Source organism: Mesoplodon bidens, assembly GCF_964165515.1.
Source record: "Mesoplodon bidens genome assembly, contig: HAP1_SCAFFOLD_408, whole genome shotgun sequence".
Lineage (NCBI taxonomy): Eukaryota > Metazoa > Chordata > Mammalia > Artiodactyla > Ziphiidae > Mesoplodon > Mesoplodon bidens.
In genome coordinates, this window is record NW_027672347.1 from 85,603 (window position 1) to 157,691 (window position 72,089).

The 72,089-nt window shown below is 37.5% G+C and overlaps 1 pseudogene across 1 annotated transcript; it reads left to right on the forward strand.

Annotated features, from left to right (window-relative positions):
* Positions 1 to 29,116: 29,116 nt before the first annotated feature.
* Positions 29,117 to 43,275, forward strand: LOC308610331 (ferritin light chain-like; annotated as a pseudogene). The gene is made up of 2 exons: positions 29,117 to 29,185; positions 42,669 to 43,275. The product of its transcript is annotated as a ferritin light chain-like (transcript).
* The last annotated feature ends 28,814 nt before the right edge of the window (positions 43,276 to 72,089 follow it).

Below are 72,089 nucleotides of genomic sequence, written 5' to 3' on the forward strand. Positions count from 1 at the left end.
CAATAAGGAGATCCTTGTTGTATCTATTCTATGCCTTATTTGAATGACCGTAGCACTCGTTGTCTGTATCATTTTTATGTCTCTGGTTGCTTTGTGACTGAAATGAAAATTTTCTATTTGTTCATTTCCTTCCTTAAAAATGTGTTTATTTATGTATTTCATATTTATTGACTACATCTTAGACACCGTGTTAACTGCTGGTTCTAGATGTTAGTAAAATATAGACCTTCCTGCTCAAAAGGTCACAGTATTTGTGGGAAAACGAAAAAATGAACAACCTATATCTCAAAGAGCTTTGTACTTCCCAAAGAGAACACACCTAGTAGGTACAATAAATACATGTATCATACATAAATGTATAAATAGTTAATGGGATTAAAAACTAGAGATAACTGCTTTTCGATTCTGAGGAAATGATGATTATATTTCACCAGGAGCTCAATACCACTCTGAGAATGGGGGCTTAACCCCCATCCTGACTCACTGCATTGCTTTTCTGTATAAAAATACACAAGTCTGTATATGCGCTCTAGAAAAAGGCTTATCTGGCATGAATTTCAGATAGCAAGAAGAAAACTTCAAGAAGTTCAGAGAAGCATCCAGAAGCTCAGATGATTGGCACTAATACAACTTGCTTGACAGGAAAATTGAGCTGTAAATCTCACAAAATTAGATGATCTTTGAAGAATTTCAAAACCTCCTGCTATTAATTGGAAATCCTAGAAGAACCGCTTCTTTTAAAGCATACGGATAATATGCTTTACAGCTTAATATTCAGAAGCCTATGTTTTGGCTAAGTGAGCTTCAGGAAAGAAGGAAACTTGTGGTTCCGTTCCATCTACTCTGCAACCTCTGGTCAAGACATCTACTTCTGTGCTCAGCCATCTTATCATCTGTAAAATGGAGGCAACTCTAAGAAAACATAGTTACAGAGATGTTGCACAGTTTCATGTGTCATTGTCTTCATTTGTTTCAGAAAACCAATAACATCTAAGCTACTACTGCAAAGAGTGCAATGTTACTTGGGGTCATCTAGTGCAGCTCTGTCAAAGTAAAGAAAAGGAAAGGGGCCTAGAATAACTATAATTTTCCCAAGAGGACACTATTATTTTATGGTAACTCTGGGACAAGAACCCTGATCTCTTTGATGCCATTCCATTGTTCTTTCGTTGGGTTCTGAACAACCCAGAGAAAGAAAGAGAAATGAAACTCCTATGTGCTGTGTCACTGGTACAGGACGTGGCAAGATTGGAATTGGAGCACTACATATTAACAGGTATTTGGGGAATTCTTCAAACTAATTAAGATATATACCAGGTCCATAAAAAACAGTATGTTTTCTGAAGATGATTCTGTGGCATGAACAGAACTGGTAACTGAAGGTGTCTGTGTGCTGCAGTTCCAAACAGCATGGATGAATGCTTGTTTTCTGGCACCTTGAAGACTCCATCCCAACATACACATTAAAATAAAATTAACATTTCAACTGGGTCATATTTAATTATGCATGCTCTTGTAAGTCAGCAAAATATTCCATATATCATTTAAGTTGTCACTCACTTTCTTTTTTTTTTTTTTGCAGTACACGGGCCTCTCACTGTTGTGGCCTCTCCCGTTGCGGAGCAGAGGCTCTGGACGCGCAGGCTCAGCGGCCATGGCTCACGGGCCCAGCCACTCCGCGGCATGTGGGATCTTCCCGGTCCGGGGCACGAATCTGTGTCCCCTGCATCGGCAGGCGGACTCTCAACCACTGCGCCACCAGGGAAGCCCCATATCTGATTTTCGTATTAGGACTCTTCTAATTTTTTATATATATTGGAAAATAACTGATGTCTTTCTAAAGTGTATATCTTTGATTATGTTTTCTATTTTCATAAAGCTTCTTGTATTCTCTACTCAAAACAGGAGTAAATAATGGCTGCATATAACTAATCATAATCAGCCATTTTGTCCAGATTTTTAGATGTGTTGGTATAAAGCTACCATAGTATTCTTTTGTAATTAAAAAAAAATTCTCTCTGTTTTATAGCTAGTCCCATCTCTATCATATTTGCCAAATATTGCTTATTTTATTGGTGTTTGTAAAGAGCAAGCTTTTGGTTTTCTTTGTCACGTTTACTGCTTTTCTTCTCTATTTTTGACTTTTCTCTTGATTAATTTTGTCCTTCCACTCTTTGGGATTTACCTTGTTCTTTTTCTATGTCTACGGTCCATTTCCTGTAGCTTCAAGAGCCATTTTCCACAACTCAATGAGCTCTGCTGGCTGTGTCATGGCCACTTCATCATATGCCATTAAAACTTAATCTCATACACTGTGTGAAGACTCGGCGGTCTTATTTTGCTTTCAAAATTGTTCTATAGCCTTGGATCCTTCTTATTCTCCTAAATTAGCACTATCGTCAGGGAAAATTCTAGTGGGCCTAGAATTCTAGGCTTCCTTTCCTGCAGTTTCATAATCAAAGAAAAAACATTTCCACCCTTTTTTTGATGTTGATCGAAAATTTAGCAACACTTCTTTGCACTGTATTCAAATCCCCAAATATAAGCAAGCCTTCATGCACACAGGCTCACTGAAATGTCATAACTTTAAACTATGTATGACCTTGAACAATGACCTTTCCAAATACTCCACACTCTTTCTAGGTGTTCAGACTTTTTCATTCCTACAACATCTTTTACATATGGTCGATTTGTGTCATAAGTTCTTCCTCACTCCCACTTCTGAGTATATATCCAAAGGAAATATCATCATAATTTGAAGAGATATCTGTACTCCCATGTTTATTGTAGCATTATGCACAAGAGCCAAGGTATGGAAACCACCTAAGTGTCCATAGTAGATTAATGGAGAAAGGAAATATGGTATATATATAGAATAGAATATTATTCAACCTTAAAAAAGAAGAAAATCCTATCATTTAAGTCAACATGGATAAAACTGGAGGCCACGATGCTAAGTGAAATAAGACAAAGACAAATAGTGCATGATGTCACTTATATGTGGACTCTAAAAAAATAATGAAATAAATCAACTCTTCCCTCCCTGGACATTTTCCTCAGCAGAATCTAGCAGCCTCTACTATGAGTCTTATCTCTTTTCTTTTTATTGTTTGTACCAGATCACAACCCCAGGGAACCTATGTATTTACTGATGTATATCTACATTATAGTTTACCATTGTTCTTTTCCTTTGTAATCCATTCCTTCCACTTCTGGCCTCAGAACCTCATTTTTACTTTGGAGAAGTCCTTGTGATTCAGGTAGGCTGTGTGTCTCCTTCCTAGGCTGTGTGACTTGGGGCTGGCTAGACACAGTGTTTCACATATACTCTATATGTCTTAAGTACTTATTTCTCTGTTTTCCATCATTTTCCCTCCAAATTTTTGTGTAGTTATTTTTTAATTGACATTTGTATTCCTTTCTTTTGTTTGACTAAGGTACTGTTCAACCAATCTTCTGAGTGCTTAATTTCAACTTTTTTAATTCTAGAAGTTTCTTTTGGTTGCATTTCACAGATAATTTTTGCTTAAATTGTACATGTTGCCCTTCTTTTAATACATTAATCATAATTTTAAATAATAGTTTCATTGAGATATATTTTACTTTCCATATTATTTAAAGTGTACAATTTAATGTGTTATGCATCTACCACCACAATCAATTTTAGAACTTTCATCCACCCCCCAAAAGAAAAAGAATCTATTATAGGTCACTCACTCCCCCATTTCTCCAAACCCTAGGCAGCCACTAATATACTTTGTCTCTACAGATTTGTCTAGTCTGGACATTGCATACAAATGGAATCATACAATTACTTAGCATGTTTTCAAGGTTCATCCATGTTGTAGCATGCATCAGTACTTGATGTCTTTTTATGGCTGAATAATATTCCATGGTGTGGATATTACTATGTTTCATTTATCCATTCACAGTAAATGGCCATTTGGTTATTTCCACTTTGGGGCTCTTATGAATAATGCTGCTGTGGTTGGATTTACGTGCAAGTTATGTATGCAGGTCTAGATTTGTTTTTTAAATTAACAGACTATTTCGGAGCAGTTTCTGGTTTACAGAAAAATTAAGCAGAAAGGACAGAGTTCTCGTACCTCCTTAGCTCTCTACCCAGTTTCCCCTATTATTAACATCTTACATTAGCGTAGGATGTTTGTTATAGTTAATGAACCCATATTGATACATTATTACTAACTAATGTCCATGGTTTACATTAGACTTCACTCTTTGTTTTGTACATTATATGATTTTTTTTTTTTATTTTTTTTTATTTTTAATTTTTTAATTAGTTTCTGCTTTATAACAAAGTGAATCAGTCATACATATACATCTGTTCCCACATCCCTTCCCTCATGCATCTCCCTCCCTCCCACCCTCCCCATCCCACCCCTCCAGGCGGTCACAAAGCACCGAGCTGATCTCCCTGTGCTCTGTGGCTGCTTCCCACTATCTATCTACCTTACGTTTGGTAGTGTATATATGTCCATGCCTCTCTTTCGCTTTGTCACAGCTTACCCTTCCCCCTCCCCATATCCTCAAGTCCATTCTCAAGTAGGTCTGTGTCTTTATTCCCGTTTTGCCCCTAGGTCCTTCATGACTTTTTTTTTTTTTTTAAATTCCGTATATATGTGTTAGCATACGGTATTTGTCTTTCTCTTTCTGACTTACTTCACTCTGTATGACAGACTCTAGGTCTATCCACCTCATTACAAATAGCTCAGTTTCGTTTCTTTTTATGGCTGAGTAATATTCCATTGTATATATGTGCCACATCTTCTTTATCCATTCATCTGATGATGGACACTTAGGTTGTTTCCAGCTCCGGGCTATTGTGAATAGAGCTGCAATGAACATTTTGGTACATGTCTCTTTTGGAATTATGGTTTTCTCAGGGTATATGCCTAGTAGTGGGATTGCTGGGTCATATGGTAGTTCTATTTTTAGTTTTTTAAGGAACCTCCATACTGTTCTCCATAGTGGCTGTACCAATTCACATTCCCACCAGCAGTGCAAGAGTGTTCCCTTTTTTCCACACCCTCTCCAGCATTTATTGTTTCTAGATTTCTTGATGATGGCCATTCTGACTGGTGTGAGATGATATCTCATTGTAGTTTTGATTTGCATTTCTCTAATGATTAATGATGTTGAGCATTCTTTCATGTGTTTGTTGGCAGTCTGTATATCTTCTTTGGAGAAATGCCTATTTAAGTCTTCTGCCCATTTTTGGATTGGGGTGTTTGTTTTTTTGCTATTGAGCTGCATGAGCTGTTTATAAATTTTGGAGATTAATCCTTTGTCAGTTGCTTCATTTGCAAATATTTTCTCCCATTCTGAGGGTTGTCTTTTGGTCTTGTTTATGGTTTCCTTTGCTGTGCAAAAGCTTTGAAGTTTCATTAGGTCCCATTTGTTTATCTTTGTTTTTATTTCCATTTCTCTAGGAGGTGGGTCCAAAAGGATCTTGCTGTGATTTATGTCATAGAGTGTTCTACCTATGTTTTCCTCTAAGAGTTTGATAGTTTCTGGCCTTACATTTAAGTCTTTAATCCATTTTGAGCTTATTTTTGTGTATGGTGTTAGGGAATGATCTAATCTCAAACTTTTACATGTTCCTGTCCAGTTTTCCCAGCACCACTTATTGAAGAGGCTGTCCTTTCTCCACTGTACATTCCTGCCTCCTTTATCAAAGATAAGTTGGCCATATGTGCGTGGGTTTATCTCTGGGCTTTCTATCCTGATCCACTGATCCATCTTTCTGTTTTTATGCCAGTACCACACTGTCTTGATTACTGTAGCTTTGTAGTATAGTCTGAAGTCAGGGAGCCTGATTCCTCCAGCTCCGTTTTTCGTTCTCAAGATTGCTTTGGCTATTCGGGGTCTTTTGTTTTTCCAAACAAATTTTGAAATTTTTTGTTCTAGTTCTGTGAAAAATGCCAGTGGTAGTTTGATAGGGATTGCATTGAATCTGTAGATTGCTTTGGGTAGTAGAGTCATTTTCACAATATTGATTCTTCCAATCCAGGAGCATGGTATATCTCTCCATCTATTTGTATCATCTTTAATTTCTTTCATCAGTGTCTTATAATTTTCTGCATACAGGTCTTTTGTCTCCTTAGGTAGGTTTATTCCTAGATATTTTATTCTTTTTGTTGCAATGGTAAATGGGAGTGTTTTCTTGATTTCATTTTCAGATTTTTCATCATTAGTGTACAGGAATGCCAGAGATTTCTGTACATTAATTTTGTATCCTGCTACTTTACCAAATCCATTGATTAGTTCTAGTAGTTTTTCGGTAGCATCTTTAGGATTCTCTATGTATAGTATCATGTCATCTGCAAACAGTGACAGCTTTACTTCTTCTTTTCCAATTTGGATTCCTTTTATTTCCTTTTCTTCTCTGATTGCTGTGGCTAAAACTTCCAAAACTATGTTGAATAAGAGTGGTGAGAGTGGGCAGCCTTGTCTTGTTCCTGATCTTAGTGGAAATGGTTTCAGTTTTTCACCATTGAGGACAATGTTGGCTGTGGGTTTGTCATATATGGCCTTTATGATGTTGAGGAAAGTTCCCTCTATGCCTACTTTCTGCAGGGTTTTTATCATAAATGGGTGTTGAATTTTGTCAAAAGCTTTCTCTGCATCTATTGAGATGATCATATGGTTTTTCTCCTTCAACTTGTTAATATGGTGTATCACATTGATTGATTTGCGTATATTGAAGAATCCTTGCATTCCTGGAATAAACCCCACTTGATCATGGTGTATGATGCTTTTAATGTGCTGTTGGATTCTGTTTGCTAGTATTTTGTTGAGGATTTTTGCATCTATGTTCATCAGTGATATTGGCCTGTAGTTTTCTTTCTTTGTGACATCCTTGCCTGGTTTTGGTATCAAGGTGATGGTGGCCTCGTAGAATGACTTTGGGAGTGTTCCTTCCTCTGATATTGTTTGGAAGAGTTTGAGAAGGATGGGTGTTAGCTCTTCTCTAAATGTTTGATAGAATTCGCCTGTGAAGCCATCTGGTCCTGGGCTTTTGTTTGATGGAAGATTTTTTTTTTTTTTTTTTTTTTTTTTTTTTTTTTATGGTACGCGGGCCTCCCACTGTTGTGGCCCCTCCCGTTGCGGAGCACAGGCTCCGGACGCGCAGGCTCAGCGGCCATGGCTCACGGGCCCAGCCGCTCCGCGGCATGTGGGATCCTCCCAGACCGGGGCACGAACCCGTATCCCCTGCATCGGCAGGCGGACTCTCAACCACTGCACCACCAGGGAAGCCCTGATGGAAGATTTTTAATCACAGTTTCAATTTCAGTGCTTGTGATTGGTCTATTCATATTTTCTATTTCTTCCTGAGTCAGTCTTGACAGGTTGTGCATTTCTAAGAATTTGTCCATCTCTTCCAGGTTGTCCATTTTATGGGCATAGAGTTGCTTGTAGTAATCTCTCATGATCTTTTGTATTTCTGCAGTGTCAGTTGTTACTTCTCCTTTTTCATTTCTAATTCTATTGATTTGAGTCTTCTCCCTTCTTTTCTTGATGAGTCTGGCTAATGGTTTATCAATTTTGTTTATCTTCTCAAAGAACCAGCTTTTAGTTTTATTGATCTTTGCTATCGTTTCCTTCATTTCTTTTTCATTTATTTCTGATCTGATTTTTATGATTTCTTTCCTTCTGCTAACTTTGGGGTGTTTTTGTTCTTCTTTCTCTAATTGCTTTAGGTGCAAGGTTAGGTTGTTTATTCGAGATGTTTCCTGTTTCTTAAGGTGGGATTGTATTGCTATAAACTTCCCTCTTAGAACTGCTTTTGCTGCGTCCCATAGGTTTTGGGTCGTCGTGTCTCCATTGTCATTTGTTTCTAGGTATTTTTTAATTTCCTCTTTGATTTCTTCAGTGATCACTTCGTTATTAAGTAGTGTATTGTTTAGCCTCCATGTGTGTATTTTTTACAGCTCTTTTTCTGTAATTGATACCTAGTCTCATAGCATTGTGGTCAGAAAAGACACTTGATACAATTTCAATTTTCTTAAATTTACCAAGGCTTGATTTGTGACCCAAGATATGATCTATCCTGGAGAATGTTCCATGAGCACTTGAGAAAAATGTGTATTCTGTTGTTTTTGGATGGAATGTCCTATAAATATCAATTAAGTCCATCTTGTTTAATGTATCATTTAAAGCTTGTGTTTCCTTATTTATTTTCATTTTGGAAGATCTGTCCATTGGTGAAAGTGGGGTGTTAAAGTCCCCTACTATGATTGTGTTACTGTCGATTTCTCCTTTTATGGCTGTTAGTATTTGCCTTATGTATTGAGGTGCTCCTATGTTGGGTGCATAAATATTTACAATTGTTATATCTTCTTCTTGGATCGATCCCTTGATCATTATGTAGTGTCCTTCTTTGTCTCTTCTAGTAGTCTTTATTTTAAAGTCTATTTTGTCTGATATGAGAATTGCTACTCCAGCTTTCTTTTGGTTTCCATTTGCATGGAATATCTTTTTCCATCCCCTTACTTTCAGTCTGTATGTGTCTCTAGGTCTGAAGTGGGTCTCTTGTAGACAGCATATATATGGGTCTTGTTTTTGTATCCATTCAGCCAATCTGTGTCTTTTGGTGGGAGCATTTAGTCCATTTACATTTAAGGTAATTATTGATATGTATGTTCCTATTCCCATTTTCTTAATTGTTTTGGGTTCGTTATTGTAGGTCTTTTCCTTCTGTTGTGTTTCTTGCCTAGAGAAGTTCCTTTAGCATTTGTTGTAAAGCTGGTTTGGTGGTGCTGAATTCTCTCAGCTTTTGCTTGTCTGTAAACGTTTTAATTTCTCCATCAAATCTGAATGAGATCCTTGCTGGGTAGAGTAATCTTGGTTGCAGGTTTTTCTCCTTCATCACTTTAATTATGTCCTGCCACTCCCTTCTGGCTTGTAGAGTTTCTGCTGAGAGATCAGCTGTTATCCTGATGGGGATTCCCTTGTGTGTTATTTGTTGTTTTTGCCTTGCTGCTTTTAATATGATTTCTTTGTGTTTAATTTTTGACAGTTTGATTAATATGTGTCTTGGCGTATTTCTCCTTGGATTTATTCTGTATGGGACTCTCTGTGCTTCCTGAACTTGATTAACTATTTCCTTTCCCATATTAGGGAAGTTTTCAACTATAATCTCTTCAAATATTTTCTCAGTCCCTTTCTTTTTCTCTTCTTCTTCTGGAACCCCTATAATTCGAATGTTGGTGCGTTTAATGTTGTCCCAGAGGTCTCTGAGACTGTCCTCTGTTCTTTTCATTCTTTTTTCTTTATTTTGCTCTGCAGCAGTTATTTCCACTATTTTATCTTCCACCTCACTTATCCGTTCTTCTGCCTCAGTTATTCTGCTATTGATCCCATCTAGAGTATTTTTTATTTCATGTATTGTGTTTTTAATCGATGCTTGATTCATCTTTAGTTCTTCTAGGTCCTTGTTAACTGTTTCTTGCATTTTGTCTATTCTATTTCCAAGATTTTGGATCTGGGAAATAGAATCTTGGATCATCTTTACCATCATTATTCTGAATTCTTTTTCAGGTAGACTGCCTATTACGTCTTCATTTGTTAGGTCTGGTGGGTTTTTATCTTGTTCCTTCTCCTGCTGTGTGTTTTTCTGTCTTCTCATTTTGCTTATGTTACTGTGTTTGGGGTCTCCTTTTTGCAGGCTGCAGGTTCGTAGTTCCCGTTGTTTTTGGTGTCTGTCCCCAGTGGCTAAGGTTGGTTTAGTGGGTTGTGTAGGCTTCCTGGTGGAAGGTAGTAGTGCCTGTGTTCTGGTGAATGAGGCTGGATCTTGTCTTTCTGGTGGGCAGGTCCACGTCTGGTGGTGTGTTTTGGGGTGTCTGCGGACTTTTTATGATTTTAGGCCACCTCTCTGCTAATGGGTGGCGTTGTGTTTCTGTCTTGCTAGTTGTTTGGCATAGGGTGTCCAGCACTGTAGCTTGCTGGTCGTTGAGTGAAGCTGGGTGCTGCTGTTGAGATGGAGATCTCTGGAAGATTTTCGCCGTTTGATATTATGTGGAGCTGGGAGGTCTCTTGTGGACCAGTGTCCTGAAGTTGGCTCTCCCACCTCAGAGGCACAGCACTGACTCCTGGCTCCTCAATTTGGGATGATTTGTTGTCTATTCATGTATTCCACAGATGCAGGGTACATCAAGTTGATTGTGGAGCTTTAATCCGCTGCTTCTGAGGCTGCTGGGAGAGGTTTCCCTTTCTCTTCTTTGTTCTCACAGCTCCTGGGTCTCAGCTTTGGATTTGGCCCCGCCTCTGCGTGTAGGTCGCCGGAGGGCGTCTGTTCTTTGCTCAGACAGGACAGGGTTAAAGGAGCAGCCTCTTCGGGGACTCTGGCTCACTCAGGCCGGGCGGGAGGGAGGGGCACGGAGTGCGGGGCGAGCCTTTTGTGAGGTCTGGGGTCTTCTGCTAGCATTCAGTAGGTGTTCTGTAGGAGTTGTTCCACGTGTAGCTGTATTTCTGGTGTATCCGTGGGGAGGAAGTTGATCTCCGCGTCTTACTCTTCCGCCATCTTACCCGGAAGTCTCTGATTTTTGATAAATGTGCAATAACCTGTATCCACCATTACAGAACCATACACAGGAAGTCTCTTTGCCTTTAAAATTCCGCACTTCACCCATCCTTTTCTCCCTCTCCGCAACCTCTGGCAACCATTGATCTTTTGACTGTCTCCACACTTTGGCCTTTTCCTAAATTTCATATAGCTGCAATCATATAATATGCATGTAGCCTTTGCAGATTGGCTTTTTTTCACTTAGCAATATGCATTTAAGCTTCTTCCATGTCTTTTCATGGCTTCATAGCATTTTCTCTTTATTGCTCAATGCTATTCCTTTGTACCGATATACCATAGTTTGTTTATCCATTCACCTATTGAAAAACATCTTGGTTGATTTCAAGTTTTGGCAATTATGAAAGAAACTGTTATAAACATCCATGTGCAGGTTTTTATGCGGACATAACTTTTCAGTTCCTATGGGTAAATACCAAAGAGCATGATTACTAGATCACTGTATGGTAAAAGTATGTTTAGTTTTGTAAGAAACTGCCAAGTACCCTGCTAGCAGCAAATGAGAATTTCAGTTGTTCTGCATCATCAACAACTTTGGTATTTCATTATTTGGATTTTAGCTATTTGAATAGGTGTGTAGTGGTATCTCGTTATTCTAATTTAAAATTCCCTGATGACATGGAATGTGTAGCATCTTTTCATATGCTTATTTGCCATGTGTCTATTTTCTTTGTTTAATCATAGTTGTTTTGTTTTGTTTTTTAACCAATGCCTACTAACCCTTGTCCTCCTGTGTCTATTTATATTGTCTTTTTTCTTTCTTTCTTTTTTGAGCTTTTGATCATTGAGTCTTTTTCCTGGTATGTCCAATTATTTTTTATATTAAAATTGGGCTTAACTTATTTTAGGAAACTATAAAGATACCTCCACTTTCTGGATGTTGTTATTGTTCTCTTGAAAAGATTTCCTTTTGCCCATGGCAGACAGTTACTATAGGGACTGGAAACCTTAGTCCATTCTCAGTTTGAGCTCATTCAAAGCCTTTTTTTCCGTCTGTGTGAAGGGTGCTCTATTTCTGTCTTGTCCTTCCTCTACGGGTGTTGCCCTTTGGGATTAACCATGCGAAAGTTTGGATTCTCCCTATTCCCAACTACCCTTGTATTTGTTAGGCTTTAAATGTAATGGTTCCCGCAGCCCTGTGAGACTAAGGATACGTGTAGCTTGTCATTCCATTAGTTGTTGCCTTTAGCTTGAGCTCTTGCCGTTTGGCTTCTATGGTTACAGTCTTTTGAACTCCTTGGCTTTTCAGCTCCTAGGCTGTATGAGTTGAATCAGCAAATGCCCCAAGGAGAAAAGCTGCACCAAATGTCAAGCTTGCATCTGTGTTTCCCTTCTCTCCAGAACTTGGCCCACATGTCTTGGTGTCTCTCTAACATTCGGATGCTGGCGAACAGATGTTTTCTTACTGTATCCAGGTTTTCTAAAATTTCTTTAGACCTCACCTGATCTTATGTTATTATTGAAGTATCATCTCAATTAGCCCTAGGAAGAAAATTTACAATTTTATGTTTTTTTTTTAATTTTCTGTATTACCTCAGTTTCTGTAGAGACCTTTTACCTGATAGTTCAGTCTAGTTCCTGTGTTACCAGTAAGATGGAGATAGGTGGAGTCTAAGAATATTGGGGGGAAAATCACTGATGAATGATATGGCTCGTTCTTTTTGTTTTTCCTCTCCTTATTTACTCTGGCAGCCTACATTTGCCCTTCTTGATTTGACCCAGTTGCCCAGATAAGCAACCCACTCTGGCAAAGACATGACTTTACTCTCATAAATGTCTGCATGTTAGGATAAGTTAGATGATGAACACCATGCCAAAGTTCTTTCTGTGACCAGTCAGAATGGCCATCATCAAAAAATCTACAAACAATAAATGCTGGAGAGGGTGTGGAGAAAAGGGAACCCTCTTGCACTGTTGGTGGGAATGTACATTGATACAGCCACTATTGAGTACAGTATGGAGTTTCCCTAAAAAACTAAAAATAGAACTACCGTATGACCCAGAAATCCCACTACTGGGCATATACCCTAATAAAACCATAATTCGAAAAGAGACATGTACCACCATGTTCATTGTGGCAGTATTTACAATCACCAGGACATGGAAACAACCTAAGTGTCCATCGACAGATGAATTATAAAGAAGATGTGGCACATATATCCAGTAGAATATTACTCAGCCATAAAAAGAAATGAAATTGAGTTATTTGCAGTGAGGTGGATGGACCTAGAGACTGTCATACAGAGTGAAGTAAGTCAGAAAGAGAAAAACAAATACCGTATGCTAACACAGATATATGGAATCTGAAAAAAAAATTCTTCTGAAGAACCTAGGGCCAGGACAGGAATAAAGACGCAGACGTAGAGAATGGACTTGAGGACACGGGGAGGGGGAAGGGTAAGGTGGGATGAAGTGACAGAGTGGCTTGGACATATATACACTCCCAAATGTAAAACACACACTAGTGGGAGGCAGCCACATCGCACAGGGAGATCAGCTCGGTGCTTTGTGACCACCTAGAGGGGTGGGGTAGGGAGGGTGGGAGGGAGACACAAGAGGGAGGAGATATGGGGATATATGTACATGTATAGCTGATTCACTTTGTTATAAAGCAGAAACTAACACAGCATTGTAAAGCAATTCTACTCCAATAAAGATGTTAAAAAAACAAAAAGTTAGAGAGTAAAAAAATTCAAAAGAATTGGCCACACTCCTCCAATAGATTCTCTAACATTTAGCAGAACAGAGTTCACACTGAATCTGGTTTATGAGTAAAAGACAAGTCAACTTTAAAGTGGATCAGAGATGACAACATTTCTTTTCCATGTGGCTGCTTTGGAGCCATATTTCTGCTGACCACTCAAAACCTTCCTCTTGAGTATTCTGTGATATATTAGAACCAGGAATAAGGGGTGTTAGTGCTGGAAGGGTCAGACAGTGGTCTGCGATTTAATTCACATATCCTTTCTGCACCAGATTCTTTAAGATCATTGAGTTATCCTAAGAATTTTGAAGCTGTAGAATTCACGACAGTACATTACAACTTATGCCAATATTACTATTCTCCTGCTCTGACATTCTCCACTGATGGACAGATGAAGGAGAAGGAAGGGCAGTCAGCAGTAACTGAGAGTAAATGAAACTGGAATATTATAATTCAGTATCATTTGAGTGACTGAATTGGCTGGCCCAGTGTTCTCCAGTTAAGGGTGAGGGAAGATTAATCCTGCACATGACACCACTACTGTATTTATACAAGTCTACTGGGACAGTTGTTTGCCTTGATTTGTTTTCTTCATTCATTTCAGTCAGACAGTTGTGTTGACTGATTTTCCTTTTTGATGTATGAAACGACTGTTTGACTGAATTTACCATTTACTTTACACTAGTGCACTGGAAAAATGATACATTCGTCAAATTGGATTGGCAGGTATGAAAATGTTTACCCCAGAACTAGACAGAAATATAATATTGCCTTCTACAGAAATGTAAGTCATATGCCCTGGATTTTGGGGAAATGTTCCAACTTTAACTATTTTGCCAAATTTCAAAAATGTAGGGTAACTGATCCCATAGTAAAAATAAGAAGATCTGTGAAGTCCAGATAAAAATAGTTTTGTGTGACTCTGACAATCACATAACACAAAAGAAAAAAGTATTATGAGATAAATTTTAGTGATTTTCATACTTATTAAGAGGTGTTTCTATGTTAAACTTTTGAGTCTTATTCTAGAAGTTCTTTAGGAACAAACACTTCAAATATATTCATAGAAAACCCTCTTTATTTATAATTCCATTCTTCCAATATTTATAGTTACTATGACAGGCCATTTCTCCACATCCCATCCCATGATTCTCTGCTCCTATTGAACATTTGGAAATTGGTGGCATGAGCAGGAAAGTGAAGCAGTTTTTGAGATTACTGAATAATGCTGATTTTATAAAGACTGCTTTCTTCCATTGTTGACAAACTTATTATGGTACCGATGGTTGGATACTACTCTTAGAGATGAAAAAGGTCTTAAGGAATCTTCCATATTCCATTCACCAATCTGTGTTCTTGTTCAAAGCAAAATTAATTCCTTTCAAAATTAACTTATTAGCTTAATAATAATTTTTAATCTTAAAATAATCTATCTGTGAGAATGGGAATTTTTGGTGGGAAAAAGTGACAGAAGATGGGACGAAAAGAGAGTTCATAGAAAGACAAAACAGCATTTTTTAAATGGTGGGTACGAACTCCTCTTTCCAACTATATCAGTTTACCTTAGGAAAACATACTAGAAAGGCCAGATAAATCATAAGCAACATTGGACTGTGAGCGTTAGAAAGCTACTGAGGTAGCCATGACCTAGAAAAGTAAAATAGAGAAAGAAACTCACTGAAGTGAGAACAATATTCTGCACATGCTTTTCTAGCCCAGTCATTTAGAAACTACTGATGAAGAGCAAAAGGCTGAGAAACCAAATGTGGCTCCTAAGAGGTAGAAAAGCCAGTAGATCTTAGGACAGTGTCATAGGACTAAGGAAACCAGAACTGGAATTGAGAAATAACAAGGCAGCTAGAATTTTAAGGACCAAAATCACAGAGAGAGTAAAGATTCAGAGAACGGAGCTGGATTCAGCAACAGTGTTCCCTTGCAGTATTTTCCATGTATAATAGGTAGACAAGGCAAGATGCTAAGAAGTCAAACAAAAGCTAACTGAAGTCAAAGCAAAGACTTAGTTGGTTCATAATGCTGAAGAGACAAAATTGGGGTTCAGAACCTATGAAAGATTTGTGGCCCAATGGTAAACTAATGATATGAATTAGGACATTGAAATCTCTACATGTGTGTGTGTGTGTGTGTGTCTGTGTTTGTGTGTGTGTGTGTGTGTGTTAGGAAGGTTGAGGCAACATCTACATTGAACCTTATAAAGAAGGAAAATGAGTATGAAGTTGGTCCAGTGACTGAGGTGATCTTCCCCTCTGCTCCCTACCTAAGAATAGGAAATTCTCTCCTCAAGAAAATACAGTTGACCCTTGAACAATGTAGGGGTTAGAGACACTGACTCCCTGTGCAGTCAAAAATCCACATATAACTTTATGGTCGGCCCTTCTTATCTGTGGTTCTGAATCTGAGGATTCAACCAACCACACATCATGCAGTACTGTATTACTTATTGGAAAAAAAATCCATGTATAAGTGCATCTGTGCAGTTCAAACCCAGGTTGTTCAAAGGGCAACTGTAATGTCATTCAGATTCTATACAACTTGTCATATCCCAAGTCTGGTATTCGCTGAAGAGCCACCAAGACTACCAAGAAAAGGAGAATTAGAATAAAAAACAAAACAGAATCAGAATCATAGATGACCTAAACATTAAAGTTCATACATATTTTGGTAAATATTATCAAGTTCAAGAAAATAGATGACAAGGTGGAGAACTTAACTTGACGACTAGAAACTATAAACTGATTGAAGTTGAACTGATAGAATTAAAAACTATACGAAATTTAAAACTCGGTACTGGATTGGACACAGGTAAAGAGAGGTAAGTGAACTGGAAGATAGAGTAGTAACAATATTAAGACTAAGGCATGGGAAACGAAAAGAATAAAAAGTAGACAAAAGCGCATTTGAGACACATGGGCCACAGTAAATATTTTTTATCATATGTGTAAACTGGAGTCCAAGGAAAAAAGGAGAGAGAGATTGGGATGAAACAATATTTCAGAAATATTAACAGCTGAGAGTTCTCTAAAACTAAAAAGAATATATGGAGCCATAAATTCAATAAGCATTAAAAAATGCAACAAGAACAAATCCAAAGAAAACCACACCTGAGATCACCACAGTACAATTCATGAATAGCAAAGAAAAACATGACATCTTAAAAGCTGCCCGACGAAAAAGAGAGAGATTACTTTCAAAGGAACAATAGGATTAAGATTACAGCTTTCTTCTCAAGGAAACTGACTGGATACTAGAAAATAATGGAGTAACATTTTTAAGTGCTAAAGAAAAGAACTGCCCATTGGGAATTCTAGAGGCAGAGAAAATGTTGTTTGGAAGGAAAGATGAAATAAGGAAATTTGCAGACACACAAAATTTAGAAAATATGTTCTCATCAGAACTGACTGAATTAAATTATAAAGGGAGACCCGCAGGCTGAAGGAAGATTATCATAGACGAAAATAAGGACTTTATAAAGAATTATGTATAACAGAAGGAATAAATAAGTGGATAAACCTAAATAAAATCTAACAGCACAAAAAAGTAATAATAAAATATATCAAAAATTAAAATGCATTAAAACAAATGGAAGAGAAAAAGTAGTAAAAGATATTTAAGATCTCAGCATTGCTTGAGAAGCAGTAAAAGAGCTAATAAGTCATGGTACATGTGTAACTGCTACTTATGTACAAATAACAAGCTAATACAAGGGAAAATGGAATTTGAAGAAATCTAAAAGGAAGAAAGAAGAGCAAAAGGAACATATCAAGGTGGGACAGATAGTAAACGAGGAGTAAACGGTCTACAAGAAAATACCTTAACTGTAAATACTCAAATTAAAGGACAAGGATTATTCAAACAAAAAACGTAATTCTATGCCACCTACAAGAGACAAGAGTCAGATTGAAAATTAAAGGATTCAAAAATTATGTCCTAACAACAATAAGTAAAATTGAAGAAGATTTTTTAATGTTAACATAAATTTGAAAGCAAAAAGTATCACTGGCGATAAGGCAGGATAATAAAACCCACTGTTACTTTACAAGGAATATATTATAAATCTAAACTTCAATGCAATAGATGAAGGGAAATTCCAAAAAACTAAGTAGAAATAGAAAAATCTAAATTACCTAGATCAGTAACATAGAACCACAACAACAAATCAGCAGATTAGAGAAGATCTGAATACCAACATTAAAAACTTTGGCCTAAATTTACATAAAACACTGCAACAACAATGATGGAATATATATATTATGCAGAAAATTTTAGGTGCACATGGCACATTTATAAAATTGACTATATTCTGGTTATAAAACAAGACTCCGAATAAGCAAGAAATTTAAAAATATATAACCATTATTTTACCAAATAGTTGGATATTAAAAACATACTTCTGATCATTATGTAAGTCAAAGATAAAGTCACAATGGGAATTAGAATTTTATTAATTGAATGATAATGAAAATATGCCATAACAAAACCTGTGGGTTGCAAATAAAGCTGTGGCCACAGAGAAGTTTATGTATTCAAATTATATTTTCTAAATGTAAAAGGGAAAGGAATAAAGCAACTAGAAGATAACCTATCAACCTGAGGTAGGCAGCTCCTGAACTGTACCTGGTGGGGAAGGCAGGGCAGAACTTCAGGAGGCCAGCTGAGAGCACGGTGAACGCCACGTCAGGAGCAGTCTCCAAGAAAGAGCATTTAATGTACAAAGGGATGACTAAAATATATTTAAGAGCTAGCACCCTGACTCCTCTTAAGGATGACTTAACTTTGCTGGGGAAAAAACAAGAAGTGCTCCATGTAGAAGGTGAATAGCTTTACAATTCCCAGGAGAATCTTGGTACCAGGACCACATAATGAAGAACTTGGAGTCCCCGTGGCTAATCCAGCAGAGAGAAAAGGAGAAACAGAGATGCGAGAGAAAATAAAGGGAACTCTTGGTGCAATTTGGTGCTGCTGCAGGCCCAAGTCCAGGTATGTGCTCTCTAGCTCCCCATCTTAAATAAAAGCCACCATGTTCCTCAGTCTTTCAGGTACTTAGAATTTCTCTTTAGAACCTGAAAATGGGGTCAGGTTTCCTGTCTGCATTGCTACAGTCCAAAATAGAGGCAGGATGGTTGAAATAGTTCTCCATCTGGCAGAGGAGGCCTTGAAGCTGTGAGCCACTCACTGCAAACCAGCAGGACATGAAGGATTCTTGAGCAGATCTGAAGCTACTGGGAGAACTTTCAGGAGTTAAATCCCTTAGTAAATACCGTACCCCCAATTCTCCGTCTCTGTCCAGTCTTCCTCCACTCCCATGGGGGCCCAAAGGGGCTAAATGAGCACTCTTTGACTTGTACTTGGTGGTCCCAGAACTTGACTTGGGCTTGGAGACTTCCATGGAAAGTCTGCCTTCCACCTACTGGCTTGGGTTTCTTGGTCTCTCTGCTCCTGGCTAATCCCTTCAACCTGCTTTTTCCATTTCTGCCAATAATCCCCCTCTCCAGACCTTCCTAATTCTCTTCTGGGGTGGGAGGAGACTTACTAAGGGCAATGTTTATTTCTAGAGGGAGAGGTGACCACATGACCTCACAGTGGCCGTCCCCTTGATTACTCAGTTTCTGTCTAGATTAGTCGTGGGTGTCTGTGCACCCCAGCCTCACCCCCAGGAAGCTGTAGATCACTGTCCTTATCTCAGCCCTGAGCCTCTCTCTATCCTCCTTCCCTCTCTCTCCTTACCCTTCTTTACCCACAGACTCGCAGGCTTTCTGGACCTCTGAGGAAGATAAGCACGTCACAGAACCTCTGCTACAGAACAAAACATACTGAAACAAAGCTATTGAAACAACAGAAAAAGAATACATGAGGATTGTTTTTCCTGAGCGTTCAATCACCTAGGGGACCTTCAGCAAACTTTGATTGATAAATCTAACCTTTCCTTCCTTGGCAATAGTTGATCACACTGTGAGGAAAACAAGTTAGAGAATGGAAAAATAATATTTGGATTTCAATGAAATAATAAAGATGCAGGGACTATCTTTGACTTTTTCAAGGTGAGAAGAGAGTTTACATTGTGATTATTGATGGCAGGAATCCCCTTTAAAACAGGGCCAGTCTGCATGATGCATTTAAAAATCAACCTTTTCAAATAGAGCCATAGCCCCCACAAGATTTCTTGATTTCTCTGGGGTCAGATAAACCATCACATTTCACAGTGGTGCCCTGTATATGAAAGTGATAAACATAATCTGGAAGCATGGCAGTGGCTAAAACTATGGAGCTGGCAGCCACACGTTGAAATGATTTTTTGCTTTTAATTCATTGCATAAAATGCTAATGTCCAAATTCAGGCAGGTAGATCTTACCAACCATCAAGAGCTTCAACCCTGCTAACAGCTAAGTATGCACTTTTAAGCCCTGCTTTGACTGCTCCAGAAACTTACTGGGTTTCTTTAATGCCTCTATTACTACTTCCTTTGTGTCATTTTGTTTTTCTTTAAAAACATAGCTGTGTGACCTTGGGGAAGTTATATTATTTCCTTGAGACTTGGTTGCCTTCTCTGTGAATATCTGGGTATAATTTTAGTATTGCTCAATAGAATTTTTGGTGATAATGAAAATGTTCTATATCTGTACTATGCAAAGCAGTATTCAATAGCTACATGGAGCTAATAAACATCTTTGAAATATGGCAAATGCAACTGAGGAACTGAACTTTTAATCTTATTTTAAATTTTGTTTACATATAAATAATGCCACATAGCTAGCATCTGTTGACAGTACAGATCTACAAAATATTTTAAGGACACTCTCCACTCAAAAACTCTACCATTCATTAACTCAATCTAAATATTTTTGCCCTCTGACAAACAGAAAATAATTTATGCTTCCCTTGAAATTATCTGACAAGACCTTTATCAGTTTGGGGACATTATATTTTTAAAATTGACTTTGCTTTATGAAACTTTAATAATGTTGGAGCTCCCTGCCCTTGGTATCATCTTTGTGATGATGGGAAATATTGTGGATGATCAAGGACCATTTCAAGAGATCATGGAGAGAAACCTCCTTCTGGATTTAATTTCATTATGAGGATGTCAAAATGCTTAATTACTTAAAATAAAACCCATACCGTTTTTATGCTGTTATATTCTACATGTAGCTGGAAAAATGTTAAAAATATTTTTAAAGAACTGCACATCTATTTTTGAAGCTGATTTGTCTGTTCAAGGCTTGCTAGCACTTTATCCATCTCAGTACTACTTCACTTAGTAAACAAATGCAGTTGCCATAATTGCTGCATATGTGTCTGTGTTCCCTTCTAGGTTATATGTTTTTGAAGTTAGAAACTATATTTATATCACAGCCCCTATGTATAGCACAATATCCATTGCTAATTCAGATTGTGTTTTAAGATATGAGACAAAATTTAAGACTTTTATTATAGTCATAAACATCTAGCAAACCAACCAGAAAATAAAAGCTAATTTTCAATTGGTTGGCCAAGAACAAAAAAGAGAGGAATACCTAGTGCAAAACCATATCTCTAATAACTACTGTTGGATTTAGAGCACACACATGCTAAACTTAGTTTAAAATATCTTCTTATCAAAGATTTGAGGTTGAACCTGAAAAAATTATATCAGAAGTGAAAATAATTATGTGGTCTGACCAGCCTGGATCACACAAAGTAAGTGTACACTGTATATAAAGTAGATAAACTACGAGGTCCTACTCTATAGCACAGGCAACTATATTCAATACCTTGTAATAACCTATAGTGGAAAAGGATCTGAAAAAGAAATATATATATATATATATATATATATATATATATATATATATATATATATCTGAATCACTTGGCTGTACACCTGAAACACAACACTGTCAATCAACTATACTTCAAGTAAAAAACAAAACAAAACAAAGTAAGTGTAAAGGGAAGTATAGTTTTATAAATTCACCTCTGATATCCAATGGACCAACTGAAAGACAACAGAAACTACAACTTTCTAGGAGACAGGACATGGCCAGCAAACCAGGCCGTTACCCTCGGTAATGGTCATACCTGCCAAAAAATATACAGACTAGCCTGCATTCATGAATACATAGGTATTCTTCACTTATCTGGCATTATTAGGCAATGAGGTATTGTATGTTAGGAGAAGTTTTTTTTAAATGACAAATTTAAGAGGAGTTATTTTAACCTTCACTTGGTAATTTTTTTCTAAAATTAAGAAATGTATCCACTGGTGTATCTAATGTTTCCGTGATAACTCGGGGTCATCAGTTCAATCAACGTTTGCATGAATAATGCAAATGGAAACAAGACAGGCATGCTTAATGAAACTGAAAATGACATAGCACTGGCTGGAATAACTGATGAGAGAGCAAGAAAAAAACAAAAATGAAAACAAACCGTGATCAAGAAACAATCGGTCAAGTTCTGACTTTCTGTACTTAGTTTCAAAAAGAGACACCACAAATCCCAGCGAGAGACTCCAGCAGCATTAGCTGTCTTTCTCCTTTGTTTCCACCTTCCTTTCCTTTTCCTTCTACCCTAGATTGTTCCAGGAAATGTTTATAGCTGCTTCCAAGACAAATGCTAATACTTACTTTCTCTCACACAAACTTCACAATATGTCACGTGATAAATAGTGTGGAGGTAAAAGACAATTCATCACAGGGACATCTCCCATGAAAATAAAATGAGAAACTAGCTTCTAAACATGCAGAGAGAAGGGCGTGGTGTCAGGCACTAATTTCCTTGCAAATTCCTCTCCATTTCTAATAGACGTTCTTATTTACCAAGATCCCTTTTTATTGGTGTCCTATTCCAGACTGCTCCACTCCGCCCATCCTCATCCTGTAAAATACATTCACACTCTTTTGTGACCCTACCTATTTGCCCATTAAATAATCAATCATAGAACGGTCGGAATTAAATATAACGTGAAATTAAAATACTGGAGTCACTTGGAGGGTTTAAGCAGCTCCACCAGAACATACTGGACATGGATTTAAAGAGGCTGTGTGGGACTTGCTCTTGTCCAAGTTCTTTCTCAAGGAGTATCTGAAATAAGCCTAAATTCAGAGTTAATCAGATTGGCCTGCTTTCTCAGGTGGACTGGAATTCATTGCTCTTTCCCCTCAACTCCCTGATGTCAGTGGCACTTTCCAGAGATGAGGTGGACTTCTCTGCCTACTGCAGAAGCTCAGTTCCCCTGGGGCCCATTCCCTGTCTGAATCCCACACTTGAGGCCAGGTGCCACCCTTCCCAGAACATTCGTGGTCTCATTTCAGTTTTTGACCTGCTCAGATTGAGTCCCTGTAGACTCTTTCTCAGCTTGAAACCTGCTCTTCAACCCCTTTCCCTGACCTCGATGGTTACCTTCCTACTTTAGGTCTCAGGTGCTTTAGCTATAAAATGATATAGTTGCCCTTAATTCTAAAGTCTTCTTTCTAAAGCTCTACAATGTGGTGGCTCCTTGAAAATGTTTCTCTTTGCTGGTTTTAATTTTGTAGTGAATTAAAACCACAGCTACTCTAAAAGACGGTATGTTACATTGGATAAGGGAAGTGTGTTTTTGTAGTTAGATTAACAGGGATGGAAGACGACTTAGTATGTTTTAAGATACTCATGATCCATTCTCGTGAGAGTCAGGGGAAGAAGGGGAAGGGAGTTAATAAAATACCAAACCATTGTGACAAATTAAGTTATCAAAGATGTAGCTGATTAGTTACTACTTGAATAAGCCACACATATCCAATTCAAGTTTTCCTTTATTTTTCTAAGGAGGGATCCCAGTGAACTGAATCCCATGTTCAGGAACTCCACGTTCAATGGCTTAGTCTTTAAAAACTGTTATGTTGCTGGAAGAAGAAATATTTCCCATCAAGTCCTAATTGATGTTTAGCTATCACGCACATTTGAAATAAATTTATTACTTTGCCTGATCTCAGTGTAATACATTCCAAAGGGGCAAAGAGCACACGAAAATTTATGGAGTCTCCATCTTCTACACTAAAGTGTGCAATAAATTACATAATATTGGGCCGTGAAATTCACAAGCTATAGAAACCACACCATTAGCAATGTATACAGTGGTAAACAGCAGGTAATGATAATGATATAAAACAAAATAGACTGTGTATGTTGGCACTGCTGCCAATAAAGCAATCATTAAATGCATTCATATGCATCTATGCTAGGTAAGCTCTTTGAGGGCAATTGCTATGAATTCTACATACCTGTCAGGATATTATATAGAGCCCAGTTTCTATGGCCTTTATTCAGAGACGCTGAGAAATGGTTACTGTGGGTAAATTCAGACCTTTTCTCAATATAGAATTTGGTCAACATGCATTCTGAACAGCAAAATTTCACACTGCTTTCAATTTTCCTACAGTACTTGCCACCTCAACAAATGCAGGATTAAGTAGAATGGATTATAAGAAGTTAGAAAGGAAAGATGGAAGAAAAGAAGGAAGGTAGAAAAAAGTTGCGTATGGAGTACATCAACATTTACGTAAAGAGTGGACCTAAAACTAACCTGAGGTTACCCTAAACTATTAGCATATGATATAGAAGCGTAAATGAAAAAATAAAAAAAAACAGCAAGGAAAACTCAAAGATTCTTTGTTTTTTCACTTTACTGCATATACACATCCGTCTTAAATAATCTATATGCTTATATCCAATAAGAGAGCATTGTTTTGCAAGGCTATTTGGGTTCTATCAGCATGTAAAGGTCGGACAACTCAACTTTAGCAGAGTTAGCCTTCAGGTGAATAATTGCTTCTTTCAGGTTGTGAGCATTTCAATTTTCCAGAAATGTTTCCCAAAAATTAAAAACTAAAAGAGTCCTAGGACAGCATCCTTTAGAAGTTTTATAGTATCAAGTTTTTTGGAGGAAGAGTATCCTTGTCGATTATCAACACAATGATTCCAAGCAGGTCAATTTATGCTGAGAATATTATATAACAGAACCCACTTCACCTCCATTATACTGACAATGATCTTCCTTACTTCAACCTTGTGCTTCTTAGTAAAGTTGAAAATACTGAGCCAAGAACAGACAGTGACAATGCCAGAGACTCAGATGTACCTATAGGTGCCTTCAGACAACATCAGCCACCCAGGCTAAAGTCCTGGTTTTAAAACATCCCAACATGAATGAATCTCAAAAACCATATGCTGAGCAAGTGAAGCCAGATCAAAAGGGCACCTACTGTATTATTCAACTTACATGAAATTCTAAACTGGGCAAAATTCATCTCTAAAGATAAAAATCAGATCCGTGGTTGCCTTGGGGTGGGAGATGGGGATACTTTTGCAAAAGCCTAGGAGGAAACTTTCTAGGGTTTTAGAATTGTTATCGATCTTATGGGGGTGGTAGTTATACAAATGTGTACATTAATTAAAAGTCATTGAACCGTTGACTAAACATGTCTGCATTTTATTGTGTGTAAATGATACCTTAATAAAGTTGATTACAAAATGAACCAAAAACAAAACAAAGAAGAAGAAAAACCTCTCAAGACCTCAAAGGAAATACACTGTTTTCTTCCAGGGTACCAGATTGGAAATGAGGCACTGGTCTGTTCTACCCTCAGATTATCCCGAGGATTATCTAGTCTATTTGAAAGCACTAGAGTCCCCTATCAGAAAAACTCACCCCATGTTTAATTACTTTGATTTCTTCTCTGCCTCTTCTCCCACACGGTGAAGTCATTTACGGAAGAAAAACCAGCTTTTTCCAACTTTGCATCATCACATATTCTTTCCAAAGCTACTACTTATGGAACAAAATTTGGCTACACTTTGTAAAAATCTAGTTTTTTGAGCCTTACAAATCTTAACAGTTAACCTATTGCCTCCTTTGGAATTTGGAAAAAAAATTATTTTGAAAATGAATAGCTGAGATTTGACATTTTTGTGTTTTGTGATTTTCTCTTCCCCTAAGAGAGAAGTGAGTAGGAATGAGAAACACATACATAAAGAAAAAACAAATTATCTTGCTGCCTTTGCATGGTTATAATTTATAGGAGGCCCTTTTCAACAATAATCTATTATCAGAATCAATAAAAATAATCTCCATGAAGGCCAGGCCAGGATATTTGTCTCTTTTTCAGCAGATTGCAATACAAACCACATTCATGGATAGATATGCTTCTTCATGATCTTTGTAATACTGTAACAGCTGACCATTTCCTCATGCCTCTTCACCTTAACTTAAACCTGGTTTTTCACTAATGACCTCACATTTCCTTCTCTATCACTTGGTTGTCGGCCTCTTTTCCAACTCCAACTCCAACTCGCATTTCACTCTGGAACCAAAGGAAGACTCACACCTTCCTGCTTTTTAGTGGTACCTCAAGGTCATTAACATATTGTGATCAACCTGAAGAACAGCCAGTCAATTGTTATTGCAGAGCCATCTGAGAGTTTGTAGCTCTAAAAATTAACTAAGGACCACATTTGTCAAAAATACCCTAGTTTAAGATTTTGGTAATATAGCAACAATAATTCCGAAGTCATTTATGACGATCAGTGTGGGAAGCACCCTCCTTCGGGAAGATCCTTTGCCATACAATACACTTTCCCTGTCAGGTAATAAGGAAGCACGACTGTGGAAATTAAACTTTTGTGGAAAGAAATACTTGGCTTCGAGAAGGCTTGAAGTTCATACATTTTCCTTGAATTAGATTCCCCATTAATTACATTATCCACAGAGAGGTAATTATCAGAATTATGTAAGCAATTAAGGAGATGCTACTCCACATTCTTTCAGCTTGTTGACCTTTCTCACTTTATTTCATGTGGCTATCTGAAACATCAGTGATTTACATGTCTTTCTTTTTTTTTAACAGATTTCTGTGTGTGTGTGTGTGTGTGTCCCCATGATGAAAACATCATTAAAATAAAATATCATGAATAGACTCTTAAGAAGCAGAGTCTACTTAAAGTCCTGGAAAATGTGAAAGCACTAATATTCATGGACAACTCTACACTCTGAACGCTACTCCAAATTTTATTGATCTCTATTTTGTCTAGGAGTTTTTCAAATTTTCTACCATGATCATTTGTTAGTTTTATAATTACATAATAAAGGCATTACATCATACAATCTTTTGTTATCCATTGCAGTTTTAAAACTATTCCTTTCCTTGTCCTCAGCAGATATGTCATAGATTATTAGTACACAAGCAAAGACTTTCAATGTAACAGTACTTTATAGTGAGAAGAACTATACTGAGCTATCTCTATCCTAAGACAATGCACTAGGAAAGCACTAGGAATTCTTAAGCACTAGGAATACAGAGAGAATCAAGGGGCAAGTTCCTTGCTTTCGAGTAACATAATCATTATAGCAAATGCTTAAATAGCACTTAGTATATAACTCACCACAGCAGTCTTATTATACTCCTTTTAAATCGGTGAGCAGAGGAAGCCACAGGGAAGTCATAGGGTAAAGCCAGAATTTGAACCTAGGTAGACTAGTACACTGTCCACGGCTTTAACTACTATGATAAATATATATATATATATATATATATATATATATATATATATATATAAGTCATATATATATATATAACTTCAAGTATTCTGAAGTTACAAAACACTTATCTACCAAAACTCAAAAAGGAGCACACAAAATTGCATAGAAAATAAACATGTAAAAGGTCATAAATAAACCACAATATAACCTGCTCCACATAATATACTGATTGCAGTGTCCTGGGCCTCTCCCATCCTTAGGTAGCTGGAAATTACAACAAAATAATACTTTTCACTTTTGGAAGCCACACTATCTCTCATACCAACCAACTAATTACTTCCTTATAGAGAATAAGAAATTAACCTGAATATCAGAAAAATATATATATATATAGCATTACTGATGTAGAATCTTTATTTAAAGACAATAACTTCAATAGCAGAGGGAACTTTACCACTGCAGGCTTCAGATAACCTCTATATTTCTCAGATTTTATGCTAAATCATAAAATGCCATATTGTGTCTGAAGCTATTTTTTCAATAGTCCATTTTCTTAAATGGACTAGCAAAGCAGTAAATACTGAGGAACATTTTGGCTCCCAAATCCTAAAGCCATTCTGATTATGCCTGGGTCATCATGGGGACATCATCGGAACTACCAGAGGACTGGCAGAAATACCAGTGGTCTAGCCAGCTTATAAATTAGAAATTATAGAGAATCCAATTTTATTTTTTGTTAAGTAATTCCTATGAGGTTTTTGGGATGTCAGTGTAAAGTCCTTTGATGTGTAATCTTTATCCATTAGATAGGGAACAATGTCAATCCCCATCATAAATACGGTCCCAATCTGACACTGAAAATCCACTGTAGGGCATAGGACCTGCAAATAGGATATGAATCACACACATCCATCCACTCATTCAGACAATCCACAAATATTCATTTTTAAGTCTACTATATGCCAATAATGTACCGGGCTCTAAGATGCTAAACCATGCTAAATGCTGAAACAGACATACTCAGTTCTGGCTCTCCTGGAACTTATGACCTACAGAAGTGCCTTCATTGTAAATGGTCAGGACTCAGCCAATGCTATTATCATCAGCAGGTGACCAAATGATAGAGCTTGCTTTCTAAACAAGCTCCACACTCTTTGCTTTCAACATTTTTGCTTTCCTTCAAGCCACATAATCCAGTGGTCAGTTTCTCCCAGTTAGTGAGGTTTGGGGAAAATGTACCCAGTGAACAATTCCTTGTGGCCTCACTCCTTCCTCACACTCTCCTCTGTGCTCTTGAGCTAAAGAGACCTGGATTCAAGTCACTTGCTCTAACCTTATTATTTTAAAATAGGGCTGCTCCTGCTTTGAGGATTTCCACGGGATCAACACAGTAGCAAAGCAGCACTGAATCAGAAGCAGGTAAATTTCAAAATGACAGCTCTAAAAATATCCACTCTCCTTTTGTTCTCCTCCTATCCCTTTGCTCTGAACACCTCTGCTCTGAGGCTTTGCCTTTACCCTTCTCTGATTACTGCTCCAAAAGGGTTTCCAAGAACCGGGAGTATTTATGGTTTCACTTGCTCCCAAGTCCTTGGTGGGAAAGGATGCTTGCTTTCTGATTCTTACTAATTCCACACTCACATTGTTAACACAAAAATCATCATTTAAAAAAAAATTTCCTCAGCTTCATATTTCATCTGGGCCAACACTGAAAGAATATTTTCAAAGAAACAATATCCTCTCTCCTTTGCTCTTCTGAGTTTCACGTTTTTACCTCCAGTCTCATTTTCAACCCTTATTACGGGATGCATCACCAAAATAGAAGAAAGTTCTTTCTGCTTTCCCTGTACCAGCCAATTATTCTACTTTGTTCTGTCTCTAACGAACAGAATGCGAAATCAACACAAAGCCTGATTATGCGACCTCTTCCAAGGGAAAGGTCTGAGAGTTGTCTATTTACTAATGAAGCTCAGTGTGTATTAAGGGTTGACTGAAGCAATCATCAGGAATTTTCATCCCTTAAATTAATGTTTTCCACCAGATGCACATCGTTCATTTCAGATAATATAACTTTTAAGTTCAGGATACAACTGGACAAAAGAAAAGAAAAAGAAGTAACCAACACAACACTTGCAGTAATAACACAGTAACAGCTATCATCCTTCCCTGAGGAATTCAGCCTACTTTATGGACACAATTTAGTACAAACTCATAAGAAAGCTAACAAAGCCCAAAACCACTTCACAAGAGTGTAGAGAGGTAAAGGTCAAAATTTATTACTGCCAGGCCCAGCAGACAATGGCACCTACCGGAAAGAGCACAGGACGGGAAAACATGGAAGCCTGTGCTCCAGTTTTGGTTATTCCTGTAAGCATTGGTATGATCTGAGTGAACTCAGCCTGCCCTGCTTTTTCCGTTTATAAAAACCTACATCATCCTCTCATTAGAACGAAATGCCACATCTGAAAAGTTGCAGATCTCTTTAGGAAAGAAACAAAACTCATGTTTCTAACCAAAATGGAATAATTCAGTCAATGGAGACATAATAAAAAGCTGCCATAAAGCAACTGTTTACTTGAAATCTATCTTTTGTGGTGTATTTATATGGGTAAGGAGTGTAAGGATATCATAAGTAGAGTTACCAATTCTTCCAGAAATCAAGGTCATTGAGTTCAGATTCCAACTTTGACCTTGACCCAGGCTTACAGAGATGTAACATGTGCCAATACCTCATATCCACCATACATGGGAGAAACAAGGTATGCAGACAGATCTTCTTCTAAGTATCCCATATGTAGTGGTTTTAATACAGGGTCTCAGATTCGTTGCCATTCTTCACATCCAGATGTGGGCATTTCCCCTTGAATTTGGGCAGGCTTTCCATGGCTTCAAACAGTAGAGCAGGGGTCAGTAAATTATGGCTGCTGGGCCAAATCTAGGCCGCTACCGGCTTTTATAAATGAAGCTTTATTGGAACACAGCCATGTTCCTTAGTATATGTATTGTTTGTGTCTGTTTTCACATCACAGCAGTGGAGCTAAGTAGTTGCAAAAGAGACTGTATGGCGTGTAAAGCCTAAAATATTGACCGTCTGACACTTTATGGAAAAACGTCTCCAACGCCTGCAATAGTATAAAGTGATGCTATGTAACATCTAAGACTAGGTCATAAAAGGTCATGCAGCTTTTGCATGATTCTCCTGGAATGCTTCAACCCTGAACGCTCATTCTTGGGATACTCTATCTTGAATCCTAACTACCACGTTATGAGAAGTCCAAGCCACATGGGCAGCCATCTATAGGCACTCCAGGCAACAGTCCTTGTTGGGCGCAGTGTTCAAGTCATCCCATCTCAAGGGCCAGACATGTGAATTAAAATTATCTAGATGATTGCAGCCCCAGCCATTTGAATCCCCATGAGCTGAGGTTTCAGACATCAGTCACAGAGTAGAGACAAGCCATCTCCTCTGCGTGCTGTTTGAATTGCTGACCCACAGAATCTGGGCACATATTAAAATTTTTGTTTATTTCACCACTAAGTTTGGACTTCTTTATTATGTAGCAATAGATAACTACAGCACTGTGTCTGTACACAGGAGATCTACATTTCACAGAGCACATACTTTTAGATGTGAATGTTGACTGCTCAATTTCTAAGAAGAACGTATACACACATATAGGTACAAAATAGTTATGTATATGTAAATATTAGACCTATATAAACTAATCTATATTATCCATAAAATGAGGGGCCCTTGATAATGGCTAACATTTCTTTTCGGTATTTATTGTGTTCCAAGAACTGATAAATTCTTGCATTGTATGAATTTTCTCTTTTAACCCTCATAGCAACTCGCTGAGAGAAGTAATGTTATCTCTATATTATAGATGAGAAAACTGAGGCAAAAACAGATAACATGCTCAAGAGTACTCAACAAGTAAATTTTAGAGTCAAGATTGGAACCCAAGTTCTCAAGGTTTAGATCCCTTACTCTTAGTCACCAAGCTATATACTGAGTAAGGAGATGAAAGCTGAAGCCATTACCTCATGCTCAAGAAGTTAGACAGAAACTTAGCAGGCATGGTTGAAAGAAAACAGGACTTGGAGTCGTAAGTCCAGAGCCTGAGTTATGAAATGAATTCTCCTCTCATCTAGATATAGGTTTGTTTTTAGAAAATGAAAAAGATCACTGCATGTTTTGATGGTTAATTTCTGTACTTAATGATTACAAAAGAATGGAATTTTACCAGGGAGCTATTTTGCAATGACATAACTTATTGATTCAAAATCAAACCTTTATTATAAATTCTTGATTCAAAAGCAAATCTTTATTAAGTCTCCGTTGCATCAGAAGTCTTTCCCATTCTTCATTTCTTTTAAAACCCTTTCCTGTCTACTCTTGGCCAAAGCTTGAAGCCTAATTTAACATTTGGAAATAAAATAATGAAATAGTCATAACACAGCAATTCCAATGCCTACTGAAATGGAAGCTCTAAATAATTTTTCAGATAATTTAGGAAATTAAAAATATTTACATCATAGATGCAAAGAGAGAAGTTACTTGTGTAATAAAATAAATGGTGAGACAAAAAGTTTCTGGTCAAGTAGATTTGTTTAAATATGAACACTAATTTCAGCTCTATCCCGGTGCTAAAACCCAGTGACAGGTTGCATACAGTTTCTAAAGGGATAGTTCAGTGCATTGGGTCAAATTCATGCCATAAAATGTGGTATTATTAGTAGTACTAGAAGACAGAGTGTGACTGTCTTCTTTGGGACATAGATAAAGACCCCAAGTTAGACAATATCAAGCACAAGTTATGTAGAATAAGATATGATCTCAGTCTTTGGAACATGTCATCCAGGATTGAACAAGAGGTAGATTTATTATGAAGTACATGAAGCCAGAGACAGTAAGCAATGAGTGGTAGTTGGTTAAAATAGACAGGTTTTAGAAGTAGAGGCAGGGATGTAGAAAACAAACTTAGGGTTACCAGGGGATTGTGGTGGGGAGGCTAAATTGGGAGATTGGGGCTGAAATATACACACTGCTATACATAAAATAGATAACTAATAAGAACCTGCTCTTCTTATTAGCACAGGGAACTCCACTCAATACTCTGTAACGGGCTATTTGGAAATGACTCTAAAAAAAAATAAAAGTGGATATATGTATATGTATAACGGATTCACTTTGCTGTACACGTGAAATTAACACAACACTGTAAATCAACTATATTCCAATAAATTTTTTTTTTAAAATAGGTTTTAAGAACCATAGTCAGGGAGCAGTGTGGATTGGAAAGACCTGGCAAGAAATATTTCTGCATCCTCAGACAATGCTCCCCAAGCTGGCTATTGCAAGGGTGAGCATTTAAGAGATCTTTGACCTAAGGAGGACAGGAGATTAACAATCAACCCCAATGTGCATGAATTATTCTCCTCTGTGTTATCAGAAATCAGATGGCATCCTAGAGCAAGGGTCAGCAGATCTTTTCTGTAAAGGGTCAGATAGTAAATATTTTGGATTTTGTGTACCATACCTCTCCGTTGCAACTGCCTATCTGCTGCTGTAGCACAGAAACAGCCATGCACCATACGTTAATGAATGGGTGTGGGTGTGTTCAAGCAAAATGTTATGTACAAAACCAGGAGTCAAGCGAGATCTGATCAGTGGGCCAGAGTTTGCGGACCCCAGTTCTGGGTCAGTGTTCACAGCTGAATGAGTCATGAGGCCTTAAGTTCCAGTTCTCATTGTACTACTTTCTACCTGGGTGAACTTGGGTTCATCCTTTTATTTATATGGGCCACTATATTAGTCAAGCTTCTCCAGAAAAACAGAACCAACAGCATGTGTATACAATGTGCCCATATATATTGATAGATATAGATATCAATATTGATACCTAGATCTATATCCATATCTATATAAAGATAGAAAAAGAGAGAGAGAGACTTTAAAGAATTGGTTCACACAATAATAGAGGCTTGGTCAATTCAAAATCTGCAGGTTAGGCTGTCTAGAGACTCTAGGAAGAGTTGCAGTTCAATTTCTGTAAGTCTTCTGGTAGAATTCCTTTTTGCGACAGGGAGGTCAGTCTTTGTTTTATTAAGAGCTTCAACTGATTGGATGAGGCGCACCCATACTATGGAGGATAATCTGCTTTACTCAAAGTCCAACACCAATTTAAATATGAATTTCATCCAAAAACACCATCACAGAGACTACCCTGGTGGCGCAGTGGTTAAGAATCCGCCTGCAAATGCAGGGGACACAGGTTTGAGCCCTGGTCTGGGAAGATCCCATGTGCCGTGGAGCAAATAAGCCCGTGCACCATAGCTACTGAGCCCGTGCACCTAGAGCCCATGCTCTGCAACAAGAGAAGCCACCGCAATGAGAAGCCTGCACACCACAACAAAGAGTAGCCCTCGCTTGCTGCAAATAGAGAAAGCCCACGTGTGACAATGAAGACCCAACGCAGCCAAAAATATAAATAAATAAATAAATAAATAAATAAATAAATAAATAAATAAATAAAATTGTAAAAAACACGAAAACACCATCACAGAAATATCCAGAATAATATCTGACCAAATAACTGGGCATGGTGGCCCAGACAAATTGACATAGAAAATTAACCACCTAAGCCATAGTTTTGTCATCTTTTACTGAGAAATTTGACTTATCTGAACTATTTTGATAACTAGAAGATACCGTCTAGAGGTAACACCCTCAGGTTTTTACATGGTAGGCAGCAGAGGGAAAGAGCCCATTTGTCCAGTCAGATGACACCTAAAGATAAAATTCTGTCTTCTCTTTCCAACCCACAAGGATGAATGCCAAAAATACATCACTTATATCTGCTTTAGCTAACATAGGATAGGTCTGGAACAGACCTATGCTCCCAGTAAGCCTCATGAAATGCTATTTCATTAAGGGGAGACTTTACTTGCTAAGATTAGAAGCAAAAGAGGGTGGTGGATGAAACACTGCCCAAGGATATAAGTTCATGCAAGGAAGCAGGAGAGAGAATGGGTATCCGAAGATGTGCGCTCTAAGCCAACACTAATTCCACAGCATCAGGTTATAATTCAGGGAGCACAACTGCTGGGGTTTTTTTCCCCCTCTTTTTTTCCCCCAAAGAGGGACAAATCAAGCATACTGACAAAGGAAGAGCATTAGTCACCACAGATAAATTCCTTTTTAGAGGTGATCTTGCAAATAATTTGGCTCAGTGTAGACTATGATTTGGTTCCAAAAACCATAAGCTAGAGCATTTCATTCCAGGTCCCTCCTCAAATATCCATCATAGGTAGAAATTTGGCATCAGTAGTCCTTGAAATCTCCCCAGGTGATTATAATATGCAACCAGGGCCGAGAATCTGGAGATGTAGAGAGAATTTAAATTGAACTTTAGTTAAACAGTAAAACGAGCTCTGACTCTACTGGCTGGAGCTAGAAAAGGGATATGCATTTACTGGGATGAGAAGATAAAGAAAACCAGGGAGTAAATCAAATGCTTTACACCTGTGCTTAGCTAATTGTTACTCAGATAATTCAGACAATCTTACAGCACCTGAACCCTGAAATTCCTTAGTTCTGTTTAAAAAAAAGTAACTCTTCAAGTAACTGAACTCTGAGAATCATGTAAATCATAAAGAAAAAGAAGAAATCTTATTTTTTGAATTAGTTGATTTCATATATACTGTTTCACTTTCATGATGTTAACTAGTTAGCTTTCTTTCCATTTTATGTTTGAGGAAAGTAAGGCTTTAAAAATCTCAGTCATTTTCTCAAGGTCACTTGTTAAGGGTGTGGTAGGGAGCATAATGTCTCCTAAAAATGCCCTCACTCTAATCTCTAGAACCTATTAATATGTTACCTTACATGGTGAAGAGGACTTTGCAGATATGACTGAAGTTATAGACCTTGAGATAGAAAGATTATCCTGGATTACCTCATGGAACAAATCTAATTGCATGAGTCCTTAAAAGTAGAAAACCATTCCCAACTGTAGAAAGAGAAAGAGAGAGATGTCCTAATAGAAGCAGAATCAGAGAGATTCAACATTTTGGGTTTTGTAGGTGGAGAAAGGGGACTCTGAGTCAAGGACTACAAGTGACCGCTGGAAGCGGATAAAGTCCAGGGAACAGAAACACCCCTAAGAGCCTCCAGAAAAGAATGTAGCTCTGCCAACACTTTTTTTTTCTTTTTTAACCATCTATACTGGAGTATAACTGATTTACAATGGTGTGTTAGTTTCTGCTTCATAACAAAGTGAATCAGCTATACGTATACATATATCCCCATATCTCCTCCCTCTTGCATCTCCCTACCACCCTCCATTCCCGATCGCACCCCTGTATGTGGACACAAAGCACAGAGCTGATCTCCCTGTGCTTTGCGGCTGCTTCCCACTAGCTATCTATTTTACATTTGGTAGTGTATATATGTCCATGCCACTCTCTCACTTCATCCCAGATTACCCTTCCCCCTCCCTGTGTCCACAAGTCCACTCTCTATGGCTGTGTCTTTATTCCTGCCCTGCCCCCTAGGTTCTTCATAACCATTTTTTCTTTTTTTTAGATTCCATATATATGTGTTAGCATACGGTATTTGTTTTTCTCTTTCTGACTTACTTCACTCTGTAGGACAGTCTCTAGGTCAATCCACCTCACTACAAATAACTCAATTTCATTTCTTTTTATGGCTAAGTAATATTCCATTGTATATATGTGCCACATCTTTATCCATTCATCTGTCGATCCTGCCAACACTTTTACTTTACTCAATTGAGACCAATGTCAGACTTGTAAGGTAATCAATTTACATTGTTTTGAGTCACTATATTTGTGGTAATTTGTATGAAAGCAATAAAAAACTATTACAGGGGTCCTACAGGAGCCAGGCTATATATTTATACTTAAGTATTTCTGAAATGAATTTAACCTTGTGATTGACAGCAGCAACAGCTTCCAAGGGATCCCACCACACACCTGAGGCAAAAGCAGCCTAATACAAAGCAGTGACAGCAGCAGGTCACTGCCCCACACTTGGGGTAGAGGGGGACTTGATCTACTGTAGCAGCAGCATAGCCTGAATGGGAACCCATCCTCCTGTGGCACTAGTCCCATTAACATTAGTCTAATCTGCTAGCACCTGCTGCGCCAACAGGCCCAACATATACAAACCCTCCAACTCAGCAGCATTAAGTGAGCCAGACTCAGGGTTTCCTGAAACTCATATCCAATGGCACTGGAAAGCCCAGATATCACCTAATGTTATGAAAACATAAAAAAAACAATAACAGAAGACTGGGAACTTCAGAAAGAAAAGGGGAACAATGGAATGGGTGAAAACAAATGGGGTATATATAAGAGAATATCATTAGCCTCATGAGTTTCTTAAATACTATATAATGGTCAAAGCAAATATTATGACACCATCTGATGTGGTTCTCAATGTAGAGAAAGGAAATACTACAGAAAATCATACTTTAAAACTGGGGAATATTAAGAGACTAAATGGAAGTAAAATTTTGGAACTTCACTTGAAGTAATAAAACACTGATTCCAGTAGGCTATGGTAAGTTACATATGTATACTGTGATGCCAAAAGTAACCACTAAGAAAACTATACAAACAGTATACACAAATGATTATAAATAAATTAAATTAAAATGGACTTATTAAAAAATGTTTAAGTAACCCACCAGGCAAAATAAGAGAAACACAGGATTGAGAAACTAAGGTAAAAGACAAAACAAAAAATAAAATGGTAGACCTAATCTTTAACATAGCAATAATTACATTAACTGTAAATGATCTAAATAACCAAGTCAAAGACAGAGATTGGAAGAGTAGATTAAAAATTCACAAGCATGATCCAACTATATACTGTCTATAAGAAGTTTACTTTAAACATCATGATATAGGGAGTTCAAAGTAAAAGGAAGATAATGATATATCATGTGAATGTTAATCAGAAAAAGTAGGAATGGCTATATTAATATCAGATAAAGTAGACTTCAGAGCAAAGGAAATTATTAGGGGCAAACAGGGTCATTACATAAAGATAACAGGAATAATCCACCTAGATGACCCAATGATACAAAATGTGTGTGCACCAAACAACAGAACTTCAAAATACATGAAGCAAACACTGAAAAAAAGTAGTAAAAGGAGAAAATTTTAAATCCACAATTATTATTTGAGACTTCAGCACAGCAATTTATAGAACTACCAGAGAGAAAAATCAGCAAGAATATGGAAGAAATGAAAACATCATCAATCAATAGGATATAACTGACATTTAAAGAACACACTCAGTAACAGCAGAATACATATTCAAGTGTCCATGGAATATTCACTCATATACTATATACTGGGCAATAAAAAGAACCTTAGCAGATTTAAATTGTAATGTGCCTAAGTGTTGGATGCTAAGACTCAGAGGTTTTCTTATTTCTTTCATTTATATATTCATAAAAAATTAGCAGATTTAAAAGAATTAAAATCATAGAGTATGTTCTCTAGCCATAATGGAATCAGACTAGAAATCAATAACAGAAAGACAACAGGAAAGTCTTCAATCACGTGAAAACTAAACATCACAATTCCAAATAACTCATGGGTAAAAAAGACAGCATCAAGGAAATATTTTTTAATGCATAGAATAAAAGAAAATGGAGATATAACAGATCAAAGTTTGCAGAATGTAGTGAAAGCAATGCTGAAAGGGAAGTCTATAGCACTAAATTGGGAAAGAAAGTGTTTCAAAGCAATAATCTAATTTTCTATATTACAACAGTAAAAAGGGAAGAGGAAAAAACACTAAACAAGCAGAAGGAAGGAAATAATAAAGATGAAATAGAAATCCATGAAACTGAAAACAGGAAAATAGGGGGGGAAAATCAATGAAACAAAAGGCTGGTTCTTGGAAATAAACAATCTAATCAATAAAGATCTAGCAAGACTGATAAAGATAAAAAGATGGATGGCACAAACCACAGATATCAGAAATGCAACCAGGGATACCATGGCATATCCTGCAGGTTAATAAGGGACAAGTTGTTATGAACAAGTCTACACTATAAATTGAAAAATGTAGGTGAAATGGGCCAATGCTTCTACACTCAAAACTACCAAAACTCAGCCAAGATGAAATAGATAATCTCAATTTTCCTGTAACCATTAGAAACACTGGTTTTTCATTTAAAAACTCCCAAAAGGAATATTCAGGTTTAGATGTTTCACTTTTGCCCAAGACATAAAGAATAAACACCAATTTTACATGATTTGATAAGAAATAGAAGTAGAAGGAACAGTTCCTAATTAAATTTATGAAGCCAGTATTACCTTGATACCAAAACCGGACAGGGATATGATAGAAAGAAGAAAACTACAGACCAATATTTTTTATGAAATTGGCTGTAAAAATCCTCTGCCAAATATTAGCAAATTAAATCCAGAAATATATAAAAAGAATAATATACCATGACCAAGTGGCATTTATTCTAGTTATGCAAAGTTGGTTAAATATTTGAAAATCAAACAATATTATCCACCATATCCAATAGATTAAAGGGAAAAGTCATGTGATCCTATCCAATAATGCAGAGAAAGCACTTGACAAAATCCAATCTCATTCATGATTGTAAAAAAAGAAGAAGAAAGAACTCCAAGCAAACTAGGAATAGAAAAGGAACATACTGAAACTCATAAAGATGATCTACAAACAACCTATACCGACATTATATTTAACTGTGAAAGACTGAATGCATTCTCTGTAAGATCAGAAACAAGGCACGGATATCTGCTCCCACGACTTTTATTAAATATATTACTGGAGGTTCTAGTAAGAAAATAAAGCAAAAATAAATAAATACATACATTTAAAAGTTAAATTTTTAAAAAGTTCATTTAAAAGATAAAAGGACTATTCCTACTATGTTGAATAGGAAGGAATATATCCTACTGAATGTTGAAGAGTAATATATCCTATTATATTGCCTAAGGAAAAGTAAAACTGTCTGTGTCTGAAGAGGACATGATAATCTAAATGGAGAAAATACCAAGGAATCCACAAAAAGCTTGAGAAATAATATTAGTTTGTAAATGTTTTAGAGTACAAGATCAACACAATTTTATCACATTATATATTAATAACTAATGTGTAGAAGCTTAAATTAAAATATGTGATGCCATTTACAACTGACCTAAATAAATACTTAAATACAAGCCCAATAAGACATTTATAGGACCTCTATACTGAAAATTACAAAATGCTGATGAAGAAAAAATTTAAAGTCCCAAACAAATAGGGAGACATACCTTGTTCATGGATTAGAAAACACAACATAATAAAGATGTCAATTCTCCCCAAGTTAAGAGGCTTAACACAATTACTCTTAAAATGCCCTCAAGGTTTTTGCGGATATAGACAAGCTTTTTCTAAGATTTATATGGTAAGAAGAGGCTGAAGAATAGCTAAAACAATTTGTAAAGGAAGATTAAAATGGGAGGAATTAATCCACCCAATTTCAAGACTTTGCAGTAATTTTGGAGGGTAGATACATAGATCAATGGAATGGAATAGAGAACCCAGAAATAGACTGACATAAATACATTTAACCTGTTTTTGACAGCAGTGCAAAAGCTATCAAGGAAGAATAGACATTTCAAAAAATGGTACTGAAACAGTTGGACATCCCTCGACAAAAACAAACAAAAAATGAACCTTAACCTAAACCTCCACACCTTACACAAAAATTAAATCAAAGTGGATCATAATCTTAAATGTAAAAGCAGGACATTTTTAGAAAAAAAAATAGGAGAAAATCTTTGGCATCTAGAACTAGGTGAATAATTCTTAGACTTGACACCAAAAGTATGATCAATAAAAGCAAAAACTGATAAATTGGATCTCATCAAAATGAGTTAAAAATGCTTCATAGAAGATCCTTTTAAGTGGATGAAAACTCAAATTACACAGTGGGAAAACATATTTGAAAATCCCATATGAGACAGATGACTTGTATCTATAATATACAAAGAACTCTCCAAACAACTTAAAAAAATCCAACTAGAAAATAGGCAGAAGACAGGAACAGACATTTCATGGAAGAGAATATACGCATGGCAAAGAAGCACATGAAAAGATGCTCAACATCATTAGCATTAGGGAAATGCAAATTAAGACCATAATGAGATATCAGAGAATAACTAAAATTATAGTGACAACATCAAATGCTGGTGAGTACGTAGAAAAGTTATATCACGTCACTGGTGGGAAAATAAAATGGTTTAGCCACTCTGAGAAACAGCTTGACAGTCTCTTTTAATCCTAAAAGTAGATTCACCCTACAATGCAGTAATTGTACTCTTGAGCATTTATCCAAAAGAAACAAAAACTTAATTAAGTTCCCACAGAAACTTACACATAAATGTTCATAGCAGTTTTATTTATAATAGCCAATAACTGGCAACTACCCAAATGTCTTTCAATGGATGAATGTTGAAACAAATTGAGATAAAATCTTATGATAGAATACTACCGAGCAATGATAAGGAACAAATTATTAATATATGCAAACATTAAAATGAACTTCAAGGGAATGATGCTGAAGAAAAAATTTTTAAAAGCCAATCTCCAAAGATTAAGTAATTCATGATTATGTTTACATATTATTCTTAAAATAACAAAACTGTGGAGATGGAGAACAGATTAGAAGTTGCCAAGGGTTAGAGATGGGGGTAGAAGGTACAGTGGGGAAACTTTGTGAGGTTTTTGTGGTCCCAGTACAAATAATACAGCACTCTTGGTTTTAATCCCTAAAGATTTTTTAAAACAATTCCTAATAAGAGGTGTCCAGATAATTAGCAATGGCAGCAGATTACAGGTATAGCTCCCCAACATGACAACTTCAAAAGAGATTGTACTAATTCAATGCATATGTTAATGTTAAAAAGGCCAGTCACAGTACTTAAATGGTATATATCTTAACGATATTATCCTAAGTATCTAGCTATACCAGATGGACTAGCAGGATTTTCTGTACATTCAATCTTATTTAAGACAGGAAATCTTATAATAAGAGAGTTAAAAAAAGAAAAAGAAAAAACAACACACCTCAACTACAGTTGGATATTCTCATAGGAAGATGAGGTGAAAAAAGGAGCAGTGGTTCAAAAGCTTAAGCAGTGGCACCTAAATTTGGCTGCATATTAGAATCATCTGAAGCACTTTTTAAAAACCCTCACACTGACTGTTGGTCATCCTAGACCAATAAAATAACTTTAAATCTCCTCAGACGATGCCAGTGTCTAGCCAGAACTGAGAACCAGCGGACTAAGCAGAAGGGGATGTTTCTACAAAGATTTCTTAACAATAAGTCCTTTCACCGAATCAGATTTACCTTCCCACAAAGGGGTAAAGAAGGCTAGATGTTGTCCATACTTGCTTAGCTTTAATTAGCACTTGTGACTTGCCCAAATCCTAGATCATGTTTCCCCTAAATTTCATGTTATTCCCTAAGTTTTTCAAATCCAGGGCTAAGGGGTTTGCCAGGATGAGATTTTAAGTGTTCACACAGGGGAAGTCCCTGGCAAACCAGGACAGCGGTCACTCAACATTGAATTGTAAAGTATCCTAAATAACCCTGCCACTGCTCCCAGATACTAGTCTGTGCCAACCAGTGGAGAAAAGGCATTCTCCATTACTACCACGGCAAATGCTGCTGTACTTGCCTTGGCTACTCCCTATCTTTTCCAGGCGTCACTCCCCTTCACCTGCTGGTGGACGCTTTGGCAGCTGACAATGCAGATATTTTCAAACTTTAAGGTGAATAAAAATCATCTGGAGGGGCAGTTATAACAGAGATCACTGAGCCCCACTAGAGTTGCTGATTCCATAGGGCTGGGATAGGGCCCTAAAACTTGAATATCTGACACATTATCAGGGGACGCTGGTAAAGCTGGTCAGGTTGTTACCGAATGCAGGTTCGTGTGTCTGAAGCACAGTGAGGCCAAACAAACCTAAAGGTTGGAGTCTGGAGAAGAGAAAGGTTTACTGCAGGATCGAGCAAGGAGAGGGGTGGTCCGTGTTCCAAAACCCCTGAAATCTCCAAAGGATTTCAGCAAAGCATTTTTAAAGGCCAGGTGAGGGAGGGACATCCCAGGGCATGTGATCAGCTCGTGCACAATCCTCTGATTGGCTGATGTTGAGGCCACAAGGCAGGTAACATTATCCATCCTTAGGTGCCAGAGGGTCTGGGGGCTACGTGCTCATGATCATCAAGGAGTTCATTTCTTCCATTGGGTGGTGGTTTTTAGCATCTGAAAACTCAAGAAATATGCCTGAGATACTATTATCTGAGTACTTCAGAGAGAAACTACAATAGAGGATATGGGGGATGGGTCTGTCCTAGGAAGGCCCCATAGGGTACTGCTTAGTTACAAGGTGACCATACTTTGAGAACCACTGCTCTAGTGGCTTGGAATGTTAAGAAAGCAATGGAAGAATCCTTTCCCAGATCTAGATTCTAGTATCACCAGCTATTTTGGTGGGAGGAAGGGTAAGTTTTGTCCTTGCTTGGACTTCTTGTTCATTTATATCAAAGCCTATTTGAGGCAGTGCGTTCGGCAGTCCTGCAGATCTGTCTTTTGCTTCAACAGTGTTTGGAATGAACAGACCCAGGGACGCTCCTTGCTCCAGCCCCCAACCACCTTCCAACCTTTCTTCCTTTCGCAACCTTTGGAATCAGACACTCAGCTATCCTCAGCCTCCAGGACAGGCCAACACCAGTTTTTGAGCTTAGCTCCTTATCAGTGATCAACCACGAGTTCACAGGTTCGTCAGAATTATTCCACCGAGGTGGAGGCCGCCGTCCACCGCCTGTTCAACATGCATCTGTGGACACTTACCTCTCTCTGAGCATCTATTTCGACAGCAACAATGGGACTCTGGACAGTATGGGCCACATTTTTCGCCAACTGGCTGAGGAGAAGTGTGAGGGCGCCCAGCGCCTCTTGAAAATGCAAAACCAGTGCTGCGGCCGCGCCCTCTTCCAGGATGCGCAGAAGCCTTCTCAGGATGAGTGGGGTAAAACCCAGGATGCTGTGGAAGCCGCCATTCTTAGGGAGAAGAATCTGAACCAGGCACTAACGGATCTGCGCGCCCTGGGTCCTGCCCGTGCAGACTCCCAGTTCTGTGATTTCCTGGAGAGCCGCTTCCTGGAGGAGCAGGTAAAACTCATCCAGAAGATGGGAGACCACCTGACCAACCTCCGCAGGCTGGCTGGTCCGCAGGCTGTGCTGGGCGAGTATCTCTTTGAAAGGCTCACCCTCGAGCCAAACAGGAGTCTCTGAAGTCCAGCCGCATCTGAGGAGACCCTCTGGCGTCAGAGCTTCTGCCTGAAGCCCCGCTCTGCAGCCACTAGGCAGCTTTGTAACCGCCCTGGAGCCCTCTCCCAAGCCTTGGACCAAATGGAAACAATAATGCTTTTTGCAGAAGGAAAAAAAAAAGCCTATTTGAAATACAAACAGAATAAAGTGAAAAAAAGAAATATATACATATATTCACGTTCTTTTAACATATGAATTGCCCCACTTTATCTGTGTGAAATAAGCTTGTTCCCATTATTGGGCTGGTTCTCAAGCTTTGCTGCTCGTTTGAATTACCTAAAGAGCTTTGAAGAAAAACATTGGTGTCTGGGTCCCAGCCCCAGAGATTTTGATTCAGTAGGTCTAGGGAGGAGCCTGGGCACGGGAAGGTCTCAGAGTTCCCCAGGTGATTCTAATGTGCAGCAACTTTGTGAACCACCTCTTGGCTTCAATGCAGCTAGTCATCAGATATTAAATCTAAGACACATGGACTACTAGTGCGTGAGCTCTGTCGCTAGGTGTATTCCATTTTCTTTCTCCTGGAAGATTCGTGCCAGGGAAAATGATTGATAGTTGTGTTACTTCTCTGAAATGGATGGAAATTTCCAATTAGCGTGAACAGGGGAGGGTGAATGGGTGAATGCAATAAGGTGTATCATTTACGTATTGCCCTATGTGTATGGCTAGAAGCTTTTGCAACTGAGGTCTGCCCTACTTTTCATGCTAATGGTAATGCTTGTCCTCCTAATGCAGCCGTAAACTTTATAAGCCCATAGGTAGACAGCATCACAAAATATTTACCCCTCCCCACTGGCCCACTCTCAAGCTTCACTCCCCTTCCCCAATACACAAATGTACATCAGTGCGCTTGAGACCAATATCAACATACTGACCTTCAATTCTTCTACTCTGCAGCTTCCCTCTTATCAGGAGATGTCAGCATTTAGTGCAAGGACAAATGCTTGCCTCTTGAGGAGTAATGTAGACAAAGCCTCCAAGAGACAAATAGCCCTCAGGGAGGGGGAAAAGGTCTTTCAAAAAGGTTAATGCCCAGAGGAGGCATTTTCAGTCATCTCAGCTTAGAGGTCAAATATCCAAAATTAAAAAGGTTAAAAAAAGAAGAAGAAAGCAAGGAAGAAAAGAAGGAAACAATTTTCTTATCTCATAGTAATAAGGCAGTTTTCCTTAAAAAAAAAGACTTAAGCCTTAAATTCTCTTTCCTAATCAAAATGTGCTTTTCCATCTTTAGACTATTCCTCTTATATCCTGTATTATTCATGATGTTTAATTCTTGAAATAGCACATGGCTGAAAACAGAAGCTAACCTCTTGTTCACTATGAATTAAATCTTCTTTTCCTAGGACCCGTCTACAATGTACAATTTGGGGTTGGCCAACATAATTATTTTCTCTGAAATACGTTACAGCATTTTGCCTTTTCAATATATAGTTATACAATACATTGTTAACACAACATATTTAATATAGTCAATATAGTAAATACAACTATAACACACATGATATGATGCCACTTTGGTGATTTTCTTCATCCATGTAATTCTGAAATTTGACAGTATAGTTTTCATATTCTAATGAGCTGAGTATTACCTTTGCAAGGATAGAAAAATAAAATAAATTCATAATATTCTTGTGTGGTTTGCCCCTGGGGTGGATTACCATAATGGGGGGATATTTGAGCCTTTCCCCAAGTCATTAAAAATCCTCCAGCAAGCAGCCCCTTGTTCTCTCCAGGGAGTGGGGGGAAAGGATCTTTAATCATAATAATCCCGGGGGGAGAAATCTCGGAAATAAGACATCTGCTTCTGTGCCTTGTTGTTTTGCAGAATAGCAATGATTGCCTTAGCAGCTTCTATTGCCATATGTATACAATAAGTAAATGAACATAAAATTGAATAAACGCATAAAAGAAGGATAAACCCACCCAGCTTAACAAACCCACTCTCTCACCTGCTGTGCCCCGAAACATGAAAGAAAGAATCACGGGATCATAAGGATTAATAAAATAACAGCCTCTGTTAACAAAATTGACAGAAGGTATAAGGATAATTTGTCTGATGTGGGACCAACAGCTTAACTAACTGCTTAATTCTTTTTTAAAGGGCAATTCATTCATTTATTGTTTAAATATTGCAAGACAACATCTGAATTTTTGTAGCACAATTTAAATGTTTTACTTTTTTGATAAAGCAGAGTATAATAGCAAAAACAATTAGTTTCCAGTAATATCTATATCTCTATTCAGAATTAAGTCTTCCACAGACATGTAACCTGGAAACAAAAGCCTGTTACAATAAGCAAAGCTTCAACGGAGTGGCTACTTTTCGGGCCAGGGAAAGGTTCATCCCTATAGGAGGATGATGTGCTATGTAAAATGGCTGCAAGGTCACAGCCTTGAGGGCGTTGGAAGTCTAGTATCCTATTCCACATTAAGTAGTTCGGGGAACTTCAAATGTCTGTTCATCTGCAACCAAGCTGGCAACCTTTAACTGATATTTCAAGCAGGTAAGAAATAAATGAAAAGAAATCCCTACATTGATGTTCCTTGATTTACACTGTTAAATGGTTCATTAACATGTAACTCTGGCTAAGAATTACATTTGAGACTCCTTGCCCAGATTTTGGTTAACAGTACAAATCTTTCAGAAATTCATGTTTTTATTAATCAATAATTTGTCAGCTAGGATACGTTCAGGCATCAGCTACAACTTCAAAATAGGTGCACTGCCTCAGCGCTTTGGAAAGACATAATCTAAAACACTAATAGCAGACAAAATATCTGTTACTAGACAGAATATGTGTAGTACAGCAAGACAAAAACATATTCATATGTGTCACGGACCAGCCTCAGAAAGAGGATTTCACCGCCCAGGGTCAGAAGGGACGGGGTAAGGAACTGAAGTAGCACCGACAAATGGGGTCAGAAGGACCAAGACAACTGACGGTTGCAAGGCAAGTTTTATTATGTTACAGTTGCAGATTATATCGACTAGAAAAGGGAAGGTTGCCAGACGGTGGTTTACATCATCTAATGACTGTCTCGGCTCAAGGTTAACTTCCCTGGCAGAAAACCCATAAACCCAGAATCATCCAAAATAACCTGCACGTGCAGGGTGGAGACAGATTGGCTTGTCTCATTTTACATTCTTTCTGATTTCTGGGCCCTGGTGATTTATCTCCCGTGGAATGGAACAAGGAGGGGAACAAGTAGGGACAGTCCCTTCGAGCAGCGGCGGCATGCCTGGCATGTCCGTAGCCTGCTCTCAAGGCTGACTGCTTCCCACACATATGTTGGCTTGTTTAAGCCTCAAGCCCTCGATCCTTTGATGAAATACAATAATTTCATTCCTATGGTTTTCAATACCAAAAACTCAACCTCCAGGAAGGCTAAAGTCTAATTTGTACTCCAAACCAAGTAGCAGTGCAGTTCGCTACTACTGAGGCTGAATCCATAAAGACTTCAAGACCACGACCAGAAGACAAGTTATTATATATAATACCCTAGAAGGCCTGAAACATAATTATCATATACATAGCTGGTCCTTCAGAGCTTTTCACCTATAACATGTTTTTTGATGAAAGTTATTTAATGTACTGGAGATAACTGTGACTTACTGATCAAATATTTGAATACTTATACTTACCTGGGATTTCATTTCTGCTGAAAGAAAAAGGAAGAACAGGACTCACCTAAAAAAAACAAACTTTAGAAATGAAAGTAAAAATCTTATCACACACTCTCACTTTTGGAAGCAGCATAGAGGGGCAGTCAATGGTAAAACACTGGTGAAATAGGTCAAAACTCTAGGCCAAAAATCCATTATTATTATCGTCAGTGACAGTACCACAACTGTGCCCTTCATAATTAATAAGCACTCCTAACAATCTTCATTTGGCACCAGATGATGTGTTGAAGAGAAACACTCTGGGAGGTTTTGAATCACACTTGGTATTTTGTTAGCCAAGTTACAGGAGAATTTTTAAAGTGGGGGGAAGGGAAGAAGGAAACGGACCAGAAAAAGAATTGAAGCCATCATCTACAGACCAACAAAGCACTGAGAGTTCCAAACGTATGTCAGACACTAAAGTGACTGATAGAGGCTCAAGTGGTTTATAAAACCTATAAAAAGACTACACCAGCAAAGTCCCCATTTATCGGTAGAGTTCAGAAACTAAAACAAGGAATATTTTAGCCTAAAACCTTATCTCAAGAGAATCATATACACTTCACATGAATAAAAATACCTGAAACCAAACATTTTTAAAAGCTCCAATACCCAAAATAGAAAGAAAAAAATTAATTCAGAAGACTCAATCAATCCGTGATAATCACAAAACGGCCGGGCAATCTCTATCTCCCTTCCACACTAACCATCCATCCCCTGGAAGACCAAGGGAGATCAGACCTTCCAGACTTACCTTCCAGACTTACCTTCCAGACCTTCCAGACACCTGGCTGCTGCAAAATTCGATGGAGACTCCTTGTGGAACAGCAGTTTCGCATCTCTTGGGTCTCTCCCTATCGTGATCATGCAGGAATCAAGTCTGGCTGTGCTATTCCTTATCATTGTCTGTCACCCATCTGCACCATGCTATTGAAAAAGTAGTTTCCTTTCCCCCAGAAGGTTGAGGCTCAGCTACAGGGGTAATTCTCCTGGGCACACAGTCATTATTTAGGCCGACTCAGTGACTTCAACAGGCTTAAATATGTGATCAGGTTTGTTGCCAGCTGCATAATGCTCCCACATGTGTAGATAGAGCCGCTCTAGTTCCATTGTGTATTGTTTGGTGTTGAACAGAGGGCTAGATGTTCTCTGCTTCCAGACTTTGCCACGAATTTTCTTCAGGTATTCGAGATCAGTTCCCAGTTTCACAGCTATCTCTTCATATTCTTGCCGATTTTTAGCAATCAGCTCAAGACAGCCTAAACAAGTGAGCTGGGAACCTGCAACTCGGGAAGCAAGAGTCTCTCCTGGCATAGTCACCATGGGGGTCCCTGCCCAAAGGACATCCATCCCTGTGGTGTGGCCATTACAGAGTGGAGTGTCCAAGCAGACATCAGCCAGCTGGCCTCTCCGAACATGTTCCTCTTTAGGAGCAACAGGGGAAAAAATGATACGGTTCGGGGGAAGGCCCATATTTTGTGCGTACTGTTGAATATTAGCTTCTCCTGCTGCTGGAAAACGCAACAGCCACAGTACACTATTGGGAACACGCTTCAGAATATTTGCCCACATCTGCAAAGTAGATGGGTCAATTTTGTATAACTGATTAAAGTTACAGTACACAATGGCATCTTCTGGTAACCCATACTGAGAACGTGTGGTTACAATAATGGTACGGGGAACCTCCTCTCCAGTGGCAGCCTTATTGTTGATCAGGGTAGTTGCCAGGCCATTGCTAATACTGAATCCATTTATTGTAATCTGAATTTGTCCTCTGTTAATCATTTCAATAACTGCTTCTGCAACAGTATTCATAGGAATGACAGGCATATTAAGAGCTGTATTACTGCTGTCTGTGTTGTCTTCTCCATCAGGACATTTCATCTTGACTATTTGCACATCTGATAGACTATCAAGAAATGCTTGGAGGACGATGCCATTCAGCAAAATCTGATTGTCATAAAGGTGCCCATTGGACTTAAAATCGATGACGGCTTTTTTCTTCAGGTGCGGGAACATATTAGCATGATCACCAATAAAGAACGTATGGGGCATATAAGCCAGTTTCTCAGAATACTGCTCAGCAACTTCAGCAGGTGACGTTTCCTGATTAGTGATGATATAATCCATGAAAAGCACGCCACTAGTCCCAGGGTACCCCAGCCACATTGCCTGAATAGGAGCTGGCCTGAGAGCAAAGAGTTCATTTCGAGCACCCCTGCTATAACCATTCATATTTACAAGGATGTGTATACCATCTTGATGGATGCGATCAGCTGCTTTCCCATTGCATGGAATCTGAGAAAGATCAGTGAAATGATTGGCTTCTGCCATCACCTTCGCTCGGAAGTTTGTGCCATCATGTGGGCTCAGGGCATTACAGAATATCTCAAATTTATCAGAATTGTGAATGCCTGGAATAGACTGCATAAGGTGAGAAGTAGGATGGTTCCCAAAGTCAGAACTCACGTATCCTACATGCAGTCGACCGTCACTGAGCTTCAAGTCTTTTGGATGTTCATACGGTGGTTTATGAAGGGCACTTATATTAGCCAAGCAGAGGTTCCCATGCCTCTCAGCAATAGCCTTCCTGAAGCCATGAGGAAGAGGATAGAGCATACTATGATGAGGCTGCACAGAAGGCAACCTATTCTTCTCCAACTGGTCAGCCACAATGCTGACCAACTTCTTCATTCGCTCATCATAGTCTGTCCAATCACAGACAAACTGCAGGCAATGAGCCAAATTACAATAAGCGTCAGGAAAATCAGGTTGAAGCTTCAGAACAGTGCGATAAGAAGCAATTGCTTCTGGAATATTCCCTGAATCCTGGTGAATGGAAGCCAGATTGCTGTGGGCATCCGCAAATGCAGGGTTGATCTGCACGGCACGAGTATAACACTCTAAGGCTCCCTGAACATCCTGCATATCCCATAGAGTGTTTCCCATATTACAGTACGCATCAGCAAAGGTAGGACTGATTCGAATAGCCTCCTTATAATGCATCAGAGCTTCGTGCAGTTTTCCCTGCTGCTTCAATACACTTGCTAAATTTGAATGGGCATCAGCAAAGTCTGGGCAGAGCTCTAATGCTTTACGATACAAGCGAACCGCCTCTTCACTGTTTCCCTGTTCTCCTTTGATATTGGCTAGGTTATTCAGAGAGTCTGCATGGGTGGGACACAGCCGGAGAGCTGTATGATAACAATCTTCTGCTTCAGCAACACTGCCCTTCTCTTTGAGAGCGTTGGCTAGGTTGCAGTAAGCATCAGGGAAATGTGGTTGCAATTCAATAGCTCGCCTGTAGGTGTCTATTGCCAGATCCATCAGGCCTTGCTCATAGTATACACAAGCCAGGTTGCCATGTACCACTGCATGATTTGGACTCAAGCTTAGGGCACGAAGGTAAGCTGCCACAGCTCTGTCAAAAATCCGTGCCTCATTGAAGACATTTCCTAAATTGATATAAGCATCCAGAAAATTGGGGTCAAGGGTGACAGCCTTTTCAAAGTGATGAATTGCAAGCCAAATCTCCCCTTGTGCATTGAAAACACAGCCAAGATTACTCCAAGCTACTGCAAAGTTCGGTTGCATCTCAATTGCTTTCAAATAACATGCCTTGGCTTCTTCTAAGCCACCCAGGGCTTTGAGCAGGTTCCCCAGGTCACTGCGAACACAGTACAAAGAAGGATTGTACTGAAGAGCAGAGACGTAAGCTTGTACTGCTCCTTCCATGTCGCCTGCTGCTACCAAAGCGGCTGCCAGGTTAATATAACCATCGATGAAATCTGGTTTGAGACGCAATGCATGCCGGTAATGCTCAGTTGCTTCCTGCAACTGCCCTCTTTCCTTGTACACATTCCCCAAATTCGAATAGGCTTCTGCCAGAAGAGGGTTCTGTTTAATTGCCAGAGTACTAAAGTGGGCAGATCTGTCCAGCCTTCGACACTGGAAGTGTATAGATGAAAGTAATAAAAGTACACCAGTATTGCCTGGCTCTTGTCTCCAGAGCTGCATGCAGTGTCTCTCAGCTGTCTCAAAATCTCCTGCCTGATATTCTCGATGTGCCAGCTCAGCTAACCCTTGGAAGGAAAGCATACGTTTCGTTGGTTTTGTGCTGTCGGCCACGTTGCCCACGGAAGACGCCATCTGGAGCTTCTGGAGAGAGTGAAAAAAGGGAGTAATTGAGTCCCGCTGCCGCCACTACTGGCAAGAATGTTTCTAGTGGTACCAAACACGAGCGCAGCAGCCGTACCACTGCTTTGGCATGCTTAAGCAGCGGCAACAGTTACAGGCACCGAACCTTAGGAACTATGGTTGGCCATCTACCTCTCATGCTCTTGAAATCTTAATTCTTAACCCTGCCCTCTTCCACCATTTTTCTCCTAATCAGGGAATAAAAATTACCTATCCATTTGCCTTAGAAGAAATCAAAAGTCAGTAGGCCAAACACTTTTTAAAATATTGTATTCTGTCCAGTTGGAAATGAAATACATGACTGACTTTTCTTCATCATTCATATAGTCAATGTGGAAAACATTAGGGCCATGAATTTCAATACAGTAAGATGAGAAAATTTTAAATTGGCCTTCCCAAACCACTAATAAGTAACCGATGTTGTATAGAATGCTAAAATCTTAGAGACTGAGTTTGATATTTTAAAAGTTCTGCAAACATGAGCTAATTTCTCCTCATCAAATTTCTCATGCCTCAAACCTGAGTATTACTTTTTAAAAGATAAATTTATTTATTTTTATTTATTTATTTTTATCTTGGCTGCGTTGGGTCTTCAGTGCTGCGTGCAGGCTTTCTCTAGTTGCGGTGAGCGGGGGCTACTCTTTGTTGCGGTGCCCGGGTTTCTAATCGCAGTAGCTACTATTGTTGTTCCACAACTCTATGGGTTCCTTTTTAGGTCCTACGAAGAACCCTAGAAATTAGTTCATGTAATTATAGGTTTTTGCAAAATTGTCAAAAGTGAGATATTTTTATTTCCATCAGGTAAGTCCAGCGTCTATTTCTTTGTCAATTTTCCTTCTATCATATTCTGCTATGTTGGATCATATTGGATTGGTCACAGACTTTTTTGAAATCTGGCTAAGGAGATGTTTTAAGTGAGGCTATTATGTGATTTTCAGACACCACCATATGTAACTGACTATATAATATCCCATTACAGGAATAACTTCCAGTACTCTTACTGACTACTCTACTGACTTAACTAGCACAAGACACAGAAGCATAAGGACAAAAACCACCTTACAATATAGCCATGTCTTGCACTTCACAGCTCTCAAAGCATGTGCATGTGAAGAAGAAAAAAGAACTGAAAAGTATAAAACCAGAAGTTATTCTGTGGAAAATTATTTCAATCATCAGGCATGTGAAAGATAAGTCAAAGATTCAGTTTTCTTCAATGCTTAGTCAAAACGGAAATTTCCTTCTGTCAAGAATATACTCCAGGGCTCCCCTGGCGGTGCAGTGGTTGAGAGTCTGCCTGCCGATGCAGGGGACACAGGTTCGTGCCCCAGTCCGGGAAGATCCCAAATGCCACGTAGCGGCTAGGCCCGTGAGCCATGGCCACTGAGCCTGCATGTCCGGAGCCTGTGCCCCACAACGGGGAGAGGCCACAACAGTGAGAGGCCAGCATACCGCAAAAAAAAAAAAAAGCCAATATACTCCAGAGGCTTCCCTGATGGCACAGTGGTTAGGAAGCCACCTGCCAATGCAGGGGACACGGGTTCGAGCCCTGGTCCGGGAAGATCCCACATGGTGCAGAGCAACTAAGACCGTGTGCCACGACTATGGAGCCTTTGCTCTAGAGCCCGTGAGCCACAACTACTGAGCCTGCGAGCCACAACTACTGAAGCTTGTGTGCCTAGAGCCTGTGCTTTGCAACAAGAGAAGCCACCGCAATAAGAAGCCTTCACACCGCAACAAAGAGTATCCCCCAGTCTCTGCAACTAGAGAAAGCCTGCGCACAGCAATGAAGACACAACACAGTCAAAAATAAATAAATAAATAAAGAAATAAAAGAATATACCCCATCAATAATGTGTGTAATGGAATGGTGTCAATGAGTATTTTATCAGAATTCCTGTAATGCACAAACCTATAGCAGTACTGAAATCAGTAATGCATTTATAATAGTAAATATTTATGAGCAAGTAATCCATAGAGGTTTTCTCAAAGTTAACAATGAACATTAATGCGACATTATCAATAATAAATTGTGACGCTGAAATAAACTTTTCTAAACTATTAATAACTAAAAGCAAACTCTAATCAACCATGTGAAAAGAAATCTATGTCTATAAACTACAAAGTTTATTTCTTACAATTTTATTTCTAAAACACATAAACTGTCATATGAGGAGGCAGTTAAAGAATATATAGCTACAAGAGTGGGGAAAAAGTTTTATAGAGACACATCTGGCAGTAGTTAATTTTCAAATGTCATTTTTCTAGATTTTGTGACACCTATAGTATTGATATTTGAAAGTATTTAACAAATTGTAATTTGAAGATTTGCTACTTCCAGGTAGAGTAAAATATTTTGAAGCAAAACAACATTTCCACTGAGAAAAATTTTAAAAGCCAAATAAAATAGTCAGCATTCAATCAAAAAGTTCTAGACATACCAAGAGATAGAATCATATGACTAAAATTCTAAGAAAAGAACAGATAATACACAAATATTTATATAAGATATTGTGTATATTTATCAGGAAAAGTCTTTATCAAGAAAAGACTTTAAAATCATCAGAATTAATATTACATTTTATTTATTTGTATATTTTATTTATATATAGATATTTATATATTTATATAAAGAACTTAAAGATAAAGCCCTAGTTAAGGCAGTGACAAAAGCAGTAGCAGTGGCAGTGAAAAGAAATGGCTACATTCAATGATATTTTGTCAGTAAAAGTCCAAGATCAAATGTCTGACTGCATACATGGGATGGATAGACGGAGTGGGAAAAATCAAAGTTAACTATAGAGGTTCTAGTGAAGATGGGGTTGCCATCACCCAACCCAAGGGGTTGCGATCATCCCCAAGGTCTAGGAGACTCAAAGGGAAGGTCATGGTCGAGGAAAAGTTAATTGCTGGGAAAATAAGACTCCCAGTCTCTCCATCTCCTTATACTAGTTTTTTTTAAAAAACATCTTTATTGGAGTATAATTGCTTTACAATGGTGTGTTAGTTTCCACTTTAAAACAAAGTAAATCAGTTATACATATACATATGTCCCCATATCTCTTCCCTCTTGCATCTCCCTCCCTCCCACCCTCCCTATGTCACCCCTCTAGGTGGTCACAAAGCACAGAGCTGATCTTCCTGGGCTATGCGGCTGCTTCCCACTAGCTATCTATTCCTTATACCAGTTTTGTTTTTCTGCTCATATACGTAGCAGCATTTCATTCAAGGGGAAAATCATTGATCTGACTGGTCAAATTAAACACCATAGTTCAAGGCACATTTACAGTGGTTAGTTCCTCCACAATTTAGAAAGTAACGTTCACAGTTTCCCTCTTCCTACACTGTGGAACACATTGGCCATTCCTCCAAAGTTTCCACTCCATAGAGTGGACCAGAGATGACGTCAGCCCAGAACTGAGAGCTTGGCATGAGATGGTGTCAACCCCACCTAGAGCTCTGGCATAAGTTATGACCCAACCCAGCTCTACAGAGAGTTCTGCATGGAATCTTGTCTCAGCCATAATAATGTGATTCTGTTTTTCATTTGGTTTGCTTCTTTGCTTAACTTTCCCTGGCCACTCTGACAAACAAAATTTCAGGCAATCCTGGGCCACTCACTAACTTTATTCCATCTAATGTTATCCAGATTCCCAAGAAAATTACTAACTATAAAGGGGGAAATTTGGAACATGGTGAGTTTTAGGTGCCTGAAATATACAGGTAACTGAATCCAGTTAAGTAGCAAATTATTTGGATCTCAAATATGCCAGTAGAAGAGCAGACTAAGCTCAATTTAATGTACTCTTACTGGAGACACATGTAAATTCTGGGTCAGTTTTCAAAATGTTAAAAGCACATAGCTGAGATTAAAAGAAAGAAAGGAACACCTGCATGTTTTAGAAAGTAACAGAGAAATAAGAGCAGACTGATGTGTATGGGTTCCGTTCCTTAGTATAGGCCTTATGTACATAGGGGCTGGAGCTAGAAATCTAACATTACCTTGAGGCCAGGAATTTAGACTCAGGATGGAACAATATGGAGAAGTTAGTACAGATATCCTACAGAACTTTCATGAGGAACTGCTTAGTCCATTAAGAGGGCCAAGGGAGGTGGTGAGGAAGATTGATATCTCTTGAAAACCTTCAGGTACAGAAAACATCAACACCTCTGAAAAGTAGGCCTGTCCTTCCCAGAGTTGTGATGGCCAGGTTGTCACTAACCTGTAAGGCCCTGTATGAATCAGAAACTGCAAGGAGAGGAATTCAAAGAAAACCAGATGCAGGATGGGTGTGGCAATAAATCCTAGGACCCTATCAGAAACAAAATTAAAACCACTCTAGAGGGAAATTTTAACAAACCAGGGCAGAGAGTATCCTAACCAGAACAAAATAATAATTCTGAGGAAGTTACTTTACTTATTTAAGTAAGATTCAATGCATTCCCATGGCCAGGCCCTTTTGAAGAATTCTAAAACATATACAAACAATTCATTTACATCTTATATATCCTACCATCCAGAGCAAAATTCACTTAAGAACTGTACTGGTGGAAATTGGGCAGCACTATGGAGAAAATAAAATGTGTTTACCATCAAAAAACATGAAGGTAAGAAAGATAATGTCTAATTTTTTAATTATCCTGTGGTTTCTTGAAATCTTTTGGAAACCCAAACTAGAGAAACCTAGGAGGAAATGAAGATTTAAATATTTAGAGATTTATCAACTCATCTATAAAAGCTTTATTAATCTCTTCTTTTAATAACATTCCTGAGAGGTATAAATGTGTCCAGTGATAGGGTTGAATAAGCCTGAGAAAATTTCAATTGTTTACTATTCTTGGTCAGCTCTTAAGACCTTTCAGGAGCATTTTGATTTTCATGGCCTCATCCAACAAAAGCAGGATATTTTGTAGAAAGTCCTGGGCCACTTTTTGGCTTGCTTTTGTGTTTATGCTTTTGGTTTTTTCACATCAGGCGGTACATTAGGCTACCTATTGCATATTCCCTCATTCATGCATGCATTCATTCAAACAATATTGACTGAGTTGAGACATTTAATTAACACTCAATAAATGATGTTTAGATGAATGAATGCGCTTTCTATCAAAGTAAGTGTAAGTACTGAGAAAAATTACAGAATGTATGATCCTAGCCCCACAAAAGCTTATAACTGTGTTGAGGATATAACATATGCGGATGAAATAACTAATATATCATATTGGACAGTGTCTAAGTTCAAAAATGAGTTTTTATAAATAATCAGAGCCTAAGGAGCACAAAGAAGGGACAGTTCATTATGGGTTGAATCTATCAATAAATGTACATTTCAGATGAGATTTGAGATTGACCTCAAAGAAGAGGACTTAGATATATGAACAGAGAACAAAAAAGGCATGGTGATAGCATGTGCATAGATAGTGTGGCCAATATTTATGTTCTTCATTAAAGATAGTCAGAGATAACCCAAATGTAACTGTTTCCATGGGTCCATTCTCAGTATCCAAACAAAGCGGCAAATCCTATCTTAGTAAAACTAATGAAAAACACAGTCTTTAACAAAGAGATTGTGAAGGAAAGGGGGAGAGAAAGGCTTGCATCCCACACCACACAACAAAACTTATTGAATTATTTGTTTATCTCCCTCTAAAAATTTCCTCTCCCTCTCTCTGTACACGTCTCTTCTCCCACATCTGACCACACTCTACCAGCCATCTTTCCAGATCTTTCCAGAACTCTCCATCCTAGTTTCATTAGGCCACAATTTAAACATCTCACAGGTCTCCAGGATGCATCCCCATCACTTATTCCACAAAGACAAACAAAGGACACTTCTCAGGATCACGTTTCTTTGAAGGAAGAGGTCATGAGGAGTGACCATAAATAATATAAGGTGGAGAGCAGTGACTTAAAATACCATTTTTCACCTTAGAATGTGAATACAGGGAACTTTGGGAAACTAGAAAATCTAGAAAGGATTCACTGATAATTATTTATGTTCAATGAATAATATAAAATGTAATAATATGGCTAAACTCTGACAGATTCACTTTTTCAAAAGTTGCGTTCACACACCTTCACTATTGGGATGTTTGATAAACACACCTTTCCTTCTTTACTTTCTTCTTTCTTTGCAGACACTGGCACCAAACTTTCAAACGATAAGAACCTTCCCATAAGTCCCTTGCCAGCAAGATTAAAGTATAACAATCCAAACAAAGTTTTGAAGAAGATAACTGCTTGAAAGCACAGGAAAAGAGCTGGGTTTCTCTTATTCAACAGTCACATAATGAGTAATGTGCAAATTGGTTTAAAAAGTCTCTCTGCATGAGGGGCTAAGGTTAAGATTAGAACTTCTGAGGCCAGAAGAGCAAAATGACTACAACAATCCACATATTTTCAAGAGCTGCCCTTTGGATGTGAGGCATTGATTTTTCCCACTATTTTTTCAGCAACCCAACTGGTGTCTTTATTAAACGACATAAGAGAATACAGTGTGGCCAAGAAGGCTTAGATTTCCTTAGCCCCAAGTCAGATATTCTCCAGTGACTGTCCACTCAAATGAAAAAGAGAGATTTACAAGAGGAAACTGGATACAACTGAGTGTACTTTAATTTTACCTGAATTATTTGTTTTGTTTTCAATTCTCCGCTGAAGTGCCTACATTAATATATTTTTAAGAACATTTCCTTAAGTTGAAGTATTCATTCAGTATATTCATTTTACTATAATTTAGAAAAGCCAAATGATTTAGGCAAATTCATTTCTATATTGCCACAACAGTGTATTGTGAACTAAATGACACCTGGCAGTTCTTTACGCAGATACTAACTCAATTAGAAGGCAGAACAAGGATACCTACCCATTCAGGGAAGGAAAGGTCACTTAGCCTCTGTAGCTCTCTTAGGTCTCTTATCATCACAGTAACAAATTGAAGACTAAAAACCATATGATCATCTCAATAGATGAAGAAAAAACTTTTGAAAAAAATTCAATATCCATTCATGGTAAAAACTCTCCAGAAAGTGGGCATAGAGGGAACATACCTCAACATAATAAAGGCCATATACGACAAGCTCATAGCTAACATACTCAATGGTGAAAAGCTGAAAGCATTTCCCCTAAGTTCACGAACAAGACAAGGATGCCCACTCTCACCACTTTTATTGAAGGTGCTTTTGGAAGTCCTAGCCACAGCAATCAGACCAGAAAAGTAAATAAATAAAAGGACTCCAAAATGGAAAGGAAAAAGTAAAACTGTCACTGTTTGCAGATGGCATGATCCATAGAAAATCTGAAAGACACCATCCAAAAATTATTAGAGCTCAAAAATGAACTTGGTAAATTTGCAGGATACAAAATTTATATCTAGAAATCTACTGTATTTCTATACACTAACAGTGAACTATCAGAAAGAGAAATTAAGGAAACAATCCCATTTACAATCACATAAAAAAGAATAAAATACAGAAGAATAAATCTGCCTAAGGAGGTAAAAGACCTGTACCCAGGGAACTATATGACACTGATACAAGAAATTAAAGATGACACAAACAGCTGGAAAGATATACCATGGTCACGGATTGGAAGAATTAATATTGTTAAAGTGACCATCATACCCAAGGAAATCGACGGATTCAATGCAGTCTGTATCAACATAGCAAGGGCATTTTCCACAGACCTAGAACAAATAATTTTAAAGTTTGTATGGAAACACAAAAGATCCTGAATAGTTAAAACAGTCTTGAGAAAGAAGAACACAACTGGAGGAATCATGCTCCCTGGCTTCAGACTGTGCTACAAACCTACAGTAATCAAAACAGTATGGTACTGGCACAAAAACATCGATCACTGGAACAGAATAGAGAGCCCAGAAAGAAACCCATGCACTTATGGTCAATGAATCTATGACAAAGGAGGCCAGAATATGCAGTGGAGAAATGTCTGGGCTTCCTTAGGGATGGTTTCATCAATTAATTTGTTTTCTTAAATGGACCATACTTTTCCATGTCTTTGTATACCTTGTGATTTTTTTGGTTGAAAATTTGTCTTTCAAATAGTATAATGTGGCATCTATGGAAATCAGATTCTCCCACTTTCCCAGGGTTTCCTGGGCTTTTGATTGTTGGAGGCTGTAGTAGTCTGTTTGTTTAGGGACCTTTCCAAACTACTTTTGCAATGACTATTTTCCTTATCGTATGTACGCACTGAAGTCTCTGTTCCTTTAGTTCATGTTCAGCTAATGTTTTGACAGAGATTTCCTTGAATTCCTTCACCTAAAACAAACAAAAATAAATACACACAAGCACATCCACATGCACACTCAAAACCACACACCTCTGCCCATTGTGCAGACTGCTGGATCACTCCTTCAACATTTAGCTGACCTGCATTGAGTTCAGGGCTCAGCCCATGGTAAAAGCTTAGAGACTCCTCTGGTGTTTTCAGAACATGCATCTTATCTCGAGTATGCATGTGGCTTTCCTAATTTCTCTGGACATATGTGTACTTTTTGTAGGTTCTAATTTCCCAAAGAATCTCTCCCAACTTTGGCTCCTGCATCTTCTGTGGTCTATTGTATTTCAATGCACAGTCTTCTGCCCCAGCCATCTGTGCTTTGTTAGTTCACCTTGCACTTTTTTTGAGCATTGACCACTGCTTTTCCAGACTGTGTTCCAAGTTAGCTAAGACAGAGATAAGCATCTTGTGTCAGTCCTTCAGGTAGCTCCCAGACAGGTTAGAACAGCTACACATAATAATCTGAGAGTATGGTCTCTTCTGCTCCCTCCTGAAGCAGGATTGAGGGTCCCATACTAGGAATGGTCTGCTGTTACTTTAAGACTATCACTGCATTAAGACTCCACCACTTTAAGACCATCACTACACTAACAGTGGATGGGCAAGGGCAAGTAAAAATGCCACAAAGCTTTCCTGCCATTTTCAAATTGCCTCTTCCCTGGTTCACTATGTGCTTGGTTGCTATAAATCTTTGGTTGATTTCAGGACTAAGAGAAACTCAAAGAACCCCACAGCAAAAACCAGTATAATCAAACTCTCAGAAGCCAAACGACACAGAAAGAATCTTTTCTCCCAAAGGAGAAAGAAAAAAGAAATTTGTTACAAAGCAGGGATCCTCAAAAAGATTAGAGCTAATTTCCTATATGAAACCATGGAAGCAAGAGGCCAGACATATTTAAAGTGCTGAAAGAAAAAAAATTGTCCACCAAGAATTCTATATTTGGCCAAACTGGTTTCAAAACGTAGGGAGAAATTAATGCATTCCCAGATGAACAAAGGCTGAGGGCATTTATTTTACAACTTCCTACCACTGCCCTATGAGAAATGCTAAATTGAACCTTCAGGTTGAAATGAAAGGACACTAGACAGCATCTCGAAGCTGTAGAAAGAAATAGAAATCTCCAGTAAAGATAAATACATGGGCAAATACTAAAGCTAGTATTGTGTTATTGGCTTGTAGCTCTACTTTTTATTTCTTACATGATTGAAAAAACAAATGTATAAAGTAATCATAAATCCATGTTATTGGGCTCACAAAGTAAAAAGGTGTAATTTGTGACAATAATAATGTAAAGAGGAGGAACAGAACTGTAGAGGAACAGAGTTTCTGTGTGCTACTGAAGTTGGTTTCAATTGAAATTATATTGTTTTAACTTTAGAATGGTAAATGTCATCTTCTTGATAACCACAAAGAAAATATCAATAGACCATATGCAAAAAGAAATGAAAAGGGAATCAAGAGTTCACCACAAGAAAATCGGCTAAGCACAGAAGTCAGTAATGGAGTAAATGAGGGGCAAAAAATGCATAAGACATACAGAAAACAAGCAGGAAATAGACAGAATTAAGTTCTTCCTCATCAGTAATTTTTGAAAAAGTAAGTGGATTAAGCTCTCCAATGAAAAGATAAACATTGGCAGAATGGACTTTAAAAACAACCATAATCCAAGTATATGCTGTCCGCAAAAATCTCACTTGATTTCAAAAGACACAAGTTGCTTGAAAGTTAAAGCATAGAATAAAATATCCCATGCAAATAGTAACAAAAAAGAAGGAAAGAGAGACAGAAAAAGAAAGGAAGGAAGGAAGGAAGGAAGATAGATCTGGGATGGCTATGTTACTATCACACAAAATAAACTTTAAATCAAAAACTATCACAAGAGGAAAAGGAGGCCACTATATGTTGATAACAAGTTCAATCTATCAAGAACATAGAACACCTATAAACATATATGTACCAAACAACCCCCAAATATGTGAAGCAAACATTGACAGAATTGAAGGAAGAAATAGATAGTTCTAAAATAATAGTTGGAGATCAATACCTTGCTTTCAATAGTGGAAAACACATCTAGACAGAAGATCAGTAGAGAGGTAGGGGGACTGAATAACACATTTAACCAACTAAACCTAACAGCCGTATATAGATCACTCCACTCAACAACAGCAGAATACACCTTTTTCTCAAGTACACATGGAACACTCTCCGGGAAAGACCATATGTTAGGCCACAATACAAGTACCAATACATTTTTAAGAAATTGAAATCATACAAAGTATCTTCTTTAGCCACAGTGAAAGGAAGGTAGAAATCAATAACAGAACCATTGATAGCCATTTCCCATCATGCCTGCCACACATGATATAAAGCAATGAAGGGAAAAACATAATTTACCACTTAGAAAAGTGGGAAGGAGGACATACCATTGACACAGAGTGTGTGCTGTTTCCCATTGTCAGGGATAGAAATAAATTAGCATCGTTTATTCATTAGTGTGTTAATTTCTTGGTCAATCATTGGGCAGCCAGTGTTTCTGCCTGATGGGAAGATTTCCTATACTCAGTGTTGAGTGGAGCCAACCTTGAAAGGGACATTTTAAAGGATTATACTGTGGTGGGCTTCGCTGTACCCTTCCTCCTATGCCAGTATTTATGCTGGGGTATTTCCATGGAGTGTGTACAATCGTAGGCCCCAGTTCACCAGAATTTAGTTTGACTCGTTCTGTTAATACATTCCCTCAGTACTTTGTCTTTTGTATCCTTTTGCATTTACTTCATTCTTTATTATCACTGCAAAACAACTTTGTTTCCTGTTCAGATGCCAAAAAGTGGATATCAATACCTCGTGAGTTTTACACATCACAGATCAGTTTTGGATATCAGGGACAGAGACAACAGCTATTTCCAATGACTTTGAGACATACTTTGAACATGTGATTAACATGTTGAGTGTTGAAATGTGTGTCGAGCTCATTATACGTGCTCTAAAAGGTTTCAAACTGCAAATATTTAAAAATCTCTATCTTTGAATAGTTTTCCTGTGCTGTCCCTTTGTGTCAGACTGTTAATGTGCAGTCTGGCACCTTCAAATAATGTGGCTTTGTAACCAATTATTTACATGTTGTTTTATCCACGGAGAATCTTTTTTTAAAATAAATTTATTTATTATTTATTTTTGGCCATGTTGGGTCTTTGTTGCTGCACACAGGCTGTCTCTAGTTGGGGTGAGCGGGGGCTACTCTTCATTGTGGTGTGCGGGCTTCTCATTGCTGTGGCTTCTCTTGTTGCGGAGCACGGGCTCTAGGCGCTGGGGCTTCAGTAGTTGTGGCACGCGGGCTTCAGTAGTTGTGGCTCATGGGCCCTAGAGCACAGGCTCAGTAGTTGTGGCACACGGGCTTATCTGCTCCGTGGCATGTGGGATCTTCCCAGACCAGGGCTTGAACCCATGTCCCCTGCACTGGCAGACAGATTCCCAACCACTGTGCCACCAGGGAAGTCCCCACACAGAGAGTCTTAAGGTCAAAACATACAACTCGATTAACTACACTTTCTCCTGTTCACATTTCCCTCATCTTTTCTTCATCTTCTGTCTATGTTTCCTTGGCCCTGTTTATATTAAGTGCTTTTGCCATTATATTTGATTGTATGTATTCCGGTGAGTTACCACAATGCGTTATGGGACATGCTAGGATATAAATGCATTTAAGTTATATATATATATATATATATATATATATATATATATATATATATATATATATATATATACACACACACACATATATATGTGGTTTGCTTGAGTGCAGTGTTTTTTGTTTTCTGTACTGAATTTATTAGCATGGGTCGGTATAATATTTAGCATAGGTCGATATGTAATTTGTAAACTAATGAAGTCTTAAAAGTGAGGAAATAAGTCTTTCAAATTTAATTATTTATTTTAAAGAGTAGAATAGCATACATAAACAGGTGCCTAATGAAAACTTGTATTCTAATTTGGAACTCTCATGAACACCTATTTTTTGTTCTTCTAATGGTATGATCGTAGGCCATTTGATTATTTTTATTTTTATGGCTTTAACTTTGGAATAATGAAATATTCGTAAATTTTAAAAAGTATTTTTCTTTATTTGATGGGGGTGGGATACTGGAGAAATGAAAGGTCCAACACCTATTGAGGAATCCATACTTGTCTATATAGTGTGTACTTTTATTTCAATAACTGATTTAAAATTCCTAAAAGGATGCTATAATAAGTTATTATGCCATTTTACAGACTGAATTAAGTGAATTTCAGGGAGGTATGAAACTTGCCTAAGGCTATCCAGCTGCCAAGTGGTAGAAGTGAGAATTAAATCCAGGTATACCTATCGCCAAAGTTTCTGCTCATCTCTTTACGTCATCCACTTTGAATAGCCAATGCTTTTCTGCTTACAAATATGACTGAGGTTTCCAGACAGTCAACATTGCGTTTTAATCAGATAGAAAAATTACTGTTGCTTCTCTAAAGACATATTCCTTTTCCATTAAGTGACTTTAGTTGTTCAGATAATACTTCCAGACAGTAGTCATCATACAGTTGGAGACTAAGAACAGAACTCAGGGATGTGTCTAGCGGTCAGTAAAGACCAACTGGGCTCACTGATGGTACTTACGGTCATTTCCTCTAGACTAACATAATCTTATTAATAAGACCCTAATAATTCACAGTACTGCCTTTGCCTGATTATTTGTTCTTCTCCCTCTATCACTCTCTCTTTCCCCATATGATTATTATTTTTGACAATTTTTGGTGAATTAAATTCAGGGATTAGTATTCAGGAGCGCTAGTCACAAAAGCAGAGAATCTTAGCTCACAACAAAGGAAGAAAATAGAGAAAAAGTATAAATTATATGAATACACACATATCACACATGTATCAACTATATGTTGCACTTCTCCAAAATCTATTCGGTATCTGCACATTTATTGTATATTAGCAGTAAGACAAGAAATGAGTGTAACGCTCTGTTTACAAGATACAGAAAACAGACCCAAATATGGAAATTACTAGCGATGAGAATGGGGAAGAAAGACTACAACAAGGAATGTAGATGATATTTTTGTTTCTTAGCTATGATGCCAAATATTGAACTTTCAACTTGAGACAAGGAGGCCATAAAAAGTTGTATTAGTTTCCTAGAGCTTCCATGACAAAGTCCCAGAGACTGAGGAGGTTAAACAACAGAAATTTACTCACTCACGGGTGTAGAGGCTAGAAATCTGAGATAAGGTGTCAACAGGATTGATTTCTTCTGAGGTATCTCTTCTTGGTTTGTAGATGCCATGTTTTCCTTTGGTCTTCACATGGTCTTCTCTCTGTGCATGTCTGTGTCCTAATATTTTCTTTTTATAAGGACACCAGTCATATTGAATTAGAGCCCACCCATTTGACCTCATTTGACCTCAGTTACTTATTTAAGGGCCTTATGTCCAAATACAGTCAGATTACGAGGTATTGGGGGTTAAGACTTCCACATATTAACTTGAGCAGGACACAGTTCAGGTGATAATAGAAGATAAGAGTAATTTAAGCAAGTAAGTAACTATTGTTTACAGTGAGTTGCTTAAGGATATGTATTTACTCAAGAAAAACAAGAAGAAATTACATAACACTCTGTGTTATACAAAGATATTAAATTAATCATAACATCCTGTGAGATGGGCATTAAATTAGACTAAGCAAGAGTAAGCAACTTATCCAGAATTGTATAGTTGGTACTTTCCAGAATTTAAACCAGGTATTTTCCCAGTTCCATTCTATGTTATATATTCATTTCATTATTTGAAATGAATTTTGAGTCTTCATTTTGCTTAGTTCCTGAAGTTATATGGGGATAGAATGGAGTTGGATATTTTCAGTGACATTCACACATGGGGAAGGAAATTGAGTCCAGAAGCTTCAGCAATGTTTCCATGGAGAACGCTAACAACAGAACCAGAAACACCGTTATCCTTTTGGTTCAGTGATCTTTCCTATAGCACTACAAGAATCAATTTTAAGAAGCCCCATGTTTTCCAAACTTTCACCAATGGGCTCTGTAGGGTCCTCTAACAATATCTAAGAGACTAACTAGTTTCACATTCCAAGCCACTTAAGACAAGGAGTTCTGATTGTTCTCTGTGAGGAAATCAAGTGACAATCATAGCTGGTAATTTAGGATAGTTTCTTCAGGGCCCAGGCAAAACCTAATACACAAGTGATAGCCATTGTTAAGTGCATCTTTGACAAGGATTCATCAAGTATCAAAGAGGTCTATAAATTGGGAGAAATTATGATCAAAGACAAACATAGACCACAGATATTTAATTAATGCTCAATTATTTATGAGTTTAACTTTGGTTAACCTCATTTTCCTTCTTCTAGACAATTTCCAATTCATCTCCACAAAGAGACCAGAATACTTACCTTCCAAAACAAGATTTATTGTGTTCCTTTAATTCAAAGCATACAGTGACTTCTACATTCACTCTACCGAGTTTTGCTAGGAGAGAAAAGGAGACATTATATTTTGTCTTGAATTACATATGCCACCATACTTGACTTAGCTCATCCTACTGGAAGCACTTTGACGGCAGATTCTACAGTCTGGTCTGACATCCTCTACGGAATCAAGCCAAGGGAATCACACATAGTTACAGCTGGAAAAACGTTTGTTCTGGGTTGATACTTTTAGCCTTTACCACCAAGACTTTATCACCAAGATCTATCTTGACAGCCTCTAAACAGGAGACCTTCTTGCCTTCCGTTTTCATATTGACAAGGAAGGTAAAGGGAAGAACTGAGAAGTACCCAAAGTCAGCTAGCAGCCAGCACAGATAAATCATCTGTGGAGATATTGTTTCTTTCAAAAGATATAAACATAAGAGGAAGTCCTAGTGTTTGAAACAATTGTGCATAATAAAATACTCCATGAAAACCTAGAAATCCAGATGCAGATCAGTAACATAGTGGCTAAATAAGCTGTTATGTTCATGCAATGGACAAGTGTACAGACATTAAGAAGAACGAGATACTCTTTTCTATGAGATTCTCTTTTCACTGAACTCATCAGTGCTGCAAAAACAATGTTACATAATACTTTTTCTTTAACATTATATCAGGCATCCTCATCTTGTCCTGCATTTATTGCCTGTGTTACTAAAGTTTATCATTTACCTCTTTCTCTTGTAGACATATAATTTCTTCTTATTTTGGAAGCATTCATCAATCCCTATTTTACTCTTTCTTTTAAATTACAAATGAATATTGAATTTTATAAACTATCTTTTGCGGGATATTTCAAGTGATTGTATAGTATTGCTCTCCTTGGACCTTGTTATATGGTAAATTATATTTTGTTATTTTATATATGCTATTTATTATATATCGTATTATGTTTACTAATTACATTTATTATATTATAATTACATTATAATTGAGGTAGCATTTTGTTTTAGATAGACAAAACAACCAGTGGAATAGGAAGCATCTTAAAATTAGATGCAAGAGCATAAGGGAATTGAGTTTAAAATAAAATTCACATTTTGGATCAGTAGCAAAAATTATTCAACAAAAGTGGGAAAATATGGCTATCATTACTAAATTCTAGATACAGCAAGTAGTTAAAAGTTAAAAAATAATGAAACTGTAAAAGTATCAGAAACCTGGGAGACATGAAATAAAGTATTCATGAGGAATACCTTTCTCAGATACAAAGAAAAAAGGATACATTTAATTATATAAGATATAAAATTTGCCTCATGGCAAAATGCACTACAAAGGTCAGAAAACAAGCAAAAGAAATTGGGAAATATATTAAGAAATGGATATGCTTTCTTTACAACTTTTGAGGATGCACATGTTTCTTTTTCCTTTAACCTGTTATGGGGGTATTAATCTATAATGTAAGTGCATGGTTCCTTTCCTTTAACCTGTAATGTGAGACTTAATCTATATGGTAAGTGCATGGTTCCTTTCCTTTCATCTGTAATGTGAGTGTCAACATGGGGCACTGTTTCCAAGCACAGACTTTGGATGTTCCTGTACTGGTCCCATCACTGACCATCCACAAAAACTTACAAATGTTGCTTCACTTTCCTGGGGGTTAGAGTCTTAGCTAAGAAATGGAAGCAAAATAGAACTTTCCCACAGGGATGATAGAAGGTTTAAAGGAGTAAATATGTGACTTAGCACAGTGCCTAGTACAAGAGAGATCAATATAAGTACTTATCATTTTTTAAAGAGACAGATGAAAGAAATAAAATGTGGTGTTTTCAATCTATTGATATATATCCTTGACATTAAACTACCTTTTCATTCATTGGATTACCTAACTTGCTCATGCTTTTTCTTACTCTAGTGAACTTGGGTAGCTAATATCATAGTTTAAAATTTTTGCTTTTATATTTACAAGTAAATTTGACCTGTAAATTTCTTTTTCCTTACAGTCCTAATCTATTTTCAGTATTAGGATTTTATAGACTTCATAAGATGAATAAAGGAGCATTCTTCCTTCGCTATCTCTAGAACTTTTTCTTTGTTCATATTGATGTTATCTGTTTAATAGAAGTTCTATAGAATTCACCTCCTAAATGATCTGGCTGGGTCTGGTGTTTTCTTGGTGAAAGATCATAAACTATTGACATAATTCCTTTACTGGTGAAAGAGCTCCAGCTATAAATTTCCTCTTGTGTCAGTTTTGGTAAACTTTAGGAGCTAGGAAATTGTCCACTTTACAGAAATGTTCAAATTTACTGGCATTTCATATATTCTCTGCTCTAACATTGTCCTGATTCTTTCTGTATATTATTTACTTATGTTTTTGTTTTGCTTAATCAAAGTGTGTTTTTTAAATCTTTTCAAAGAATATTCTTTTGACATACTAAATCACCTCAATTTTATACTTTTTTCTGTTTTATTAAGTTCTGCTCATATATTTATTATCTATTTTTCTATGTTCTCAGGGTTTATTGTTTTACTCTTCTGATGTCAATTAAAACACTTGGTTATTAATTTTAAGAAATCTTTTTAGTTATAAATAGTTGAACTTTTTGAAGATTCCAGATTAGTTGTAAGTATCTAAGGGTCAGCTCGTCCACACTGTTGCTAGCCTAAGGCTTAGTTCACCCTACCGCAATGTATATATTGACATTTTTTCCCCTCGACTTTCTGTGTTTTGCTACTTCTCACTTTTCTTTGGAGAGAAGCCCTTTGAAATAACCTTAACTTATTTTACAGCCAATAAGTCTTTAAAGTAATGTGTATTTTTTAAAGCTAAATCTACTTATATAATTAGGCAGAAAATCTGACCTGCCATATTTTTAAAAACAGCATAAATTCACACTTCTCCATGATTAATCTGCTGTATTACACAACCTTCGAGTTTTTAGCTTTATCAATGACATGTACTTGAAAAATGTTTTAAAGATCCTACCCAGTCTTTTAAAACATCCTTGTTCCTTGTTTCAGTTCTAGTTTTATGTGTATTTTCTGCCTTGCACCTGATTATTCCAACATCTGATGGATGGCCTTGGGAATATAATTCTGGTATTGATTGTTTTTTTGCTGATTCTCTCCACTTCTAGCTGATTTCTTCATTATTGTGTAAATTTAGATCATGAGCTCATGTTTAGCTAAACTTTATCTGTGGGAATGCTATAGGCCTGTGTTGAAGGTCTACCTCTCCAGAAAGGGTTTAGTTTTGTGTTTGGAATACCACCGATTTGGGAGCATTTTAAGTTAATTTCTTAGCTTCTGTTTGCAAGACCGCACATAAATTTGCAACCCAAACACTGGGAACACAGATCTGGGGTTCAGAATTCTCAAGATTTCCTACCTGTTTCCTACCCAGAGCAGAGGCCAAGAGAATTTGGTCTTAGTCTCCCTTTGCCAGCAGATATTTTTTCTCCTGGCACACCCTTTCATTGAAGGTGAAGCTAGGGATAGATAGGTTTAGTTCTAACTTCCCATCTAGTAGGGATGGAGTCTTACCTCCTGCCTCTCACATGGTTATGGCCATTTATAAACAAGTCTCTATGTCAGTTGTGTCATTAAACTATGGCCTGTATTACAAATCCAGACAGATGCCTATTTCTATGGCCTGTGAGCTATGAATAATTTTCACATTTTAACTGGTAACATTTTAAATGATTGCCTAAGTACCTAAATAATATCCTCAATTTTGCTCCTTGGTCTACAAAGCCTAAAATATTTGCCACTTGGCTCCATAAAAACAGGATTTCCAGCTTCTGTTCTAAGCTATCAAGATCTTCAACCCACTCCTAATATAGCTATAACTCTCATACATGTACCACCCTTCTTTCATGGGTCCTGGAAATTTCTACTGCATACTTCAAAAATCAACCACGCACTTAAAAATAAGTTGTGTACATTTAACCTAGCATACCTAACCCTTTTCCTTCAGGAGAGTTTTTCAAGTCATCTTGCCCACCGTATTCTTTAGAGCTTCATTAATAATGGCAAAAAATTAAAACAACTTAACATTCAACAAATGGGAATTGTTCATAACAATTATAGAAGCACATACAGTAGAAAACTATAAACTCTTATTGAAACAGTGAGACATAACTAGTTTTATTCTTAGAGAACTATGTTTATTTAGGTCCCTTTTGTTTAAATAAGTATATTTCTGTGTATGTATGTATATAGTCATGTATTTATATACACATACATTATTTGTATGATATAGTTATATAAACATACGAAATACATACCTATACACATACCTTTGATTTATATTTGTATACATACACAGGAATATAGTTATATAAATTATATAGTTATACACATTGAACTGAAAACTGGTAGTATACATATATATCGTGTATAAATGTGTGTCGTCTATGTGCATGTGTAGAAAAGCAGGTTGAGAGATATGGAAGCATGAGTTAGACAGGGTTCATGATTATAAAAGTAGTTATGTGTAGGTAGTGAGCTTAAGGCCCATTTGATTGAAAATATTGCATATTTTTACATCAATTGTTATGATGAACAGATTCCTATGTAAATAAAATTATAAATAGCTATACATACTTGTATGTGTAATGTATAATTAAAATATATATAGTTTTATAGATATATTATATTTATATTACATAATATAATTGTCTTATACTAATACATTACGTATTGTGTTATATAGACTATATTAACTATAGTGTATTATATCAGATAATAATAATGATATATTTATAATATATATAAATATATATATTTATAATTTATATATTATGATATAATTGTTTTATAATCAATATTACAGGATATATCCTATTAATATTATGAACATATTAACCATATAAATACATTTCATTACCCATATATTTTGTATATAATATACGCTAGGCAAAAATATATATTAATATAATACATAATTGTTATACATTAATATAAATATTAGTATATTAAATTTATATATCAATATAATATTTAATATTGGTATATTTATATTATATTTAATATATACATAGCTAATGCTCTTTAAAGCCATCTGCTACAAGTAGAATAAGACCAGGAGTATGGCCAAAGCAAATTCTAAAAATATTAGATTACTTCTATTCATTTATATGTCATTTTCCTGGAATCTGCATCTGGCTATTAGAGAGGACACACAGCAAAATCAACACAAAGTGCCCAGGAGGACATAGGATCCTTTATTTATCGGAGCCTCAAAGGAAACACAGTGCTATCCAGTCCCCCATCAAAGAGCCAAGAGCAAACCTTGAAGCACCCAGTAAAAGCCCATTCAAACAAATAAGCTTTCCCACTTAAACTGGAAAAAGTTAAGTTCCCAAGAGACTCCCTACACCAACCACCGAAGCTCATTTGGCAGTAAAAACAAAAATGTTCACCGAACAACAAGAAACCCAAAACAATAGTTGTTTTAGCACAAACAAAAAAAAGCAGCTAATTAGTGTCTCTCCTGTTTGAAAGAAGCAGGTGGGAAGTGGGCAGAAGACCTGATAGGAAAGATAAAAAGAAAAGGAAAAGGAAAATAAGTTTCCAGTTTGACACTCAAGCTGTCTTCTGCATCCATTTTGTCAAGACCACCAAGTCAATGTGGAGGCTTTTTCCTCTTTCCCTTTTCTTTTCATGAGACTGATCACAACCAGCACTGCTGATCACAACCAGGAATGCTGTTGCCTACATGTGTGAATGAGCTGTGACTAAAGTACTGAAGTAGAGGACACCTGAAGTGAAACGTCTTCATGAATGTCCATGTGGCTGAGCAGGAAGTTAACCTTTCACAGATGTGCTAAAGAAGAAGAGTTGGCTTTTATTTTATTTACTTTTCCCTGCACTGTGTTGAATGACTATCATCTACAAGTTCAGGCTACTTTTTGCTGAGGATTAATGCACTGGGAGAGCTGAGAGAAAACTGAACAGTAAAGCTGTCTTTTTCTTGACCACTTCACCTTACTTTCCCAAACTCTAAGTCTTTCCCTAATTCTTTCTCCTTTTTATTGTAGTAAAATGAACAGAACACAAAATTCACCATTTTGATCATTTTACAATTCACTGTACCATTCAGTGGAATTTAGTACTGTCCCAATGTTGTGCAAGTATCACCGCTGTCCAGCTGAAAAACATTTTCATCACCCCAAGAGGAAACCTACACCCATTTTAAGGAGTCATTCCCTATTTCCCTCTGTTCCAAACCCCTGGCAACCACTA